At 37.3% G+C, this 72,089-nt stretch overlaps 4 protein-coding genes and 1 long non-coding RNA gene across 5 annotated transcripts; all 5 read left to right on the top strand.

The window, feature by feature from the left end:
* The first annotated feature begins 514 nt into the window (after window positions 1-514).
* Window positions 515-2,345, top strand: LOC110940256 (germacrene A acid 8-beta-hydroxylase-like). Its single transcript, XM_022181805.2, has 2 exons — window positions 515-1,432; window positions 1,515-2,345. The coding sequence occupies exons 1-2, from the start codon at window positions 560-562 to the stop codon at window positions 2,124-2,126; spliced, it is 1,485 nt and encodes a 494-aa protein (XP_022037497.1). The 5' UTR covers window positions 515-559; the 3' UTR covers window positions 2,127-2,345.
* A 5,459-nt stretch (window positions 2,346-7,804) lies between these two features.
* LOC118483794 lies at window positions 7,805-8,664 on the top strand. Its single transcript, XR_004871556.1, has 3 exons — window positions 7,805-7,960; window positions 8,111-8,417; window positions 8,491-8,664. It is a non-coding gene; the product is annotated as an uncharacterized LOC118483794 (long non-coding RNA).
* A 3,214-nt stretch (window positions 8,665-11,878) lies between these two features.
* Window positions 11,879-12,937, top strand: LOC110869482 (F-box/kelch-repeat protein At3g17530). The gene has a single exon (XM_022118734.1). The coding sequence runs from the start codon at window positions 11,879-11,881 to the stop codon at window positions 12,935-12,937; it is 1,059 nt and encodes a 352-aa protein (XP_021974426.1).
* A 250-nt stretch (window positions 12,938-13,187) lies between these two features.
* On the top strand, window positions 13,188-28,372 carry LOC110869484. The gene is made up of 4 exons (XM_022118735.1): window positions 13,188-13,565; window positions 24,846-25,520; window positions 25,601-25,838; window positions 25,941-28,372. The coding sequence occupies exons 1-4, from the start codon at window positions 13,188-13,190 to the stop codon at window positions 28,370-28,372; spliced, it is 3,723 nt and encodes a 1,240-aa protein (XP_021974427.1).
* A 14-nt stretch (window positions 28,373-28,386) lies between these two features.
* LOC110869485 (ATP-dependent DNA helicase PIF1-like) lies at window positions 28,387-29,277 on the top strand. Its single transcript, XM_022118736.1, has one exon. The coding sequence runs from the start codon at window positions 28,387-28,389 to the stop codon at window positions 29,275-29,277; it is 891 nt and encodes a 296-aa protein (XP_021974428.1).
* Window positions 29,278-72,089: the final 42,812 nt, after the last annotated feature.

Raw genomic sequence — 72,089 nt, forward strand, 5'->3', positions numbered from 1 at the left:
CGCTGAGTATTGGTCAATACGCAGCGTAGAGGGTTAACCCTATACGCTGCGTATTGACCAATACGCTGCGTAGATAAACCCTAAATTTGCTAGGGTTTGGTGTGCCAATAGGCACTTTAGTGTGCCAATAGGCACACCCTAAATTTTATGAATCAAAGAAGAAGAAAAATAAATAACTAACAAAGCCCACCCTTATACAATTTTCAAAGTTCTTCCCCCACAAACTTATTTTAGTCTCAATAGCTATCCAAAAGATCTACGTCTTAATTGATGATCCTTGGCTTTACCATTCATAACTAAAGTTCATGGACATTTCCATCTTAGATGGCCAAATAATTTTCTCATCCATTGTGTCAATGATGCTCATTGGATTTCCAAACAACCCTCTTTTAGAAAATAAAATTACTAATTAAATTGATTTTGACGTGTGAAAAAAATGCATACTTTTCTCTATACATAATATTAATAACTATTAACACTGAAATCTAGTAGGACTGAAAGCGTTTATAAATAGAGGCCTTTCAACAATACAAGTACACGACCACTAAAACCTCAAACCATGGAGCCTTTCACAATTTTCTTCATCTTTGCTTCTTCCCTAATTCTCTACACATATTGGATACTCATAACCACCAAGACCGCAAAAAACCTCCCACCAGGGCCGCCAAAGCTCCCCATTATAGGAAACATACACCTACTCGATAAACAAAGACCACACCGAAAACTTACAAACTTGGCCCGAATATATGGTCCCATTATGCATTTACAACTCGGGCAAGTGTCTACCGTCGTCATATCCTCACCGCAATTAGCCCGTGAGGTCTTGAAGATACAAGATATCAACTTTGCTGACAGACCCGCAACCACAACTGCTAAAATATTTTTTTATGAAGGTTCAAACATAGGATGGGCACCTTATGGGAACTATTGGAGACAACTAAAGAAGTTTGCTACTTTAGAACTCCTTAGTGCCAAAAAGGTCCGATCATTTTTCTATATTCGAGAGGACGAGCTTACTCGTGTGTCTAAATTTCTTGAATCTTCTTCCGGATCACCGATCAACTTTAGGGAAATGACTAGACAGATAGTCAATAACATAGTTAGCAGGGCTACGTTAGGAGACGTCTGCAAAGATCGAAAAATCCTTCTAGAAAATGTATATTTCATGTTGAAAACATTCAGTTCTTTTAACATGTCAAATTATTACCCTCGTTTGAATTTCCTCAATGTCATTTCTGGAAAGAAAGCTGAATGGTTGAAGATGCACAAAGAGATTGATTTGATCTTGGAAAAGATCATAGAGGAACACAGAAGTAGACCACGTAACCCGGATGATCATGAAGATATAGTTGATATTCTACTACGAGTGAAGGATACTGGTGCCAGTTTTGATGAGCCCCTCACTAATGATCGTGTCAAAGCAATCATTCTAGTAAGTAATGCAATGAAATTTTACCAAGTTGTAAACTCAAAAATTTTAAATAACTTATACAAATGTTGTGTAACAAATTTAGGAAATGTTAACGGCTGGGACAAGTTCGTCTTCAATGACAATTGAATGGGCATTTTGTGAAATGATGAAGAACCCGGAGATAATGAGGAAAGCGCAATCCGAAGTGAGGGACGTCGTGAAGGGTGATTCGATCACAGAGGCCGACATACAAAGTATGGATTACATGAAGTTGGTAGTAAAGGAAACAATGAGGTTACATTGTGTGCCTATTTTGCTTCCTAGACAGAACCCTGAGAAGTGTATTGTAGACGGGTATGATATTCCTGCCAACACAAGGATACTTATAAATGCTTGGGCATGTGCAACAGATCCCGACACTTGGGAAAATCCTCACGGGTTCATACCAGAAAGATTTGAAAATAGTTCCATCGGTTTTTCGGGTACTGACTTCGAGTTCCTTCCGTTTGGGGCCGGCAGGAGAATGTGCCCAGGTATGAACTTTGGGCTTGGTACGGTTGAATATGTTATTGCTACTTTGTTGCATCGTTTCAACTGGAAGCTTCCTGAGGGAGTAACACCTGATGATCTGGATATGAGAGAGCTTACTGCAATATCTACAGTGCCTATAAATCCGTTACATATTGTCCCTATCACCGTATCAGAACCAAATTAGTATGAATTCATGTGTATCATGGGTTCGAGCTTCTTGGCCATCCTTGTAATATGTTGCATGCTTTGTCACTGCATGTATCTTAATAATGTTTTACGGTGCTATGTCCAAAATAAAAGGATGAAATGCCAAATTTCGATTGTTTGCTCCTTTGGTTATAATAATATTGCTGGTTAATTAGTGTAATGTAATCTCGGGAAATAGTATAAACATTATTTATAATAGTCTAATGATATCCGCAATTAAAAGTACTAGTTTTCTGTAGTTAAAAATAAAGTTATATAGAAACAAAACAAGTTGTCACTCGTGATTTCTCTGTAGTTAAAAATAAAGTTAAAAATACTATTATGTAAAAATTGTCAACAAAGTTCTGGATGGGTAGATAGAATGAACAATAATTATTAAACGATAGATTGAAGAATTTTATCTTAATTATTGCAATGACAACTTTTCTATAGGCATTGAATTAACTTGTTGGTTCAAATACATGGAATTCTAAAACTAGGAGAAATCGTAGTCAGGGTATCAAACGAACTTTATTTCATTCTAGTGGCATCTGAATCATTTCTTTACACCCTACGATTTTAGATTTTAGTTTTTTTGCTTTTAAATTTTTACCTTGTAGATTTTATAATTTTTTATCAAATTATCGTGTTTTTTTATAAAATCTACAAGCTAAAAATTTAAAAGCAAAAAACTAAAAGCTAAAATCGTAGGGTGTAAAGAAACGATTCAGATGCCACTAGAATGAAATAAAGTTCGTTTGATACCCTTACTACGATTTCTCCTAGTTTTAGAATTCCATGTATTTGAACCAACAAGTTAATTCAATGCCTTTAGAAAAGTTGTCATTGCAATAATTAAGATAAAATTCTTCAATCTATCGTTTAATAATTATTGTTCATTCTATCTACCCATCCAGAACTTTGTTGACAATTTTTACATAATAGTATTTTTTACTTTATTTTTAACTACAGAGAGATCGCGAGTGACAACTTGTTTCGTTTCTATATAACTTTATTTTTAACTACAGAAAACTAGTACTTTTAATTGCTAGTCTAATGATATCCGCAATTAAAAGTACTAGTTTTCTGTAGTTAAAAATAAAGTTATATAGAAACGAAACAAGTTGTCACTCGCGATCTCTCCGTAGTTAAAAATACTATTATGTAAAAATTGTCAACAAAGTTCTGGATGGGTAGATAGAATGAACAATAATTATTAAACGATAGATTGAAGAATTTTATCTTAATTATTGCAATGACAACTTTTCTATAGGCATTGAATTAACTTGTTGGTTCAAATACATGGAATTCTAAAACTACGAGAAATCGTAGTAAGGGTATCAAACGAACTTTATTTCATTCTAGTGGCATCTGAATCGTTTCTTTACACCCTACAATTTTAGATTTTAGTTTTTTGCTTTTAAAATTTTAGCTTGTAGATTTTATAATTTTTTATCAGATTATCGTGTTTTTTTATATGTCATTATGTTTTTCGCCATTGTGTCATTTTTTTACAATTCATTGTACTTTTTTTCCTCGGCATTGTATTTTATTTCGCGATCTATTGTGTATTTGTATCTTTCCTGGGTTTAGGAGACTTTGTAAGATAGCTCATTTCTACAAGAAAATACAATTATTATGGGAATCAGATAACTAATCATCTTACTTCTAATAAACAATTATAAATAATATCATGTAGCAAGATCTCCTTCTCCTTAAAAAAAATTCTATATTTTTTTCTAAAATATATTAAATTGTAAGTTTCCGTGTGTTTAAACTTTGAATTATTGTCAGTTAATGCTAGAATTAATTTTAACATTAATTACTTTTGTAAACTTAACTGTATCTGCTTTTAATTAATCAAACCCCCTAAAAGAGATTTTAATCTAAAAAATGAACTGTAAACCATATATATATATATATATATATATATATATATATATATATATATATATATATATATAAGGGGAAGGTTCATTTGAGAAGAAAATTTAATTGAGAAGAAAAAGAACAAAGGTTATAATTGTAAAACATTAAATAGTTTTTCATTTATCTCATTTATTATCATCTTTGACTAATTAATTAATCATAAAAACTATCATCCTTCACACTAATGTTTTTTTGACTACACACATCAAAAGTTACCCTACACCTTTCGAAATTTACCCTACATATGTTGAAATTTATCCTACACAACCCGCAATTTATCATATTACACATTGTAATTTATCCTAAACTCTAAATTATTATATTTTTTTTGAAAAAATATATATTTTGAAGATAAGTTACAACTTTTAATGTAATTAGCTATTAAAGAGGAATACTAGTAATTAATGATCTTTGTAGGTTTACCATATTACCATTATAGTAAAATTAAATACTATATATATATATATATATATATATATATATATATATATATATATCTATACTACTTTAATAAGGATATTAGAAGGACAAGATGGTAATTGAACAAGGTGTTGAAAAAACACTGAATGCACAATGTACAACTGTTAAGGCACAAGAAAACACAAACCCTTTTACCCTTTACAAGGGTATACATCTGCCGTCCATCTATACTACTTTCTCACACGGATCAACATCGAGACCGTCCATTTGACTTCACACGGATCACCATATGCTTTCTCTCTCAATGCTCACACATCTCACAAAACAACATCAGATCTTCTTCTCTCTCTTCTCTCTCTCTTTTCTCTCTTCTCGGCGATCTAGGGTTTCATGAGATCTATCACCAGATCCGTTTGAATCTATCACCAGATCCGTTTGATGAGCAGATCAAGGGTTTCATGAGATGTTCTGGCAAGGGATCCACAGATTTGAACAAGGGATCCGTTTTATCTGGCAAGGGATCCACAGATTTGAACAAGGGATCCGTTTGATGTTCTGATAAGTTGCTTTATCTTTAATCTTGATGTAGATTTGTTAGTAGATATCTTACCATGTTCTTCTGTGATTGTTACTTTTCAGGTGAAGCGGTTGACGGATGTTCGAAGGACGAAATCTGAGGTTTACGAAGGATTTTTTCATGTGTTTTGTGATGAATCGACTCAGGTTAGGTTCTAAATGTTGATTTATCTTTAATCTTGATGTAGATTTGTTAGTAGATATCTTACCATGTTCTTTTGTGATTATTACTTTTCAGGTGAAGCGGTTGACGGATGTTCGAAGGACGAAATCTGAGGTTTACGAAGGAGTTTAGCATGTTTTTTGTGATGAATCGACTCAGGTTAGGTTCTAAATGTTGATTTATCTTTAATCTTGATGTAGATTTGTTAGTAGATGCGGTTATTTCAAATTAGGTTGAAAGTCTTGTGATATTTGAATTTGTATTTTTGGTGATGATAGTTAGCTTAATTTCAGATATGACATAGTGAAAGGATAAATTGTTTTTGTAGTTTTGATTTTACTGTGTTCTGTTATATTTTGATCTTTTCCTTCATTTTTGGGACTGATAAGTGTCATGGTTGTGTGATAATTATGATATTTAGGTCATTTAGATATGGAATTGTGAAAACATAGATTGTTATGTATTTTTGATTTTGGTTTGTTCTGTGGGATGTTCGATGAGCAGATCTAGGGTTTCATGAGATGTATCACCAGCTTTATCTGGCAAGGGATCCACAGATTTGAACAAGGGATCCGTTTGATGTTCTGATAAGTTGCAATGAGTGTTATATATCTTACCATGTTCTTTTGTGATTCTTATCTTTAATCTTGATGTAGATTTGTTAGTAGATGCGGTTATTTCAAATTAGGTTGAAAGTCTTGTGATATTTGAATTTGTATTTTTGGTGATGATAGTTAGATTAATTTCAGATATGACATAGTGAAAGGATAAATTGTTTTTGTAGTTTTGATTTTACTGTGTTCTGTTATATTTTGATCTTTTCCTTCATTTTTGGGACTGATAAGTGTCATGGTTGTGTGATAATTATGATATTTAGGTCATTTAGATATGGAATTGTGAAAAGATAGATTGTTATGTATTTTTGATTTTGGTTTGTTATGTGGGATGTTCGATGAGCAGATCTAGGGTTTCATGAGATGTATCACCAGCTTTATCTGGCAAGGGATCCACAGATTTGAACAAGGGATCCGTTTGATGTTCTGATAAGTTGCAATGAGTGTTATATATCTTACCATGTTCTTTTGTGATTCTTACTTTTCAGGTGAAGCGGTTGACGGATGTTCGAAGGACGAAATCTGAGGTTTACGAAGGATTTTCGCATGTGTTTTGTGATGAATCGACTCAGGTATGTCACTCGCAACTCGCAAGGAAACCTTTTTTTAGGATCTGAATTTAATTAGTTATACCTTTGGTTAACGACTGTCACGATCACTATTATTACAGAACAAGCTCACTCCGATCTTCTGGCTGCCGGAGAAAGTGTATCTGCTTGGAGAGTCTCGGAATTGGCTTTGGCGACGCTGAACGCTGCTTCATTCGAATCGATGGGGGCTTCATATGCAGAATGTTCCCTCACTTAGTGGTCTCATGCTCACTCAAGCAGAGGTAAAGTAAAGTTTATCATCATTCATCAATTTTCTTTTCTTTTTTGTTTATAATAAAGGTTTTTATATTTGCAACTTGACAAAATGTGATTTATATTAAATTTATTTTAAGTTAATAGTGTACTGGTTATAACTAATATCAAATCTTTACTAATACTTGATTTCTTTTTATGATGGTTGACTTTGCGAGAACTAACGGAGCATTAGTGTCAAGAATGGGCTGAGATTCGAATTCAGTCGGTTTTTCGCTCTTTTTTGGTAATTTCTAAGCCTTGAATATTAATTTTTAACATGCTATGCTACTGAGAGAATATAAACTTCACTATATTCTCTGTTTTTTGTTCAGAGGTAAAGTAAAGTTTATCATCATTCATCAATTTTCTTTTCTTTTTTGTTTATAATAAAGGTTTTTATATTTGCAACTTGACAAAATGTGATTTATATTAAATTTATTTTAAGTTAATAGTGTACTGGTTATAACTAATATCAAATCTTTACTAATACTTGATTTCTTTTTATGATGGTTGACTTTGCGAGAACTAACGGAGCATTAGTGTCAAGAATGGGCTGAGATTCGAATTCAGTCGGTTTTTCGCTCTTTTTTGGTAATTTCTAAGCCTTGAATATTAATTTTTAACATGCTATGCTACTGAGAGAATATAAACTTCACTATATTCTCTGTTTTTTGATCAGAGGTAAAGTAAAGTTTATCATCATTCATCAATTTTCTTTTCTTTTTTGTTTATAATAAAGGTTTTTATATTTGCAACTTGACAAAATGTGATTTATATTAAATTTATTTTAAGTTAATAGTGTACTGGTTATAACTAATATCAAATCTTTACTAATACTTGATTTCTTTTTATGATGGTTGACTTTGCGAGAACTAACGGAGCATTAGTGTCAAGAATGGGCTGAGATTCGAATTCAGTCGGTTTTTCGCTCTTTTTTGGTAATTTCTAAGCCTTGAATATTAATTTTTAACATGCTATGGTACTGAGAGAATATAAACTTCACTATATTCTCTGTTTTTTGATCAGAGGTAAAGTAAAGTTTATCATCATTCATCAATTTTCTTTTCTTTTTTGTTTATAATAAAGGTTTTTATATTTGCAACTTGACAAAATGTGATTTATATTAAATTTATTTTAAGTTAATAGTGTACTGGTTATAACTAATATCAAATCTTTACTAATACTTGATTTCTTTTTATGATGGTTGACTTTGCGAGAACTAACGGAGCATTAGTGTCAAGAATGGGCTGAGATTCGAATTCAGTCGGTTTTTCGCTCTTTTTTGGTAATTTCTAAGCCTTGAATATTAATTTTTAACATGCTATGCTACTGAGAGAATATAAACTTCACTATATTCTCTGTTTTTTGATGTGTTTTGTTATTTTTATGCTTTTTGTTTTTTAACTGATCTTAACCCATTTGACTTATGCTACAGACAAAAAGGGATCAAGATCGGGACCGTCCATTTGACTTCACACGGATCACCATCTGCTTTCTCTCTCAATGCTCACACATCTGACAAAAAGGGATGCCAAAAGCAGGGAAGTACAATCTACAGGAAAAAGCAACACTTTACTTTTGTGTGAAAGACAGCTTGCTTGCTGCAGTCTGTATAATATATCAACACTCTTCCATACACTGTTTGAAAGACAGCACTGCTTCCTTCAGTCTCTATAAATAATCCAGAGATATCTACACTCTACTCACACTTTACAAACTCTCAACTACACTCAACTGAAATTGTAAGTTTATCTCACTTGAATAATCCTACTTTCAAAACATCAACTTAACAACTTCTATTTACTTCGATTTCAGAATATATCAAGTCTTTGCATTCGGATCTTGCGTTGTTTCTCGGCTCTCACATCAAGGTTTTAAAATTTTTGTCGGCTTTTCACATCTCCCTCTTGCATTGTTGTAAGTTCTTTCAGATATGACATAGTGAAAGGATAAATTGTTTTTGTAGTTTTGATTTTACTTTGTTCTGTTATATTTTGATCTTTTCCTTCATTTTTGGGACTGATATGTGTCATGGTTTTGTGATAATTATGATATTTAGGTCATTTTTGGGGATGATAAGTGTTGTAGTTCAATGAAAATTATGATAGTTAGGTCAATTTTAGATATGGAATAGTGAAAAGATAGATTGTTATGTACTTTTTATTTTAGTTTGTTCTGTGGGATGTTTTGATATATTTTTTCATTTTTCTGGATAGTGAAAGGATAAATTGTTTTTGTAGTTTTGATTTTACTTTGTTCTGTTATATTTTGATCTTTTCCTTCATTTTTGGGACTGATAAGTGTCATGGTTGTGTGATAATTATGATATTTAGATCATTTTTGGGATGATAAGTGTTGTAGTTCAATTAAAATTATGATAGTTAGGTCAATTTTAGATATGGAATAGTGAAAAGATAGATTGTTATGTACTTTTTATTTTAGTTTGTTCTGTGGGATGTTTTGATATATTTTTTCATTTTTCGGGATAGTGAAAGGATAAATTGTGTTTGTAGTTTTGATTTTACTTTGTTCTGTTATATTTTGATCTTTTCCTTCATTTTTGGGACTGATATGTGTCATGGTTTTGTGATAATTATGATATTTAGGTTCATTTACTTTGTTCTGTTATATTTTGATCTTTTCCTTCATCATTACAGGAATTTTTTTTAAAATAGTACTGTATTCAAAACAAAATAAAACGCCGTATTCACAAAACAATACTGTATTCGCAAAGCTGTATTCAAAACAATACTGTATTCAAAACAATACTGTATTCAAAACAATACTGTATTCAAAACAATACTGTATTCACAAAGCTGATTGTTATAGTTATTATGTGTATGTGTAAATTATAGTAAATTGTTTTTGTAGTTTTGATTTTACTTTGTTCTGTTATATTTTGATCTTTTCCTTCATTTTTGGGACTGATATGTGTCATGGTTTTGTGATAATTATGATCTTTTCATTCATTTACTTTGTTCTGTTATATTTTGATCTTTTCCTTCATCATTACAGGATTTTTTTTTAAAACAATACTGTATTCAAAACAAAATAAAACGCCGTATTCACAAAACAATACTGTATTCACAAAGCTGTATTCAAAACAATCCTGTATTCAAAACAATACTGTATTCAAAACAATACTGTGTTCAAAACAATACTGTATTCAAAACAATACTGTATTTAAAACAATACTGTATTCACAAAGCTGATTGTTATAGTAATTATGTGTATTTTTCAGTTTACAAATCACTCCAAACACATATCAATTGAGAGGTATGGGCGGTGGTTATCCAATTCCCGTTGAATCACTAGGATCAACAAACCATTTAAACCTTCCTGATTCAAACCCTCTAACTTCAAACCCACCTCCGGTGTCAACCCCACCTCCGGTTTTAACCCCACCTTCGGTTTCAACCCCACCTCCATTGGCAAACCCTGAATATGATGATCCATTTGGTTGGACGGATGAAGAGTTGAATTGGGCGTATGACTATACCTTCGCTCAACTACAATTTGGTGGACTACAAATTGAGGGGTGCCATCGTCCGGTGCCAAACACTCCTACACTTCCTATGCATCCTCCACCTTCAAACCCCCCTTATGTGGAAAACTATAGTCAAACACAAGAACTACCGACCTGGGCTGAAGGGTACGAAACTGACCCTGGGGCGGTTTACGAACCACCATTGGATGAAAAAATGGTTTGGGAACCTTAGAAAAACTTTTATGATGACTGTAGTTTTTTTTTTCTCGAATTAGTTTGAATCTTAATTATGTAACTTTTAATTATGTAACTTTTAATTATGTATTACTTTAAATTTAAATTGTTGCTGTTTAATTTTAATCATGTTTTAGTTTAAATTTTATTTCTGGAGTTTTTATTTTTTTAGTTAACTAATATTGAACACTTAATAGGATATGTCTGATCATTTTTCCGTTGAAGAATTTTCATCATTGACAAATGATAGAGCATGGTATAATATAATCTTTGTTAAGGTGGAGTTTATTTGGCATGACTTCGATGGAAAGAGATTAGTGGTTATATTTCTTGATCAACACGTAAGAACATTATTTTAATTTACTTTGTGTTATATAAGCGTTTTTCCACAACTAAATTTCTTTTCATTTTAGAGACAAAAAATTGTTGCGTTCGTCCCACAAAATTTGATACACAAATATAATGACGCGTCATTGATGGGTGGTTTTTTTTCGTTGAATCATTTCCAAATTGAGAATCTCAACTATCTTGAGTGCCCAAAGTACCAGAATTACGTGTTAGTTTGGTCCGAGAAGAAAATTGTCATCAACGAATATACAAAGCTTTCTTCACTTACGCTTACGATTCCAAGGGGTGCTTCTTTATATCCATTGGTCCCTTCCATTATAGAATTGAAGCATGACAGGAGACCTCAAATGGATATTGTTGGTACATATTAATTCTCTATCTATAATTTTTATTAAATATATAAAACTTTATATATGGTCTATACGATTTAACTGATTTGGTTTTAGATGTGGTTGGGAGAATAATAGAAGGCAAACGTGATCGATGTTGTTTTGAACTTTCTCTTCAAGATAAGACGTACGTTATTATTTATTATTAACATATTACAAACATAATATTTACGTTATATGTAAGAAAATATTATTATTAGAAGAACTTTAACCCAAAATCGTAATATACAGTGGTCACACAATACAATTGTTTTTGTCTGCCCTGAAGCCTTCCGATGTTATACGTTCCATTCGAGCCGTGCAATAAAGGTCCATCATATATGTATTACGTCTCAAGTTGGTTCATCTACCAGATAGTATGTTATGCTTTACACATGAACATTCTAATAATTAGTTAGATCTAATGGCTCATGTAGTTTAATAAAAGTTATATTTTATTTGTTATTTCAGTTAATATTTTGAAGTCTACGGAGTTGAGTACGATTACGTACGAACCGGATATGGTCGAGGCACGGGATATGTAAATTATGGATCGTTATCCAATTTGTGTTTAAGTTAGAAACATTTGGTGTTGTTATTTGTTTAGTTGTTGAATATTAAAGTCTCTCTTGGTGTTTCGTGTTTTGCTTTTTGTTTCCCTCATATTGATGTAATTGTAGAAGTATTTATAATCTATCACCAAGGTATAATCTTCTTAGATTGGACAACTAAATAATCATTATCTGTATTAAACGAAGGTATAACCATGGCTGACCTTCCTACTCATACAATCGTGTTTGAGATATTAACGAGGCTGCCAGCAAAGGATGTAGGTCGTTCTAAGAGTGTATGTAAGCAATGGTATGCGTTATTGTCAACACAAGATTTCGTAAAGATACATTGTTCTCGCTCAGTAGTTTCATCTAACCAGAGAGTTCTACTAATTGACGACCTAACGTGTTCTGTTCGTCCAATCATCTCTAATAACAATGACTATGGTCCAAGCTCAACAGTTACATTTCCATTCCATCACCAAAATAATGATGTCTCAATACTTTCACATTTGAACGGATTGTTGTGTGTTTGCTTGAATCATACATACGAGCTGCTTCTTTGGAATCCAACAACTACTGCTTTCAAGCGTTTGTCAACCCCTGATTCTCATGGATTCTATATAAATAACCTTGATGCCATTGGTTTGTACGTTGACGCTGACGATGATTACAAGGTCTTGCATATAAAGCGTAGGAGTGGTGTACTTGGTGTCTATGTTTATTCTAGGGAAGTAGACTCTTGGAGAAATATTCCTTTCATAACAAGACAAGAGTACCTAAGCCCTCATTTCAATTGGTCAGCTGGCACATTTTGTGGTGGTACTCTATATTTCACTGTTTGCGAATGTTGGATTGGAGGTACGAATGTGGTGATTTGTTTTGATGTTAATTCGGAGCAGTTCAAGGAGATAAGCTTTCCACCCGTTCCTTCTAATGGAATGGTTCAAGGTGTTTTAGTTAATGTAAAAAATGTGCTTCACATGTTTGCTAGCACTGGCATGTTTGAGATGACAATTGACCTATGGACACTACAAGGGGATTACTGGATTAAGGTCTTATCATGTCCTCCGATCCCCCCGATATCATTGTCATTGTGGTGCGATATAACACATTATGTGACAAATGGTAATTGGTTTGTGATGACTAAATTAGGGAAGTTGTTTACAATTGAAATGGATATGAAGCCCTTCGAATGTTTTTATCCCGTTTCTTGGTTTCGAGGTTTTAAGGGTGCGGTGTTTGTGCAGACCATTGTTTCACCAAGTATTTAGATTGGCTTTCACTTAATGTTATCATTATGTATGTCAATGTTTTAAGGATTTGTGTTTTTTTTTCTCTAAGTCATGATATTCCGTTTAAGTCATGTATTTTAATGTTATCATTATGTATTTCAATGTTATCCTTCGGTTTGTTTTTCTCTAAGTTATGTGTTGGAATGTTGTTATGATTTGAGAATTTCATCATCTATGATAACTCTCTTTTATTTAATTTGCAAGGTATTTGTCATTTTTTCAATTTACAATGACTAATGGACTCTCAAACCCTCGAAATCATGCTTCTAGCTCGAGTGCATCTACTAAAGCTGAAAAACGAAAAGAGTATCAAAAAAGATACTATGCTGCACGCAAAGAAAATAACAAAGTATCTAAATTTGGGAGTGGTGATGCCCCCCAAAGTGCTTCATCAATATCTTTAATGAATAATAGGTCAACAGAAAGGACACCGTTAAGAAGTTTACAAACTAATATTACTCAATTTCTACAAACAACAAATGAGAACGCCTCAAGTGTTTCTACTACAAAATGCAAGGAGTACAATGAAGGATGTTCTAATACACCAAACGATAATGGAATGCGTATTTCAAATGGCAGTCAAGTCAACCAAACCCCGATAGATGATGTAATTGACGTAGTCAGGCATAGAACATCACGAGGTTTCTATTTATTTAACAAAGATTTCTTTTTCGAACTTGACATCTTTTACAACCTTCATTACTTAATACACCAATTTTTTTAGGTATTCAAATTCATCCGCGTACTTTATTACCTGTTGGTGCACTTGTGTCTGTACTTTGTCTGTATTCGGCCTGTATGTAAACGATGTCCAAAGTCAGTCTGTAAGTTGACCAAGTCAACTATCCTCCTAGTTTGACTTGGACAACATGATGCTGTCTGGATCGAAGGATAGCCTCGAAGGATACAACTGATCCTTCGAGGTGCTCGAAAGATATGGTTCGACCATAGTTCAACCATTAGACATCGAAGGATGATCCTTCGATGTCCATGCTGATCGTTCGAGCTCCCTGTCATCGATAGATGATCCTTCGGACCATCTATCGATCCTTCGACCAAGACCTGCTATGTATGGGTATAAATACCCATGCAGTGTGTTAGTGTTAGATAGATGCACATTTGGAGAGTTAGAGAAACTCTGCTGGAAAACACACACACACACACACTTTAGAGAGTTTGCAAACAGATTGTAAATCTTGTGCTTGTAACCATAAACCTTCATACGTATTAATACAGTGGTGTTAATCGGTGAACTTTGTGTGTTCTTGTGTTTGTTCTTGCTTCATCCCGGTTTGCCTACTAGCTTGGATTCCGCACTCGCTAGTGGGTTAGTATAACAAGGTTTAGGTTTGTTCTCGATCCTCCGAGAAAAGGGACCTACAAGTGGTATCAGAGCCTCGCTCTTTACCTTGTTTAAAACCGGTTTGTTCGAGTTCTTTGGTGTGTTTGGACACTTGGTTTAGCACCCGTTTTTGGTAGTTTTCTGCATAAAAACGCGTACTAAACCTATCGGGAGTGTTCGGGGTCGGTTTGGGTAACATAAAAATTGTTTTTGTGAAACTTTGATTTTTCCGGCCGTGTTCCGATCATCTTTCCGGTGACTGGACTTGGGATAAGGTTGCCATTTTGGGTAAACTTTTTGAAAGTCAAAAAGTTGGTGAAAAAGTTGTTGACAGAAACATCCTTTCTGCCGAAAGTTGGCTCACCAACCACATCAACTTTTCACCAACCTGTCGTACCTTGTGTCAGTGTGTCAGAGCTGTCGAAAGATATCCTTCGACATCGAAAGATATCCTTCGAAATCTTTCGATCAAAGGCAGCTCGAAAGATAGGCATCCTTCGAGTAGTCTTTCGAAGTCTAAGGGTTATCCTTCGTAGTTGGAATCTTTTCGAAAGTTGGTTGTCCGAAAGATAAGGATACATCTCGAAAGATAAGGATCTTTCATTGTGAATCTTTCGAGATCAGTATTCGAAAGATATAGATCTTTCGAACTGTGAATCTTTCGTGATAATCAGTCGAAAGATAAGGATCTTTCATTGAAAATCTTTCGAAGGCTTTGCTCGAAACTCAACAGTAATCTTTCGATCATTGTTGATCCTTCGAACAAGTCTTGATCTTTCGATCAGATTGTATCTTTCAATTGTTGTCTGTTTGTTGTTAACAGTTTGTGGTGTGTAGGTTATTTGTTAATTTTTGATCAAGATGAGTTGCACAAGTCCTTGGGATTGGAGTACGGATCCACAACCAGATCTGAAACAGATGTCGATGGCTGAATATATGACGAGTGCCATTCCAAAACAACAACAATCAATAAGTTCGTGTCAATGGGCTTTGGTATCCAATCAAAGTCAAAGTCTTCAGAATCTTCTGATTAGTGAAAGTGAAACAGGCAGTAACAATCGTCCACCAAAGCTGAACCACATGAACGATTTTCCGTCATGGAAAGGCCGCTTTCACACATATGTTCAAGGACAAAGCACCGATCTTTGGATGTGTTTTGTCAATGCATTCAATGAAAGTCTTGAAAGTAGAGCATCCACTTCAGAAGGTTACGCCAACATGCTTGAAAATGACAAGAAGGCTTATGAATTGGAGAAAAAGGCCTATGCCATACTTACTCAAGCACTCAACAAAGACATCTACCATCAGTTTTCATATTGCAAGACCACGAAAGCATTGTGGGATGCCTTAGTTGCTAGAGGAGAAGGCAATGCAGCTGCTCGAAAGTCTAGGCATGATTTGTTGAAGAAAGAATTTGAATCCTTTCAGTTTTTGGAAAACGAGACTCTGAATGATATGACCACACGTTTCTATCATTTGATTAGTGAAATGTGTGCTTATGGGGTGGCAGCTACTCAACAAGACATGGTGAATAGGTTTGCTGATGCCCTACCCCCAAAATGGAGTTCGTTTATTGAGTTGTTGAAGCATACTAAAGCTCTAGATGAGATTAACATCTATGAGTTCATTCAGAAGCTGGAACATAAAAATGATGAAGAAATTAGGAAAGCAAGGCGTGCTCCAGCTCCTCAGAATACTGAAATGTATTTGCCTGGTTTTGGTCCTTCAGCTAGTTCTGTTCAGCAACCGAAGCTTCAAACTGCTTTTGTGTCCAATACGAGTTCCTTTCCATTTCCTCAATCAACAGCTGCTCCACCACAACCTCAATTCGATCCGAGGTCTTATATTCCTGTTCCAACACAGCCACAACCACAACCTCAACAACAACAACAGCAAGCTCACTATACAAGCAATCCTCAACCTCAACCTCAAAGTCATCACACAATCCGAGTCGACAACTCAAATCTTTCACACCTTAGCATTGAAGTTGCTAAGGAACATATGGAAATTATCAACACCATGGTCAGTGCTTACTGTGGTTTGGTAGCTGGTCAGCTTGGAAACATCAACATGACCAATGAAGATTATGATCAGATCGACAAGGAAGAAATGGAGTTGATGGATATTAAATGGGCTTTTGCTAGTGCGGTTAGAAGGGCAAAAGATTTCATGGCACGAACTGGAAGAACTTCGTTGGAAGGAAAGAAAAACACGAAGTATGGGTTTGATATTAATGCCGTCACGTGCTTTAACTGTGGCGAGAAAGGGCACTTTAAACGTGAGTGCACTCGACCAACAAAACACGGCAATCACAACCCGTTCAGAAACCAGACTAATGTGAATGCCCAACAAGAAAACCGTGAAAGAAGGATGGTGGCAGTGAACAACAATCAGGGACAGCCTGGAGCTACCAATCACAATCGGGCTTTGGCTGTTCAAGCTGATGAAGGATGTGACTGGTCAGTTCAGTTTGGTGAAGGTGATCAGGGAGGCGGAGCTGCATTGTATGCTAAGGTCATCGAGCAGGTTCAAAAAGAAGAATCTTCTGGGAGCGATGACAGTTCTGGTTATTCGGGCAGTTCGGATGAAGAAGGCTCTGTTTCTGGGGATAATCACTCAGAGCCTGATGTGAATGAAGAAGGAGATGATGATATACAGGAGCTATTGAATGAAGCTGATGAGCTTAAATGTCAGAAATCAATTCTGATTAGGAAGGCTGCTGCTACATCAACGGAAATGGAAAAGCTATTCTCTGAAGATGGAGCTTTTTCTTTTCAAACTGCCTTTATGGCAAATGGTTCAGCCTCTACTAGTCAGGTAACTTCTGAACCTCCTGCTCCTAGTATTTGTAAATCATGTGCAGAGATGAAGCTTGAATCAGAAAAGCTTCATAGTCATAATCAGAATTTGGTTATTGAACTGTCAAAATGCCAAGAGGCAAACATGGCTTTAACCCGGAATGAAAAAGAATTTAAATCTGTAATAGAAACATTAAAGAAAAATGTGTCCGAGGTTAACAAAGTAGTTTACCACAAACAAGTTAGTATAAATGAATACATTAACCTTGTGGAAGAAACTAAGAAGCAATTAGCCATTGCCCAATGCAAGCATGATGCGATCAAACAGAAATTGGATAGTTATTCTAACTCCCGATTTGTGCTTGATCACATCATAGACGTTCAACAACTGAAAGGTAACGTGAAAGGTGTAGGGTATAAGGCGTGTCCACCCCCTTTGATGGACAACTATACCAAGATGCCCGATGAAGAGGAAATGCCTCGGTATGAACCCAGTGTGCCTTTGAACTTTGAGGAATTTTCTACTGGCCTAGGGTTCAAATCGGACAGTTCTTCAAACACAGCCCCTAAGGAACCAGAAACTTCACCATCCATGAAACAAAGTCCTCCAATTATCGAGGACTATGAGACATCGGATGATGAATCAGATGTGGCTGTAAGTGATCAGGATAAATCACTTAGCAAGATGAAAGGAGTAGATATTCCACGAGAGAATCACATCCTTTGTGATCCTGATACTCCTGAGGTTCCATCTGTTGAGAAGCAAGTGATTGATCCTGTCAAGGTTGATAAGACAGGTGTGTCTACTGTTAAAAGCAGTAATGTGCTGTACACCTTGGTTGGAGATAATAAAATCTATTCAGATCATGTTTTTCCAATTAAAAATGTAAATAAATCTTTGATTGACAAAGTCTTTGAAGACAATACAAACAAATTTTTGGGAAAAACACTGCCGGGAATTGTGGTAACACAATGTGATCCAATTCCTAAGGCTGAGATTAGGAAACAGTTTGGCAATCAAAAATCTCCAACCACTCAACAACCGACTGCTTCTAAGGGTAAACAACCACAACGAGCTCCAAAGCCAAAGGCTAAAGTTGAATCAAAAGGAGCTCGTTACATGAAGAAAGGAAAAGATGTTAAGTTTGTAGCATCAAAAGGTACAGATAAAATTGAGACTTTTGAAAACAAATCAAACACTGATTTTGTACAACAAGTCAAGATTTTGAAACGAAACAGTGATAACAATTACACCCAACATACAAACGGGTGTGATGAAAGAGCAAGTACCTCAGGTTCTACAAGCTCAACATCTGGTAGTCGATCAAGTTCTCCTAAGTCTGTTGAAAGGAGAACTTGTTTCAAATGTGGAGAAATTGGGCACATTATCAGAAATTGCCCAAATGCTCCAAAGAAGAAACTTGTTGAGAAAACTCCACCTGAAACAGTTCACCCTCAACGTCGGTCAGTTTCACCTAAACAAGATAAACGAACTGTAAAAGAACAAGAAACTAAACAACGACGTAAGAACATAAAAACTGTTGAAAAAGCTTTAAAATCTGAAGTTAAAACAGTTCAGAAGGAACCAAGAGTGTCACAACCTGTAAAACCAGAATCTTCAAAAACTGGTGGGCACAGACAAACTTGGTTACCTAAGTCGGGTGACAATTCAGGGGGAGCAGTTGTTCTTGAAAACCATCAAGAGATAGAGCTTACGTATCGTGATGCCAAGGGACGACCCAAGACCACTAAGGCTTGGGTCCCCATTCTCAACTGATGTGTTTATTTGACATGTGCAGGATGTTCTAGGAGGAACTATTAATAGTCATTGGATTGTTGATAGTGGAGCATCCAGGCACATGACTGGCGACTTACGGCTCCTGTATGACGTGAGAAATATCAGAGGAGGGTATGTTGCCTTTGCGGGTGATAAAGGAGGGTACATCACTGGAGAAGGAAGTATCTCCAATGGCATCGTGTGCTTTGATAAGATCAATTATGTGAAGCAAATTGATCACAATCTTCTCAGTGTGTCGCAAATCTGTGATAAAAAGTTCTCAGTGATTTTTGATGATGCTGGCTGCTATGTGCTGAAACCTGGATTCAAAATTCCACAAGAATGGGTTCTCTTATCGGCTCCGAGAGTTAATGATCTTTATATTCTCGATATGAGCCAAGCAATTACTACATCTGCACAAGTTACTTGTTTTGTCTCAAAAGCCACAGAAAAGGAGTCTATATCTTGGCACAGAAGAATGGGACACATTCACTTGAGAAAAATGAACCATTTGGTGAAAAATAATCTTGTGAATGGTGTGCCTGTAAGAAGTTTTCATCTACAAGATATCTGTGTCTCGTGCCAAAAGGGGAAGCAAACAAAGAAGTCTCACCCTTTGAAGAAAATCAACACTGTCAGCATGCCTCTCGAACGTCTTCATATGGACCTTTTTGGACCTATGAAGCACAAGACAACGTTTGGTGATGCTTATTGTTTAGTAGTTACTGATGACTACTCTAGATTTTCTTGGGTATCTTTTATGGCACACAAAAGTGAAACTCCTGGCATCCTCAAGGATCTTCTTACAATGTTGGAGAATCTCTATACGTTGAAAGTGAAAAGGATCCGAAGCGACAATGGAACTGAATTCAAGAATCAAGTTATGGATGAGTTTTGTACTTCTAAAGGCATTCTTCATGAGTACAGTTCTCGTTATACTCCACAACAAAATGGTGTCGCTGAGAGGAAGAATCGAACTATTATTGAAACTGCAAGAACAATGTTAGTAGAGTCGGAACTCCCTATTCAATTCTGGGGAGAGGCTGTATCGGCTGCTTGCTACACGTTGAACAGAGTTCTTACAGTTAAGAGACATGGCAAGACTTGCTTCGAACTCCTTCAGAGAAGGAAACCGGATCTTTCTTACCTTGAACCGTTTGGTGCTCCTTGTACTATGATTGAACCGGATGGAAAGTTTGGTGCAAGAGCTATCGAGGGTTTCTTCCTTGGATATGCAACTCCGAATTTTCGTGTTTGGAATCTAGCTACCAAAAAGATTGAGCTATGGAGCGAAGTTAGGGTTCAAAGGTACACGAGTCCTGTTAGGGCTCCGGGTGATCCGTGGATGTTCGATTATGATGGGCTATTTGACTCCTTTAATCTGCCAACCTTTGACGAAGAATCAGCAGCGGCTCGAATGTTGTTGGAAAGTGACAACGCTGCTGTTTCGCCATTGGTTAGACCTATTGTTGTTGACCCTCAAGCTTCTTCGTCAGTCAACAATATGGTTCAAAATGAGGTTTATGAAGATGCTGCTGATTATAATGACTCTTCTGAAGATGATGAATATCATGATGCAGCCGAAGGATCTTCAGCTCCAGCTGCTCCTGTTCAAGGTGCCTCTGGTGATACACCTCATACGCAGAATGTCGATACTGCTGAAGGAAATGCATCCACCTCTAACCACATTCCTGGTGTGGAGTTGGTTGTTGATCTTAATCTGAATAATTTGGGTATCAATGCTCGTGTACCGGATAATCCTGAAATGAGGATTCACGATACCCATCCACAGCAGAATATCATAGGAGATGTCCATCGCGGCGTGCAGACGCGTAATCAGCTGAGAAACAACCGGAATGCTGGTTTGTATTCAGCTATAAGAGAATCTGGCCAACAGAATGACTGGTCCTTCGCGTGTTACGTGTCACAAGAAGAACCAAAGTCGTGGAAAGAAGCATTGAAAGACAGTGCTTGGGTTGAAGCCATGCAGGAAGAATTACAGCAATTTCACAAGCTGGGTGTTTGGAAGCTGGTTGAAAAGCCTGAGAATTACAAGAAGATTGGCACTCGATGGGTATTCAAATGCAAGAAAGACGACCGTGGAGTGGTCATTCGAAACAAAGCTCGTTTAGTCGTTCAAGGTTTTCGTCAGATAGAGGGTATCGACTACAACGAAGTCTATGCACCAGTTGCACGTCTGGAAGCTATTCGGATCTTTCTGGCTTATGCCTCATTCAAAGGATTCAAGGTTTACCAGATGGACGTCAAAAGTGCATTTCTACATGGTGTGGTTGAAGAAGAGGTATATGTCGAACAGCCTCCTGGTTTTGAAGATCCTGTCCATCCCGATCGGGTTTGGTTGCTCAACAAAGCTCTCTATGGTCTTCATCAAGCGCCACGAGCTTGGTATGCAACCTTATCTACATATCTGTTGGAGAACGGTTTTCGAAGAGGTCTTATCGATTGTACTCTCTTCATCAAAGAACAAGATGGAGATCTTCTTCTAGTACAGGTATATGTTGATGATATTATTTTTGGTTCTACTAATGATGTTTTGTGCAGGAATTTCGAGCGCATCATGCAGGATAAGTTCGAGATGAGTGCTATGGGGGAAATGAATTTCTTTTTGGGCCTACAAGTGCAACAAACGGAGTCTGGGATATTCATCCATCAGACTAAATATGTTGGAGACATCCTGAGCCGGTTCCAGATGTCCGATGCAACGCCCATTGGTACCCCATTGCCAACTAATCATGGAATTACTCCTGACTTGAAGGGTGAACCTGTTAGCCCTTCATACTATCGCGCGATGATCGGATCCCTTATGTACCTCACAGCATCAAGGCCAGATATAATGTACCCAACATGCCTGCTTGCAAGATATCAAGTCAACCCGAAGGCCTCACATCTTGCAGCTGTCAAAAGGATTTTTCGTTATTTGAAGGCTTATCCAGACACCGGTCTGTGGTATCCTAGGGATAATAACTTTGACTTGGTCGCATTCAGTGATTCTGATTTTGGCGGGTGTAAAATCGACGGCAAATCCACAACGGCTGGATGTCAGTTTTTAGGAAATCGCCTAGTCACCTGGCAGTGCAAGAAGCAGACGTGTGTCGCTACATCAACATGCGAAGCTGAATACATTGCTGCCTCAAGTTGTTGTTCACAAGTTCTTTGGATCCAACAACAATTGCGGGACTACGGTTTTGAATTCCTAACTACTCCTATATACGTTGATAATTCTGCTGCTTTAGATATCACTAAAAATCCTGTGCAGCATTCAAAGACCAAACACATCGAAATCAAATATCACTTCATACGTGATTGCTTTGAGAAAAGGCTAATCGATGTTGTTAAGGTCCACACCGATGACCAACGTGCCGACTTATTTACCAAAGCTTTTGACAAATCTAGATTTGATTTCTTATTATTGGTAAACGGCATTAAGGTCAAGCAAGAGTAAACCAACATCGGAAAATCATTTTTGTAAATATCTTTGTGTGTTTTTAAATTTATCTTAGTTTGTTGATTTTAGGGGGAGTAAATCCAAAAATCGGAAAATACAAAAACATCGAAAAATTTCAAAAACACAAAAACAATAGAAAAACAAAAATGAGTTTCCTGGCGAGCAAAAGAGAAAATGATAGTACATCAGTGGTCTATCCAAACCTCTTTAAACCTTAAATGCAAATCGATAAGCAGCTCTATATAAGATGTATCGGTAGGCTCACAATCATTTTAAAGTGTGCAGGGTGATATAAATCTTAATCGACTGAAGATCAGGTGGGAACCATTCATTGGCATATGGTCTTGGTACCGAAATTTCGTTTGATAGATTGCCGAGGTTCTGAGATATTCGGTCTTTATGCTGCTTATCATCTGGGTATCATGGTTGTATCTTTTACCGAAAAATAACGCGGACGCAAGTCTAGATCTTCCATGATACTATACATACGTGTACATATTTACATACTGCATTCGACCTCAATAAGTGATAAACAATCACATGTCCAAATCAAATAAGTGATAAAATATCACATTTATCCGGGTGTCAAGTTCGTCTCTCTGCTGTACGGAAGTACTGACCTGTTCACGGACTTGCACCTGTGCCCTCATGCATACGAAAATCAAGTACCTCATCAATAAGTGATTATATCACATAGGACTTGTTTTCAAATCAAAATAAGTGAGTATCTCACAATTTATACGGTCAAACAGATGATAATCGGTATACTCACCGGTAAGATGAACTCTCGTGCATACCTTGATACGGGAATGTGTCGTGATGTGGATGAACACCGGTCGGTAAGTATAAATCATACATTAACGTATCCTCTAAACATGATTACATCTGATAAGTTGAGCTTAAGTGGACAACAATACCGATAATTGTTATAGGATGCTTATCTTAATGTTAACTAACCGAACAACAAGAGTGTTTTGGCATGACCGTACACTGATATGATTCTCTTACCCTCGAAACTCGCAAAAAGAATGTCTGTATATATTAATTTACTGCTTAACTTTTATTGCTTTCTTTTAAACAGTTTCGTCGTTTGGTGCATATCAGCACGACATTAGCGGTGATGTCGTTTGATAACACTCAAAGGATTTTAAATTGTTGTCGTTTACTTTCAAAAATACCAAAAAGATTTTAGGTGTGTTTTAATATAAACTTTATAAAAGCCAAAAAGATTTTATTTCTACTTTATTTTCGATCGTACGATGTTGGAGCTCGAGTCTTCGTTACCTGAAACCTGAACGAAAACCGAACTGACTAAATCTTCATAAACGGTCGAAATTTGCATGTTTTGAAAGTTAAAGACTAAAATTGACAAATTTTATTAAACTTTCAAACTGTCGGACGGTGTTTGATTGTGACATGGTTATTCGTGTGTCATTTGTTTATACAATATTCCAAGCAGTTGTTCTCATTACGCGTTTAGATTTCTTGCATGTGCAGATTCTAAAGGCTAGGAGAACATGGTCGATGACAAGCTTTGGAATGAAGACACGACGAGAAGGCGCTCAACTGATGAAGATGATCGAGTAGCCGCTGACCATCCTCAACACCACAAGGATCTCACTTCATAAAGATAAAGTCTTTTCACGAGCATAACTCAAGGGGGAGCTTATGTTAAGGGGGAGTTTGTCAACACACTTCCTACATGATACAGGTAGTTTGTTGATACACTCTCTGCTTTCAAGACGTGAAGACTTTGAAGATCCTCCGACATTGAAGACTTGAAAGGACATCAGAGTTTTGATAACTCGAAGACCAAAGACCGTCGAAGTTCAAGACGAGTCTACAACCATAGAAGATAAAGACAAAGCTACAGCCAAGGGGGAGTTTGTTGGTGCACTTGTGTCTGTACTTTGTCTGTATTCGGCCTGTATGTAAACGATGTCCAAAGTCAGTCTGTAAGTTGACCAAGTCAACTATCCTCCTAGTTTGACTTGGACAACATGATGCTGTCTGGATCGAAGGATAGCCTCGAAGGATACAACTGATCCTTCGAGGTGCTCGAAAGATATGGTTCGACCATAGTTCAACCATTAGACATCGAAGGATGATCCTTCGATGTCCATGCTGATCGTTCGAGCTCCCTGTCATCGATAGATGATCCTTCGGACCATCTATCGATCCTTCGACCAAGACCTGCTATGTATGGGTATAAATACCCATGCAGTGTGTTAGTGTTAGATAGATGCACATTTGGAGAGTTAGAGAAACTCTGCTGGAAAACACACACACACACACACTTTAGAGAGTTTGCAAACAGATTGTAAATCTTGTGCTTGTAACCATAAACCTTCATACGTATTAATACAGTGGTGTTAATCGGTGAACTTTGTGTGTTCTTGTGTTTGTTCTTGCTTCATCCCGGTTTGCCTACTAGCTTGGATTCCGCACTCGCTAGTGGGTTAGTATAACAAGGTTTAGGTTTGTTCTCGATCCTCCGAGAAAAGGGACCTACATTACCCCAATTTGCTGAAGTAGTTGATCAACCTTCCCTCCAACATGGGAGCGTAGAAGATGATCCTTATAATTTTGTTTACAATGGTGTACCTGGAGAGCATCGTGTTTTAAAGGAACGAGCCGCATGTCCTAATTGTGGAGCAAAACGATTTCAATTTGAATTTGATACCTTTTGTTGTATGAGTGGGAAAACCGTGTTAGCAAACTTAGAAATTCCAGAGGAATTGTACCGACTTTTCACGTCTCAAGATGAAATTGGAGATTTGTTTAGGCAAAACATCCGTGCTTATAACACCAATTTTTCTTTTGCCTCAATGGGTGTGACATTGGATGATACATTGAACAATATGAGAGACGGCGTATATACTTTTCGTGCACATAAAGGAATATATCACAGAATCGACCAATTAGTTCCGAGGGATGGGACTCCTAGGTACTTGCAGTTGTATTTTTACGATCCTGATACTGAGTTAGATCACAGACTCCGATGGCCAAATCTTGATCGGCGTATTACTCAGATTTTAACACGCGTTCTTTCTACAAACCCATATGTCGATACATTTAGAAGACTTACGGAACTAGGACCTCTGGACAACTATAGAGTCACTTTGAATACTTCGGTTGAACTTGACCAAAGGGTGTACAACCGACCAACGACATCGGAGGTATATATAATATATTATATTAATTGCAATTATTTAATATAATTGCTTATTTTACTTACTTATAGTTCACAATTATATAGGTTGCTGGTATTTGGGTTGAAGGTAATGACAATATCACTTCGTATAAACGAAGTATTGTAGTGTACGGTAGGTCTGAATATAGACAAACTATTCAGCCGTACTTCAGTTGTTACGATCCATTGTCGTATCCTTTATTTTTTCCTAATGGTGAGTCGGGTTGGCATGCTAACATACCACGTCAAGGAGTATCAATCAATGAGGTTCGCAACAATGACAACATCGAAGGAGAAATGGAAGGTACCAACAATTTGTTATCCTTTTTAAGTGAAGATCATAAAAATAGCGTAATGCGTTTTATTTTTATTAACTGTTTGTTTTTAATACATCTTCATCGTTCAGAGGCTAACACACGAAGTGGTAGAACAACCGTGGCTATGCGAGAGTACTACTGTTACAAGTTCCAGATTCGATCTACCGATAATGTGCTTTTGTTCGGTGGTAGGCTGCTACAGCAGTTTGTGGTTGATGTTTACATCAAAATTGAGACGTCACGCTTAGAATTTTGTGAGAGAAACCAGGAAAAAATTCGAGCCGAATTGTACCAAGGTATTGTGGATTGCGTCAATACTGGTGAGGTTCATGCAAACAGAGTCGGGAAAAGAATTGTGTTGCCTGCATCTTTCATCGGGGGGCCTCGCGACATGCGACGTCGGTTTCTAGATGCGATGACGTTAGTTCAAGACGACGGCAAGCCTGATGTATTCCTTACAATGACATGTAATCCTAAGTGGCCTGAGATATGTGATAACTTACATGTTGGTCAAACTGCTACAGATCGTCCAGACCTTGTTTCAAGAGTGTTCCGGGCTAAATTAGAAGATCTTAAGGATCAACTCTTCAAGAAACATGTCCTCGGGGAAGTTAAGTCATACGTCTATGTCATTGAATTTCAAAAGCGGGGTTTGCCGCACGCACATTTTCTCCTAATCATGTACCCGCAACACAAGATCAATAACGCGGACCATTATGATAAGGTTGTGTGTGCTGAAATTCCTAACAAACTAACACATCCCAGATTGCATGAGATGGTTGTCAAGCACATGATTCACGGTCCTTGCGGCAATTTACGATCAAGCAGTCCTTGTATGCAGGGTGATCCTAAAATTTGTCGTTTTCACTATCCTAGACAATTTAACGAACAGACGACACAAGGAGAAGATTCGTATCCGTTGTATCGAAGGAGAGACACCGGGATAGAAGTGGACCTACGAGGACAAACACTTGATAATAGATGGGTGGTCCCATATAACCCAAGGCTTTTGATGATGTTTAACAGCCACATGAATGTTGAAGTTTGCTCAAGTATAAAATCTGTGAAATATCTTTTCAAGTATGTTTATAAAGGACATGACAAACAGGTTATTCAAGTCGATCAAAGTGAGCCAGGGGTTGTTATTAATGAGATAAAAAGATTTCAAGATGCACGCTACATATCGCCCCCAGAGGCTATGTGGCGAATTTTTTCCTTCTCTCTTTCTCAAATCTTTCCTGCTGTTCTAGCCTTACAACTTCATCTCCCAAATAATCAGATGGTTAGATTTAGAGATGATGACTTGATGCCTAATATTGTTGATAGGGAAAGGGATAAGAGAACCATGCTAACAGCATTTTTTGATCAGAATAGAAACGATGAAACAGCAAGGGTACATTTGTATAAAGATTTTCCAAAACACTATACTTGGAATGGAAGCACACGCCGTTGGAGTCGTCGTTTCGGTAAAAAACAAAGAGGTCGTATCGTTTCCGCTAATCCAGCCGAAGGAGAAAGGTACTACTTACGCCTACTTTTGTCAAATGTCAGAGGGCCTACTTCTTTCGAACATCTTTGCACAGTTAATGGTCAACGGTGTGCGACATTTCGGAAAGCAGCTCTTGAGTTAGGCTTAATAGAAGACGATGAATATCTATCACAATGTCTCGAAGAAGCCTCTACGTTTCAGTTTCCCAATGCTCTTAGAAGGTTATTTGCGACCATAATGATTTTTTGCCAACCTGGAGATGTTCGAAAGTTATGGAATGACCACTTTGATTCACTATCTGAAGATCATCGGTTACACTGTCAAAGTATAGAACGAGTTCAAAATATGGTTCTTACCGAAATAAGTGTCTTGGTACAATCCATGGGTAAAAATTTCAATGAATTCGACCTTCCTAAGACAACTGACGATGTTAACTTACAAGATGCAGGTTATCGTGAGTTACAAGAAGAGTATGGGATTGTTTTGGAACCTGAACACTTGAGTGCCAAACATTCACTTAATCCGGACCAAAAAAATGTGTTTGATGAGATCATGATGCATGTTGATAATGATCTTCCAGGCGTGTTCTTTATTGATGGTCCAGGTGGAACTGGAAAAACATTTTTGTACATTGCCTTGCTTGCTGAAATTCGGTCACGTGGTCTTATTGCTCTCGCAACAGCTTCATCAGGTGCAGCGGCTAATAATATGCCAGGAGGTAGAACGGCTCACTCGAGATTCAAGATTCCTCTTAATCTTGAAAATAATTCAATGTGCAATATTAAAAAACAGAGTGGGGCCGCTAAACTGATTCGCTCTGCCAAAATAATCATATGGGATGAAGCGTCGATGGCTAAACGACAAGCGATAGAGGCAGTCGATCGTACATTCCAAGACATTATAGGTGTTAGTCTCCCATTTGGTGGAAAGATAATGGTTATGGGAGGTGACTTCAGACAGGTGTTGCCGGTTATCAAACGTGGCACTCGAGCAGTGATGAATATGAGCGCAATTGAAATTCACAGATTGTAGACTCCAGCGTACGAATGTCACCTCTTTGGTCTTTGACTAAGAAGATGCGGTTGACCATAAATATGAGAGCGCTGAAAGATCCATGGTTTTCTAAATTTCTTTTAAGAGTCGGCGATGGAACTGAAGAACCAATCGAAGGAAACTATATCCGCATACCCGATGACATGACAATTCAGTGCAACAACAAAGAAAACGCTATAAAAGAATTGATCCATGCCATCTTTCCATCAATTGAAGATAATGTATATTCTTCAGATTATATAATCTCTAGAGCAATATTGTCCACTAAAAATGATAGTGTTGACGAGATTAATAATCAAATGATTGAAATTTTTCAAGGGGAGGAAAAAGTTTATTACAGTTTTGATGAAGCTGAAGACGATCAGCGCAACTTCTATCCGGTCGAGTTCTTAAATTCGCTAAATGTTAGTGGATTGCCGCCTCATAAGCTTCATTTAAAAATTGGATGCCCAATAATATTGTTACGTAATATCGATCCATCACATGGCCTGTGTAATGGCACGCGGTTGATATGTAAGGGTTTCATGCGAAATGTTATTGATGCGGAAATTGCAGTTGGTCAACATGCCGGAAAAAGAGTTTTTTTGCCAAGAATCCCTCTAACCCTTTCTGAAGATGACATGTTCCCATTCAAGCTGAAAAGAAAACAATTTCCAATTCGACTTAGCTTTTCCATGACGATTAATAAAGCTCAAGGTCAAACAATTCCGAACGTTGGTATTTATCTACCGGATTCTGTATTTTCACATGGACAACTTTATGTCGCGTTATCAAGAGGGATTTCAAGACAAAGTACGAAGGTGTTGGTACATCTCGCCAAAGAATTCAAACAACGCGGAGTTTACACATCAAATGTTGTCTACCAGGAAGTGTTGCGTGATTAATTAATCGCATCCTTATCAAAAAGAAGGTAAGTTAGTAGATGTTGTGCCTTATTTGCTTCCAGAAATTACCTTTTAATTACTATTTTAAATCACTGTAAGTGTCTAACATTTTTTTTATGTGTTGAAATCTGGTACAGTAGAGGAGAAGATGCAAGAAAGTCATAAGCGAACGGATGTATTGGTAAAACAGGAAGAGATACAAGAGACTCCCCACATTTTGTTTTTATTGTTTTGTCCAGCTACTTGACTATTTTGAACTCTTCTTGTTTTTAATTACATCTACTTCCTTGTTTTGTACTCTTCTTGTAGAAGATCACCAAAGAATCGATAAACTAACAGAAAAACCAGTGCCATCGTATCACGAATAAGAAAACTAACTTTAGTACTATACAATATATCACGAGACGACAGATAAACTAACGGTAAACAATTATACTATTGTAAATTGCCACTCCCGCCGCATCGCGCGGGTACGTGACTAGTATATATATATATATATATATATATATATATATATATATATATATATATATATATATATATATATATATATATATATATATATGTAGTGGGGAGTTCAAATGAGAAGAAATTTTTTGTAAGAAGAAAAAAGAAGAAATTTCAACCAATAAGAAAGGTTTATTTTACTTCATTTAATATAAGTATTTAATATTACTATAAGGGTACATTGGTAAATCTACATAGGTTATTAAATTGTAGCCTTCCTCTTAAATAGCTAACTACATTAAATTATTTTGTAACTTATCTTTAAAATATATATTTTAAAAAAAATAAAATAAAATAATTTAAAGTGTATGATAAATTATGAGTTGTGTAGGATAAATTACGAGTTGTGTAGGATAAATTTCAACGTGTATGATGAATTTCGGTATATGTAAGATAACTTTTGATGTGTGTAAGCAAAAAAACTTAGTGTGGAGGATACTAGTCTTTATTACTAATTAATTAGTCAAAAATGATAATAAATGAGATAAGTGAAAAAACTATTTAATGTTTTACAAAATTACCCTTTGTTCTTTTTCTTCTCAATTAAATTTTTTTCTCAAATGAACCTTCCCCTATATATATAGAGAGAGAGAGAGAGAAAAAGTATATCGTACATTACGGCTTAACGTACTTCACGTACAACAACGTGCGTGATTTGTTCTATAACATGTGTGATTAATGTTTTCAATATGCGTGATTATTGTGTTTCAACATGCGTGATTTTGGATTTTTGAGTTACAACGTGCGTGATTTTAAAATGAACGTGCGTAATTACCTGTCGTACGTGATGTACGTTAACCCGTAATGTACGTTAACCTTCCATATATATATATATATATATATATATATATATATATATATATATATATAGTAAAGTTGGAAAATTTAAAAAGTAAATATAGTAATCATACCATATTTACTTAAGAGTCACTTTTCGCCACATTAGCATCATAAGGCTAGAGGGTATGGTGCCCACGTAGGCGCCACATCATAGTCCTCCCAAGGATGGTCCATCCCACAAAACTAGAGGGTATGGGAGGATGGTCCTAGATGATCCTACCCCACCACTTTTATGTTTTTTATTTTTTTAATCTTCTACTTTTTTTTAACATTTAACAAATAAATTAACTAAATATTTTCATTAATATTAAAAACCATTACATAAACATAAAAAAACACATAAACTTAAAAAAAAAATCCTAAAAATATATTACACATATAGGATTAATTAAACCAATACATAATATTATAATACAAATATTACACAAAACTAAAACTCATATAAAAGGCCCAATATTCAACCAAGTAAAACAAAAGGTATAGCCTCAAAGCCCAACCCATCCTAAACCAGTACATATCATCCCCTAGGGTTTGTTTACCTGCACCTACCGCAGCAAAAGCTCCAATCTCCTAGGTCTAATATTTTTTTTTTGAATTTTTATTTTTTTATTCAAATGGTCACAAAAGCCTCGAACCCCACCATTTTTTGTCTTTTTCTCCAACGTCTTCTACTCGCCGGTCAAGATGGGGACGAGGGGGCGGCACAGTGTTGCCTTCGGCGCCGGTCCTCGACGGCATGGGGACGTACCCCATACCACATAGCCTAACGCCTCATGTAATGGTTAAGGCCCCTTAATGCTCATTTCATTCATTACTTTCCATGTTTTTCCTTTTCATTGGGCATTATTCTATAAATATCTCTCCCTCTTCATACCCCTATAATGTGCATGAGGGATGGTGCGAGGACATTATCAAACTATTTCACGCTCTTATAATGTCCATTACGCATGATCTAATAAGCTTTCATTTGTTTGTAATAAAAATAACTCAATTAAGTAAATTTTGTGTAGGCATTATAAACTTACATAATATCTATCATTAAACTTTTATAATACATGAATCTATAACCCAACAAAGTAATAAACCATTACAATCCTAATACATATTAATATATCATAAATCATAATAAATTCCTGACATATTCTAACTCAGTATTGTTTAATACACCTACACAGTGTAAGAACACGATCTTAAGCTTGAACTATAACTTCCCACTTAAAATAACTCACCTTCTAGAAGAAAAGAAATGAAGGGTGGTTGTATAAACAGGATATAATAATGAAAGGGACATGATCCTTAAAGAAAACATAATTGGAATGGTTACATCACATGGTTTGAAATTTTTATCCTCGCTCCTAAACATTCTAGATTTTGTTTCATTTCAAGCTATGAATAAAATGATTGTCCCACATAAAAAAATTGACTCAAATGGAGTGGCGAAGCTTGAGATTTTCAACCAGGGGTCAAAAACGTAAATTCCCAAAAAAAATTATAAAACCGGGGGGTCGAAAACGTATATACCCAAAAATTTCTATACGAAAACTACATACTCCTGATTTCCGGTGGACCCGGATGGGTCGTGATGATTGGATAACAGTATCATAAATAATAATGCAGCGGAAGTAATTGAGAAAAATATTCATTTCAATAAAAGCTTGAATATATAAAAAAAGTGTACAAGTGTTTCAGTATAAGCCCACATGTTGGATCTAATAAAAAGAGCTTTAGACGTTATAGGCCTTAAGCTTGAGGAGTTGCAAATATCTTGGCCTTCATTCTAGCCTATCCGGATTTCCAGCCTATTATAAGGTTCGGTACCTACGGTTAAATCTTTTGAAAATACGTCAGCTTTCGCTGGTAAATACAATTAACTGACTCGTTTTGAAAACAGTTTTTCAAAATGAGTTTTATATATACAGAAAACCCGTAGGTAATCATTTAATATTTCTTGGGATTTTATCTTATCACCAGATTTACATACTTGTCATACAATGGGAACTAGAGATCAAAGCCGGTCATTTTCAGTGCTATAATGATTAAGGGTACACACCAAAGTTGAATAAAACGTGTCTTGCAGTCGGTATGCCGACCCCTGCACGTTATTCTGTATGGCCATAATAGTTAATGAGTCGGGACGCCCGGACACGGTACCAATAACCCCCAATTGTTTCAGTTATCAAGTAAAACGGATTAAACTGAGTTCTTACATTTATGAGCAATCATAGTCGGCTCATTTATGTAATACCCGCTCAAAGTGACATATTCGCCATACCCAAGTTTTAAAACAAAATAAGTTAAGCGTATTTACCTTTTGCTAGCTTCGAATCAAGTATGATTATAATTTAGCAAAAACCGAGAGTAAAAGTATTATTGACCCAAGTCCGATTATCTGGGGGTTCTATACTCTGGAATGAACAGAATTATTTATTTGTTAGAATGTATACGGGTCAAAGGTTAGTTCCTTTAGACATGACCCGTTACTTAAGAATAGATTCGCTAGATTAAGCATAGTTCGGAATGAATGTGGTTTATGCCTATCCGAGTGAAATGACTCTTTGGATAAAGGTCAATTAACCAAACATTCTATTTTGAAGTATCTAGACCCGTTACACCTAAATTATACGAACAAGGTTCGTAAAACTAGTTATACACGTATAAGCGGGTTTGGAAGGTTAGATAGGTCTTATGACAAGTCTATGGTGTCGAAACACTTTTCAAAATACTATATATTTTGTTTAAAAGTCAGCATATTAGTTACTTTGATTTGAAAACCATTTCTTTAGTTTTTAGGATAAAAAGGGCATAATTGTCCTTTTAAAAATATAAATTCTAGACTTGTCATATAACCTACCAAACAACATGACCAAGAGGTATAACTTCTAAGGGGTATACCTTATATCAACATGGTCATAACATCAGTTTTAAACAAGTTTTAACGTTAACCAAACGGGTCAGAATCGAAAGTCAAAGCAAAAGTCAAACTGCTGGACTTTCGATATAGAGTTGAACTCTAAACAAGAAATGACGAGTTGGATATGTTTAGACATGTCCTAATATGTTTTATAAACTGATATGATGTCAAAACTTAAGGTCTTGATAGTTAATAACTCAATTAGCATAATTTGCAAAATTTACATTTCTGACCTTTTATTTTATATAAACTTGACTCGTCATTTTGCCTACTTAACGTGATCTTTAGAAGGTATAATCTCAGAGGATTATAACCTTCATTATTACGATCACGTAGCCATGTTCGAATCAAACATTGGCTTGACCATAATGGTCATAACCGAGAGTCAAAGCAAAAGTCAATTTGCTTGACTTTCGGCTAATTACTTAACCTATAAATGAAAGAGACTATGAAAGAACACTTACAAGTGTTCTAGGAGAAGCTTGAACTCAGTAGGAGGCCTCTAAAGAGAAGCAAACTCCAGAAATGAGTGTATAGAGAGAAAGAAGTGAAATGAGCAAAGAATGAGGTTGAATATGGTTGCTATTTATACTTGAACAAGATCATCCAGATCATGCCAAGTGTTAGCTAGCTTCTCCTGATGTTAACAAGTGTCTAGTGATGTTGCAAAATCGTGAGATAGGTGTCACACTATGCAGATTTCCTTGGAGAGCAAGCACAAAACTGCCAGTATGGTCCCTTACAAACCGTAAGGGTTCACCGCTTACAGTCTGTAAAGACCTCAGCTCACCATTTCAATACAACATACGGTCCGTAAGCACCAATGGCTTATGGTCCGTATGGGGTTGCCAGGAAATGTTATTTTGAGATTTTAATATCTTAAGTACTTGGACTTTGATTCTTTTTCCATTTGGCACTTTTAGTCCCTCTCCTTCCTCATAATAGGGATTAGTCGGAGATCCCGGATGCGAATTAGTTAACACACATTAATAGTTTCTCTCCTTCCCAGAATCGGGATCAGTCGGAGAATACGAAACACGTTTCAATGAACGTAGAATGTAAGTCCTTCCTCCTTCCACATAGTCGGGATTAATTGAAGGTTCCCCCTTCTACATAGTCGAGATTAGCTGGAGGATTGGACATGTATCATTACATAGTTGAACGATAAGTTCCCTTTCTTTAGTTGGAAATTCGGGACACGTGTCATCACACAATTGGACGAAAATTTTACGGGTGTTACATCCTCACCCCCCTTAAAGGAAATCTCGTCCTCGAGATTTGTTCAAACTAATGCAGTTATTCCTGTTTCATTTCAGATTTCAACCTCTCAAGTGTATTCTAGGCCACAATGGGAATCCCATTTCACTTTGACGAGTGAAACTTATTTCCTACAGAGCTTTTTGTAACATCCGTCAAAAAACGAATATCTACATCTGACCCGTCTTAGAATTCGGATCCTTACCTTGAAATTCGAAAGCTTCGTGAAATAAACAATCATTGAATAAACGTTATCCTTAATTTAATTCGCTATAGAAATGGTTATTCATTAGTTAATTAATTAAAATAACTAAATTAACAAATTAAAAAGTCATATTCTTTTTATTTTATAAAAATAATCTAGTTAGTCTCGTTAGGTTTTAAAGTTAGTTTAAGGTAATACTAGTTAACCTAGTTAGTTTTGTTGTTAAATTAGTTTTTTTATAATATAACTTAACCTAATTAACTAAACCTTTCAAAGTCAAGGGACTGTTTGTGCACATAACTAAATTAAACCACAGGGACTGATTGTGCAACTTTTGAAAGTGTTAAAAAAACATAAAAACGGGCGATGCCCAGACTCCAACCCGGATTCTTGCACTTAACAAACAACACAACAACCACACGGCCAGGTCTTGATATCGGTTGGTATTAGTAACGTTAAATATTTATAATCTCAGTAAGTTCGTAACCCCTTTCAAAATTGCCGCCCAGACCATACGCGAACAACTTGGCACCTTCCTTTTTCATCCCTTCCTTTCATGTTTCTTGATTGAAGCTTTCCATACTTTATATATATATGAACCTAGTCTTGATCTTGTCCCGCTTGTTTACAATATAAGATCACATTTCCAAGAAATCTCATTACACACACATCTCGACAACACCTTACATTCACCCTCAACTCTCAAAATTTAACCATCCTCCTTCCCTCTCGCATTCTCTCTGGCCGATAACAACCCACCAGAGATTACGAGACATCGTCGAAGTTCATCGAAACACTTGCCGGAGCGAACATGATTTCTATTGGAGCGAACAAGATTTCACCGGAGAAAGGACCTTCGGCGGAGACGAGAATCACGTTCCGCATGTTCGGTATACTCGTTCTATTATTCTTTCTTTCAACTGGGTCTAAGACACTACTTGATTAACTATCCTATATTATAAACAAAATATGGAAGCAATAATACATGTGATCAGTAGTTAAATCTCATCTTCTCACTGTGTCGTATGTTTTCAATGAAGAAGAAGAAGGGCGATGATGCTTCTTTCATTCAAATAAGATGTAACCAAAACACCTAAAAACACGAACTGATATTCAAATAAGTTCGGAGAATCCCGCAGCATCAGAGTCCCTGTAACATCGCCGGATGATCGGAGAAGACGATCGGATCTTACGGCCTCCTTATTTCGTTCGGATAATCGCTTTCGTTCATTTTCTTGGATTTTCTCCATCTTTACTCGTGCGTTATTTCAAGGAATCTCCATACGCAACCATTGTTGATAGACGAAGTGATCAAGAAAACAAGCTCGGATGAACCTAGAAACCTATCTAGAATAAACAATGTTGTGAATTATTTTGATACAACTTTGTTACTTTTGAAACAATGTATGAATTTTAGCATTTTATGAAATCGTGATAAATTTATATTGTCACAATAGTGTTATGATGCTTTTGAGCGATTTGTTCCTCTCATCCCGATGTTTCCGCCATCGGTTAGGGTGTGACAAAATTTCACCGGAGAAAGGACCTTCGCCGGAGACGAGAATCACGTTCCACATGTTCGGTATACTCGTTCCATTATTCTTTCTTTCAACTGGGTCTAAGACACTATTGGATTAACTATCCTATATTATAAACAAAATATGGAAGCAATAATACATGTCATCAGTAGTTAAATCTCATATTCTCACTATGTTGTCTATTTTCAATGAAGAAGAAGAAGAAGGACGATGATGCTTCCTTCATTCAAATAAGATGTAACCAAAACACCTCAAAACACGAACTGATATTCAAATAAGTTCGAAGAAACCCGCAGCATCGGAGTCCCTGTAACGTCGCCGGATGATCGGAGAAGACGATCAGATCTTGCGGCCTCCTTATTTCGTTCGGATAATCTCTTTCGTTCGTTTCCTTGGATTTTCTCCATCTTTACTCGTGCATTATTTCAAGGAATCTCCATATGCCACCAATGTTTATAGACGAAGTGATCAAGAAAACAAGCTAGGATGAACCTATAAACCCATCTAGAATAAACAATGTTGTGAATTATTTTGATACAACTTTGTTACTTTTGAAACAATGTATGAGTTTTAGCATTTTTATGAAATCATGATTAATTTATATTGTCACAATAGTGTTATGATGCTTTTTAGCGATTTGTTCGTCTCATCCCGATGTTTCCGCCATCAGTTGGGGTGTGACACTTTTAAATTTCATGGTCCTTAATGGACAAGGTTTTTCAATAAACCTTAAGCTCTCGTTTGAATGTCATGATGAGACATGATAAGTGCTTTATCAGCTAAGCACTTTTCAGTTTAGAGATATGGAATACATTATGGATTCCACTCAGCTCTATTGGTAGCTTAGGTCTATATGCTACTGAATCGACACATTTTGTTATCTCGAATGGTCTAATATTCCTAGGGCTCAGCTTGCCCTTATTACGTCTTTCCAAAGCAAGACTTTAGTAGTATACTATTCTCCAATTTGGAATTTGAGAGGCTTCTGCCTTTTATTAGCATAACTCTTCTACATATCCTGGGTAGTCTTGAGTTTATCTCAAGAGTAAGATTCTTTTGGTTAGGACAATCTACGGTCCAGAGAATTGGTTTCTACCAACTTTAGCCCAACAGACTCGTGTTCTACACTTTCTCGTGTATAAAGCCTCAAAAGGTGCGGCTTTTAAACTAGTGTAATAGTTATTATAACAAGAGAGTTCAATTAGGGGTATAGGTTCATTCCTACTACCGCCCAAGTTAATCGTGCATGCGTGCAGCATGTTGTTTAGATTTTAGATTGTACGCTCACTCTACCCATTAGTCAGGGCAGTAAGCCGTACTAAAATTTAAGAGCGTACTAAGCGCTTTGCAGGAAATTTTCTAGAAATAAGAGTATATTTAGTATCTCAATCGGATACCATAGACAATGGTACTCCATAAGGAGACTCATTGTTGTCATTATACAGCTTAACTTGTCGCAATTATAAGTTTTCCTTAATTGACAAGAACCGCCGACTTAGTTAGTCTGTCGACTATAACCCACATCATGGCATTGTGTCACACCCCGATATTTCACATATCACCGGTGGGCCCGGTGGGGAGTATCGTGACGTAGTTGATATCGTCATAGTCAAACAACACAATTTAAATGCACAGCGGAAGCAAAAGATGAATATATTACAAACCGATATCAAGTAATATCAAAGTATTACAAACGAAAAGTAAAGGATCCATAGGCGGATCAAAGATAAATGAAACATTGTTCAACAGAATTTAGACATCTAAGCTTGCGAGACTCTTTATTGATGCTAGGAGTAGCCAGCCTATTCCGATTAGCACCTGCACTTAGCCTTTTTGGAAAAATACGTCAGTTTTCACTGGTAAATACAATTTAACTGACTCATTTTGAAAATGTTTTTAAAAATTGATTTGAATGCACATGGCACAAAACTTTTTATAACTTGGGATAATTAATCAAATTTAAACTTGTAACAGAATTACATGTTTGTTATGCGTTTAGTCGCCCGGTTCGTGCCGGGTTTAAGATTAATAGACACACCACTTAGTATAAATCCGCGGCGGGAAATCAACGGTTATACCTTAATAAATATGGACACATTGTCGGGTGTACGCCTACACCCGCGTGTCAAGGTCGTGGCCATTTCATGAATGATGCCAAGGATATCTGGGACATGGTCATTAAACTCCCAAAGGCGTAAAACAAACAAAACAAATTTTCAAACGGGTCATCTTGATAGTACTCAACTACTAATGAGTTAAGGTCAAATGCCCGACCAAGCGGTATTTTATATACCGTACCCCAAGCCCGTATAAGGAAAAATAAGTTAAAAGTATTTACCTGAGCAAATTTATACAATTTATCCCAGCCGTATACCACCAAGCAAGTACAGATAGCTTTTACTGGGCTCCTAAATCTGGAACGAAGGTTTTTAATAACCTATTAGATTCCTAACGGGTCTTTAATTAAGCCTAAGCTTAGACCGGTTCGTTTTAAAGAAGGATACGGTTCAAAACGCATGATTAAGCGAGAACCGGATTAGAACGTGGTTTAGACCCAACAAGCTTGAATACTTGTATAATAAGGATAAACTAAACACATTCTGGATTTTGAGATAAAAATGATAAGGTTTGACCCGTTTCGGCTAATTTATGCAAACTAGTTACATAAGCCGATCCGAACGCGAAAAGTGCGTAACGGTTATCCAAAAGAATCATGAACAGGTTTCCTAAGTTAATATGCCTTAAATATGTTGTGATATCAGTAGGATACCTTCCATTATGCCCAAAACGAATTTAAAACCAATTTATGCCCCGTAGGGGTATTTTGGTCATTTTAGAGGTTATAAAAGAGATTAAATATTATTCTGAGTTACAGGTCTGATTTAATCAGTAAATATACTTAATTTAATAAGTTATAACAGTAGGTTATCATATATATGTGAAATTTATTAATTATAACCATACTATGCACCGAAGGGGCATTTTGGTAATTTCACATAGGCTTAAAAGGTCAAAACTGAAAACCTGAGTTAAAACTTTTCCTTACTGTTAAAATATAAAAATTTACTGAATATATCAGTAGGCATCAACCCTTATATGTTTAAAACAGTTTTAATACATACTATGCGTTAAAAATGCTTAAAAGGCGATTTGAAGCCATTTCCGGGTTTTCAAAGGAAAGCTAATATTTTTATTATTCTAGAAGGCTCAAAATAATTTATTTATCATATTAGATCAGTAGAAAAAAAGGTTTGGGGTCAAAATGTTTTGTAAAACTCAATTTATAAGCCAAAAGGGCAAAACCGGCAATTACCGAATCAAGCTTAGAACTCTAAGTTATGCTCAGCCTAAAAATAATTAAAAATCTCCAAAAATCCCAAAATAATATATTATATCAGTGGGTAAAAAGTTTGATATTAAAAATTGGGTTTAGATATGCTATATGCTAATTATGCCGTTTAATTCATAAAAACTTTCTAATTACGCTAATGAGCATAACTCCTATTCTAGACCTCAAACCCATATCAAATTTTAGGGACGAGTTTATAAATCAGTAATAAAGATTATTGTCCTCTCACATTTTCAAATTTCTCGCTTTAGGGTCAAAAGGCATTATGGTCAACATTTAGGCATTTAACGGAAACATGCATGAACTAGGATTTCTATGGAACCAAGTTGTATAACCTTGGAGGGTTATACTAACTTATAATATAGTCCTAATGGAATCCTAAGGCATATCTAAACTAAGCTAAATCAAGTCAGAACTGAAAGTCAAAGCAAAAGTCCATTTTTGCGAATTCCGGTTCCGAACCGAGCCTATACTTAGAATTGTCGGGTTGAATCATGCTTAGGCATGTTCAACTAATATTTACCAAGTTATTAAAGTGAGAAAACTGATTTTATGACTTTTATATTAATAGTTATGAATTTATTTAAAGACTAACCCGATTGACTTTTATTTGACCCGACAATCTAACTAAGTAAACGTGGTAATTAGGAGGTGCCCTTCTGAGGGTTTAACACCTACCTAATTACGGTCACGTAGCCATGTTCGTTGCGAACAATGGCACAACCGTTTAAAAGTAAAAGCGTTAATCGAAAACGCTTGACTTTTCGGTTATTAACGCTAAACAACTTAAACTAAGAACGAAAGGACACTTACAAGAGGTCCAAGGAAGAAGACAACTCAAAAGGAGGTTCCCTAAAGTCAGGACCCTCAGAATTGAGTCTAGAGAGCAAGATTTCAAGAAATGTGTGAAGTGAACAAGTGAAAGCCCACCCCTATTTATAGTTTTCGGGATTGCACGAGATCGTGACAAGTGTCGGAATGTATAACCAGATCAAAACAAGTGTAAAATGGTTTTACAAATCTGGTAGCAAGCCCCTAGAATCAATTGTGTGAGAGGAGAAGCAAAACCAAAGCTGGTTTTCAGTTTCTGGTTACTGGGCAAGGCTTACGGATCGTAAGGGTCCAGCCATACGGTCTGTAAGGACCAGGTCTGCACATGGGAACTTTCATTAGTTGACAGTTTTGGCCCCTGCACTTCCAAATGCCATTTCTGACGCATCCAAGGCCCGTTAAACCATTTTTAAGGCTCTACAATAATGCCCAAGTATAGAGAACATGAAACATGCTCAAAAATATGCCGGATGTTGGTTTGTTTGGTCGTACGGTCCCGTTGTTCGGCTAATTACGACGAAACACGGACGGACGCTAAAAACGATCCAATTTACGCGACGAATGGAATTTTATCAAGCCAAACACTAAAATAAAATATTTTAGTGCTTACATAAATTATTGGGTGTCCGGGCATATTCAGAAAGCAAGATATGCGCGAAAATGCAAACTTGTGCACTTTTTGACACTTTTAGTTCCTGCATGACTTAAAAGTTTATATTTGCGCACCAAACACCTCTAAGCCTATATCTAAGCTATATAAAGAATAAATAGGATATGATTAACTCATGGAGATATTCCGAAAGGTCCGTTACCATACGAATCGACCTACTTTTGCAGTTTGATGCAATTAGTCCCTTAATTGCGCAAAGTAGCGTAGAATGCCGTTTAATGACATCCAAGCCTTCCATGGCCCATAATAATCATTCCTAAGCATATATTTAAATATTACTATGCTCCCGATCGCTAAAATGGTCACCAAATGACGTAGATTCAAAAGTTGACGCTTTAGGCCCCTTTATTGCGCAAACTTGCTCATTTCATCATTTATTAGCATTAAAGCCTCATGAAATCCATATTAGGCATCCTTGAAAGTATTATTAAACATCACGATGCTTTGGGTTCGCTAAAAGGTCATTCAGAGGTATAAGTAAACATTTTGACACTTTTAGTCCCTCTAACTTTCAAAGTTGCGCGTAACTTTACTTATAGGCATAAAAACCTTAGGCGGCCATCATTTGGCAATCCCGAGAGTATAATTAAATATCATGAAGCTCTCGGTTTGTTAAAAGGTCACTCAGAGGTTAGAATTGACATGTTGACGCTTTTAACCCTTTATTGCGCAAACTTTCAATTAATTACGCAAACGGCTACACTTATTCATCAAGTGGCACATTTGTGAATATAATCATCATGAGAGGTTATCTAGAAACTTATTTTAGGTATGCTAACACTTCCAGTCCTTTCATATTCAAAGTTTTCGATTTTTTCGAAAAATTAGTCCTTAAATTTCAATGCTTGACTTTATTAGGGTTTATTACACGTGTCAATACATCATTGGACGTGATTTTACGAGGTGTTACATCCTCACCCCCTTAAAAGAAATCTCGACCTCGAGATTTGCTAAAATGCTGGAAGTACTTTTTGCTGCATAATGGACTTAACTTGCATAGCATATCTGGAGTCTTTCCAAGCTCCCAAGTTGACCTCTATAATAGGTACATGTATCCTTTTCGAGCATTCTTAACCTACTGATCCTGGATCGATACGGGTTTCTTATCATATCATAAAGTTTCATTAATCTGCTTATCATTACGTGATGATGTGTTTCGACTTATTGGCGAAACCTATCCTTAAATCATCAGTATGGGTCGCATTGCGAGCTCCACTAAGTTCCTTATATAGGTTTTAGCTTATAAGCTATTTGATCTTGATACATTCGATTCCTTCGAATGATTTCATATATTCAGAGCTTAACTAGCCTGATAATTAACAGATTGGCACACCTTTCCGGGGTGTTATCTTTTGTTGAACCTTATTCCTTAATAAGAACTTAGGAGGATTGCTATTTCCATTATTCTTGATTTTTCTGCCAAATAGTGGCAACTTACAGATGATTATGGATTTGACTGATCTTATTCGTTGTTTCCAACGTAACTTTCAGATCCTGATAATTGGACTTACCAATCTTTTGTCTAACAATGGATGCTTATTATTTCATCCATACAAGGTCTCCCAAGGAGCAGCCTTAGTACTTATTTTAACTATTATAGAAAAGCTTATCTTAAGGTGAGATGGTTATTCCAACCACTGCTTAAAGCTAGTCTTAAGGAATAGCTAATCTTTACAGCTAGTCGAACAAATCGACGATCCTGGGCAGCTGATGGCAAATTCTTAATTGTTGCCTAATTAGGGTTGCGGTAATCAATGCATAAGCAAAATGAACCGTCTTTCTTAATTAACTATACCGAATTCTCAGAACATTGAGTTAGGCTATACGAATCCTTTATTTTAAAACTTACTAAATCAGGGTTTCGATTCTTCCAATGATGGTACAAGCCACCTTGGAGATTTCATAATAGAACAGCCCTAATAGGATATAAATCTTAACTCTACTTGCCTCTCAGGAGGTGAGCAGGGTAAACTTAGGAGAAGATAATCAAGATACAGGGAGGTTGCAGAGATTTTCCAAATCTCAGGCTCCATTTCATCCATCATTGCTTGTGTCAAATAAGTGACATGTTTATGATACTAGTCCACGAATTTCTTAATCGGGAACATTTACTTGGACAATTCCATTCTGGATATCTTCTTTGAATACCATTTGTTGACTTTAGTACCTTATGACCATCGGGATATCTTTGTGGTTCCATGCATTAAACCTCCATACTGATCAGGCATGGAAGTAATCTATGGAACTTATTAAGATACATCAATCCTCATATGGCGCTTTTATCATACTGTCTGGTATTCGTAATTGATAGAGATCAAAGAGATATCAACTATGCATGTTGACGCACTTCCTCTTAGAGAGAGGATACTTCTAAAATTTTACGACTGAAGGTTTCTGACAGGAACAGAAGAAATGGTTCTTATGATTTCGCCTGTAAGTTTTACCTTACATTTAATATCTAGGGTTCTTACGGGAGAATTTCTCAAAAGTTTGCTGAACTTATGGTCTTATGAGAGACTTAGCAATACCTGAAACTAAACGTAATTCTTAGCAATAAAATCACAATAAGGGGGGTTTATCTAGTGTCATTATTAATGCGAACTGCCTCTAATCATTCATCAGGAGGGTTTAACGCCTCCATTCTTAATCCCTTTAAATTTAGCTGCGAAATCTTTACAAATTTTAGGGTAGTCTTAGCTTTGACTGGTTATTTCTTAATCTATAAAACGCGAGCAGCTGAGGTAGGTCCATAATGGATTCATAATGAGCAGGCTTTGAAACCTTAATGTGCCCTCTTAATGTCGTTACTAACCACCAATCATTATTGCTTTAAGCTTAGGTTTTGGGTAATTGGAATAGGGTACTATCTCAGCCAATGAATTAAAATTTGCGACATACAGTCGACAGTTTAGAACTTTTATGGTGAGGATCAGAAAATTCTTATTCCATCTTTTTCCATTTTGATGCGAATAATAGGTCTTTCTAATAAGATCCTTAAAACTTGGTCCATCCCATAATGTATAAGAGGATCTTTCTTGTGGACTTCATTAATGTCCTTACTAATTAAAGGTGTTGCCATCGAATGGCTGTGATGCATATCTCACCGTGTTCTTTTCAGCGTAACCGCTGACACACCTAATGGTTTCTACTTCATCCAACAATTTCCTGCAATCGATTGTCCCTTTTTATTATTGAAGTCTCTTGACTTCCAAGAGACGAAGCACTTTTTAAGTACACCCAAAAATAATGGTCTCCTTGCCATATATGCTTTTGTTGGGTTTATTCTTCGCGTTTGAAGTATGAATAAAGCTCTTCTCATGAGCAGCGACATGTGTTCTAGAGCAAACAACATTCAGCTTCCTGATCCTTTTCATGGCTTTTCTCCCATCCTTTCTAATGGTTGTGTTAATTATAGTTTTGGAGGTTAATTCCATTAACATTAAATTCACATTTGATGCACCATTAACATTTGTCGCCTTTCTAGCATCACGACTGCTGTTTGTCTTTTCAGAGTTTTCCATACTCAAAGCTTTGGTACTAAATACCAAATTCAGCAGGTACATAGGCAATCCATACCATGTGTCTCCTTGAATTGTCAAAGGCTCACCATAAGGAGTCTTCTTAACTACCTGCTTCTTATTACCCACAATATGGGCTTAGCTATAAGATGACCAATCCATTCCTATCACTATATCGAGTCCCTCAAGTTTAACGGAAACAAGGACAGTGGAAAAGAATGGTTCCTAATGGATATAAAACATCCATCTAGTATTGCTGAAGCAGTCTCTGAGGTACCATTGGCCAATCCTACTTTATACTTAACGCTTAGAGTTTTAACAGGCAGATTTAATGATTTACAAAATCCATTGTCTACGAAAGACTTATCTGAGCCTGAATTAAATAATACTCTAGCATGAGCGTTATTGATAAAGAAAGTACCTGTTGTGACATTGTCATCCGGAATAGCCTCTTGAGCATCCATTTGAGAGCTTCCAGCTTTGGTCTTCTTAGCCTCTCTAGGCTTCTTGGTTTTATTTGGGCAATTTGTTTTGATGTGCCCTTTTTCATTGCAACCATAGCAGGTTGCGTCTCCCAACTTCTTGCAATCCAAGGTCTTATGCTCCTTGGACTTGCAGATTTCACAGGGTAAAGGCTGAGATTCAAATCTGCATTTCCCGAGGTGGTATTTCCTACAGGTTTTGCATCTGGTCTTTTCACCTGACTGCTGGTTGTCCTTCAAGTCCTTACAGTCATGGGTCTTGTGATCCATCTCTTTACAGATGACACATCCCCTAGTCTGATCATAGAAACATTTTTCGAAGTGCTTCTTCCCGCAGGTTTTACATTCGGGTTTTGCCTCCTTTGGCTTGGACTGGTTATAGATTGAACCGGTCTTACCCTTTTTACCACCTTTATTTGGGGTATCATCGCACCTTCTCTTATGATCCTTCAACGCACGGTCCACAGCGTTGTTTATGGCTATATCTATCATAGCCTGTAACTCGGTGCCCGTTAAGTTCAGTCTTGCATCCTTATTCTGATCAACGGAACGATTATGAGCTTCAGAGGAGTCAGCCATGGTGAAGCTTTGAAGGCTACAAACCAAGAAGTAATAATTTGATCATACAATGAATTGTCGAACTTGATAGTTAAATAGCCATGGTGCGAACAAACCATGTAGGCCAATAGATAGTATTAAGTTTATTTGATTATGTTTTGCCTAGGTTTTTAAATAACCCATCTTAGGCGTTTAAACGGAATATGATCATTCATATTTATTAGACAGGGAACATCAGTCACAACTGTCAATGTCGTACCGACATTTTATATAGCACAAGGGCTTGTTCCAAAGGACTTTTGGTGGCGCAGAGGCCTTGTCACTAGGGAAATTTTAAAACATAATCAATGATTCCTTTGGATCGGAAAATTTCATAGTTCATTGTCTTGACAAGAAGTTATGAAATGAAACTATCTTTTTCATGTATACATCCTTACCCGAAGGTATACATCCCAGATGGATGTTTAGATGTGTACATCATGTTTGACGTTTATTAGTCATGATTCCTATTGATCATTAGGCTAAATGAGGGGTTTGGAAGATTTCTAATATAAGGATGACAAGTGTGATTTCATCGCATCACCCATTGTCAGGAGTGTTAACACGTTTTCAGGTGTTTAACAAGGATCTGAATCTCTTTAAACAGGTCTTACCATCATAGCCAGGTCCTTAATGACATTCAAGCTAGGTTATACCCTTTGAGACTCTTTTTAACATAAATACTGGTAGGAAAGGAATGATATTTATTTTATTCAGGATTTTTATTACAATCCTATATTACAGTTTAATATTGGCACAGAAGGCCTAGTCACGTAGACAAGTTTAATTTATAACCAGGATTCTCACAGAATCGAGGTATTAGGGTCTGAATCCAAGTTCATTACCTTTTTCTTGACAGGGAGTTGTAGGCTACCACTGTCTTTAGTCCCAGAGGACGTAATTATTGCCCATAGGCACTTGATCCTTAAGGGATGGTTACATAATTACAGGGAAATTACATTAACCCAATTTTAAGATGGCCTGTGTGATTTTATCACATCACAGTTTGCCAAGCATGTTAGCATACTTACAGATGTTAACAAGAATTTAGAATTTTTTGGACAGGTTCTACCATCTTGGCCATGTCTGCAATGACATTTAGGCTAGGTTTTACCATCTTGGCTATATTTGTAATGACATTTAGGCTAGGTTTTACCATCTTGGCCATGTCTGCAATGACATTTAGGCTAGGTTTTGCCTTTAAGATTCTTTTAATATTTAACGCAGAACAATCCTAAATTGATATGTTATCAAGGATCTGAATCTAATTGTGGAACTACCATCTTGGCCCTGTCTTAAATGACACATGAGCTAGGTCATGTCCTTTTTAGATTTTGCCATCTTATAATAATAGTAGATCTTATAATAGGAACGTTATTTTAAATCTAACCATCCCATTAAAATTTAAACAGGTACACGGTTGCCCAAAACGGGACTTCTAAGGAATAATGTTGTCCTCAAAGGGACTGAAAGATAAATATGTCCTTATAAGGACTTCTAAGGAAACGATCTTTAGCAAAAGGAGTTTCTTCTTTATTTTATTTCTGAATGCTTTCCCCTTGGTTGCACGCTAATCCTAGTCGCATTACGAAGCTCGGCCTTCCCTAGGCTTCAAATGGGGAGAATTTCCATTATGGCTTCTTTGCTTGGCGACATATTAGAATATATAGAATTGAAAACAACAATTCTCCGAATAGAGATGGGAATATTCCTATGTTAAGTCTAGACTCAGAAGGTCAAGAAATGTGCTACTGTGTTATTGAGATTAAACACAAAAGGCTAGTGTTTAATTCACTCAATGTTGGCTCTGATACCAACCTGTCACACCCCGATATTTCCACATATCACCGGTGGGCCCGGTGGGGAGTATCGTGACGTAGTTGATATCGTCATAGTCAAACAACACAATTTAAATGCACAGCGGAAGCAAAAGATGAATATATTACAAACTGATCAAGTAATATCAAAGTATTACAAACGGAAAGTAAAGGATCCACAGGCGGATCAAAGATAAATGAAACATTGTTCAACAGACTTTAGACATCTAAGCTTGCGAGACTCTTTATTGATGCTAGGAGTAGCCAGCCTATTCCGATTAGCACCTGCACTTAACCTTTTTGGAAAAATACGTCAGTTTTCACTGGTAAATACAATTTAACTGAATCATTTTGAAAATGTTTTTAAAAATTGATTTGAATGCACATGGCATAAAACTTTTTATAACTTGGGATAATTAATCAAATTTAAACTTGTAAAAGAATTACATGTTTGTTATGCCTTTAGTCGCCCGGTTCGTGCCGGGTTTAAGATTAATAGACACACCACTTAGTATAAATCCACGGCGGGAAACCAACGGTTATACCTTAATAAATATGGACACATTGTCGGGTGTACGCGTACACCCGCGTGTCAAGGAGTGGCCATTTCATGAATGATGCCAAGGATATCCAGGACATGGTCATTAAACTCCCAAAGGCGTAAAACAAACAAAACAAATTTTCAAACGGGTCATCTTGATAGTACTCAACTACTAATGAGTTAAGGTCAAATGCCCGACCAAGCGGTATTTTATATACCGTACCCCAAGCCCGTATAAGGGAAAATAAGTTAAAAGTATTTGCCTGAGCAAGTTTATACAATTTATCCCAACCGTATACCACCAAGCAAGTACAGATAGCTTTTACTGGGCTCCTAAATCTGGAACGAAGGTTTTTAATAACCTATTAGATTCCTAACGGGTCTTTAATTAAGCCTAAGCTTAGACCGGTTAGTTTTAAAGGAGGATACGGTTCAAAACGCATGATTAAGCGAGAACCGGATTAGAACGTCGTTTAGACCCGACAAGCTTGAATACTTGTATAATAAGGATAAACTAAACACATTCTGGATTTTGAGATAAAAATGATAAGGTTTGACCCATTTCGGCTAATTTATGCAAACTAGTTACATAAGACGATCCGAACGTGAAATTAGGAGGTGCCCTTCTGAGGGTTTAACACCTACCTAATTACGGTCACGTAGCCATGTTCGTTGCGAACAATGGCTCAACCGTTTAAAAGTAAAAGCGTTAATCGAAAACGCTTGACTTTTCGGTTATTAACGCTAAACAACTTAAACTAAGAACAAAAGGACACTTACAAGAGGTCCAAGGAAGAAGACAACTCAAAAGGAGGTTCCCTAAAGTCAGAACCCTCAGATTTGAGTCTAGAGAGCAAGATTTCAAGAAATATGTGAAGTGAACAAGTGAAAGCCCACCCCTATTTATAGTTTTCGGGATTGCACGAGATCGTGACAAGTGTCGGAATGTATAACCAGATCAAAACAAGTGTAAAATGGTTTTACAAATCTGGTAGCAAGCCCCTAGAATCAATTGTGTGAGAGGAGAAGCAAAACCAAAGCTGGTTTTCAGTTTTTGGTTACTGGGCAAGGCTTACGGACTGTAAGGGTCCAGTCATACGGTCCGTAAGGACCAGGTCTGCACATGGGAACTTTCATTAGTTGAAAGTTTTGGCCCCTGCACTTCCAAATGCCATTTCTGACGCATCCAAGGCCCGTTAAACCATTTTTAAGGCTCTACAATAATGCCTAAGTATAGGGAACATGAAACATGCTCAAAAATATGCCAGATGTCGGTTCTTTTGGTTGTACGGTCCCGTTGTTCGGCTAATTACGACGAAACACGGACGGACGCTAAAAACGATCCAATTTACGCGACGAATGGAATTTTATCAAGCCAAACACTAAAATAAAATATTTTAGTGCTTACATAAATTTTTGGGTGTCCGGGGATATTCAGAAAGCAAGATATACGCGAAAATGCAAACTTGTGCACTTTTTGACACTTTTAGTCCCTACATAACTTAAAAGTTTATTTTTGCGCAGCAAACACCTCTAAGCCTATATCTAAGCTATATAAAGAATAAATAGGGTATGATTAACTCATGGACATATTCCGGAAGGTCCGTTACCATACGAATCGACCTACTTTTGCAGTTTGACGCAATTAGTCCTTTAATTGCGCAAAGTAGCGTGGAATGCCGTTTAATGACATCCAAGCCTTCCATGGCCCATAATAATCATTCCCAAGCATATATTTAAATATTACTATGCTTCCGATCGCTTAAATGGTCACCGAATGACGTAGATTCAAAAGTTGACGCTTTAGGCCCCTCTATTGCGCAAACTTGCGCATTTCATCATTTATTAGCATTAAAGCCTCACCAAATCTATATTAGGCATCCTTGAAAGTATTATTAAACATCACGATGCTTCGGGTTCGCTAAAAGGTCATTCAGAGGTATAATTAAACATTTTGACACTTTTAGTCCCTCTAACTTTCAAAGTTGCGCGTAACTTTACTTATAGGCATAAAAACCTTAGGCGGCCATCATTTGGCATTCCCGAGAGTATAATTAAATATCATGAAGCTCTCGGTTTGTTAAAAGGTCACTCAGAGGTTAGAATTGACATGTTGACGCTTTTAACCCTTTATTGCGCAAACTTTCAATTAATTACGCAAACGGCTACACTTATTCATCAAGCACATTTGTGAATATAATCATTGTGAGAGGTTATCTAGAAACTTATTTTAGGTATGCTAACACTTCCAGTCCTTTCGTATTCAAAGTTTTTGATTTTTCGAAAAATTAGTCCTTAAATTTCAATGCTTGACTTTATTAGGGTTTATTACACGTGTCAATACATCATTGGACGTGATTTTAAGAGGTGTTACACATTGCCACGATTTGTCTTAGGTAATTTGGTAATTAGATTCATCGTTACCATTTCCTATTTCTATGTGGGAATTTCCAGTTATTGATGTAGACCAGACGGTCTATGATGTTCATCTTACTTGTGAATATATTAGACATTTTGCTACATAGGTGGCTATGGACTTCTTAATGTCCATCCACTAGAAGTTCTTCAAGTGGTATCTTCAGCTTCTTCACCTTAGCGGGTGCCAACAGTACGGAGCTTTGGCTATAGTAGCCAATCCAGGCAAAATGTCTATTCTAAAACTCGACTTGCCTCTCCGGGGTTGACCGGGTAAATCTTCAGGGTATTCCGAGATGATTGGTGTTAGGGATAGAATTTTGGTGCTTAAGGATCACGTATCCTCAGTTTAGCCTGGATCAAGGATCCTCAGGAAATGGTGCAGGAAGACTAAGGATCAAGGATCCTAACTGGTTTTCTTAAACTGAAAATTGTTTCCAATACTCTTTGGCTTTGTTTTACAGGTGTACTTCAAAGAGGACTTATTCCAACCGAGATTTAAGGGGAATATGCTCTTTATTTTGGCATGTGCATGAGCTGAAGACCATTGGTGGTGATCGTGGGTAGATGGCTGAATTTTCGGATAGTTAGTTAAGGATATTTTTGGCTAAGATTAATAGGGGTATTTAGCTAATTTAGAAAGCACTTGCACTCTAGTTATCGAACAACATTTTCTGCTAATCTCTCTCTAATGCACATACACTAGAATTCATTGTAACAAGCTCAATACTTCCAAAGTTGTAACCTTGTTTGTTCAATATAGTTGATAGTGATAGTTTTCACTATCCGAGATTTTTTATGCCAGAGATCATACATTGATCAAGCGATTTTTCCTCGTATAAATCCTTGTGTTCATTGCCATTTTCATTCAATTATTGTTCATACATTTGTTCATTTAACCAAGCATCCAACCTCACAAAAATCATATTTGGTTACATTATCCATGTGTGATTTTTGACCAATACAGTTTGGCGCCCACCGTGGGGCAATTGGTGCTTCATCTTTGAAAAACTTTGTTCATTTCATTCATTCTTATTCATTACCTTCAACTACATGGTTTCTCAGGGGAAAACCACTTCAAGCTCCATGTCGGCGATCACCTCATCACAGGGCATTCCATCGTTGCCTCCTATTTCTTCTGGATCCCAGAAGAATGCTGAGAATGCAGTGAAGAAGACAACCCCCGTTTTCACAAAAGCAACTACTGTTGTTTCTTCCTCTACACCTACTAACAGTGATCTTTACTCTTTGATTTTGCAGATGAAAGGTTACATGCAACAACATGATGAAACTAATCGCAGGATCCTTCGTGAGATTGATGAAATCAAGAAATTGAAGAAGTCAGCGGAGGATCACTCTCCATTGATGCCTAGGTCGTTGGACTTCAATACTCCACCAACAACCATCCAACATTCCAAAGCATCAGGTGCCAGTATCAAGGAGGATCATCAAGTATACAATATAGATCATCAGCTATGACGCAGGCTCAAGGATCCTACTTCCAGCCTCAAGGATCCTCTTTTCTGCCTCAAGGATCCTCTTTTCAGCATCAAGGATCCTTCTTTAGTTCGGGAGGATACATGGGGACATTGTCAGCTCAAGGATCCTAACCTCAGCATCAAGGATCCCCATCGCAGGTTCAAGGATCCATGGACTATCCTCCAAGACCTTCAGCTCCATTGTATCCTGGATCCAACATCTTCTAGGATCAGGGATCCTCGGGGAGTCAACAACCCAGAAGTTCTGAGATTCATGTGGGAGACTTCATTCCTATGCAGACTATTGCTTCATCTGGTCCCAAAGTTGCACCAGAACTGCCTCATTTTTTATACACATCTGGGATTCCAATCTCAAACCAATCAGGAGGTAACACTTTCAATACATCTTATAACACTAACCATGGTCTTATGCAGGAACCAGGGATCAACCCGGCCATGGCTAAGGAGTTGCAAAAACTCAAGGATATGATATCCAGTGTACCGGGAGTGGTTAAACCCTTTCCTGAGATACCGGATGGAAGTCATATGGTGTCTCGCTTTGCACCACCCATATGTAATGCTGAGATACCAAAGCGATTTTAAACACCCAACATGAAGCTGTATGACAGTACCACCAATCCAGAAGAACATATGGCACAATACAGGGAGAGAATGGAGATCAACCCCATTCCAGAAAGGTCAAAAGAAGCCTGCCTTTGCAAGGGTTTCGGATCCACATTGACTGGATCAGCTTTGAAATGGCTGCTAAGTCTTCCTCCTTATTCAATTACTTCATTTTCTAATTTAGTTAGCTTGTTAAATAGTCAATTTTCATGTAGTAAGAGATTTGAATGGTTGACTAGTGATTTATATAGGGTCACCCAAGGTCATAATGAATCATTAAGGGATTACATAACTAAATTTAGTAGAGAATCCTTGGAAATCCCTAACTTAGATATTGCTAGTGCTCTCAAAGCTTTTAAAATGGGTTTACTAAAAGATTCTCAGTTCTATGATGATCTTGTTATGACACCTTGCAGGAACCTAGATGAGGTAAGGAATAGGGCCCTTAGGTTCATCCGTTTAGAGGATGACAAAAGGATACAGGAGAGGTTGTCAGGATCCTCAAAGCAAGATAAACAAGGATCCTATTTCAAGAATAACAAATCCAATAAACCTGACAACCAGAATGTGCATGCTGTGGAACAAGAGGAAGATGATGAGGATTATCCTCCTATTTCTGAATATTGTTTTGCTGCTGATAATAATGAACTAATACTTGCTATGCAGAACTTAGGTGACAAAGCTAGGTGGCCGAGGAAAAGTGACAAGCCAGCTGCTACCAAAGATAAATCAAAGTGATGTGCTTATCAAGAAGACTTTAGTCATCTCACAGATGAATGCAGAGCATTAAGGAAGGAGATTGGTTACCTTTTGAGTGAAGGATACTTGAAGGAGTTATTTGGAAGGAAAAAGTCAAGAATCCAGGATTCTAAGAAAGTCCCTGAAAAAGCTCCTCCTCCACCAGATGATCCTCAAATTATCCATTTCATCTCTGGAGGCTCTGATATCTGTGGCACTTCTTTTTTCAGCGGCTAAGAGACATGCAAAGGAGACAAAGATGGAGAATGGGGACAGACCTGTTTGAACTTCCATTCTTACCCAGGAGAAAGTCATATCCTTTGATGAGGATGACCGTGTAGACATACAGGATCCTCATCACGACGGTCTAGTTATTACATTATTTATCTCTAACGATTTTGTTCGCAGGATTCTCATTGATGGGGGAAGCTCAGTGAACATAATCTAGTTAGATGTCCTCAAAAGAATGAACATCCCTGAATCTGATATTGTCCCAAGATCATCTGTCCTTGTGGGATTCAGTGGAGAAACAAAGAATACATTGGGAGACATCAAACTTCCTATTTATATAGAGGGAGTGAATTCTGTTAAAAAATTTTGTGTTATTGATTGCTTATTTTGCTGTAATGTTATCATTGGCAGGCCATCGATACAAGATATGAAGGCAGTCCCCTCAACATATCATCAATGTGTGAAGCTCCCTACTCCATGGGGTGTGGTAAAGATCGAAAGTGATTAGCAAGAAGCTCAGAACTGCTACACTTCTTCAATTAAGCCAGCCTCAAAGCCTAGGGAAGCATAGCAATTAAAGTATCCTCCAAGGGACGTCATGGAGGTAAGAGAGCAAGACGTCAAGGATATCCTGTTGAACCCTAAGATCCTGAAGCCAAGATCTTTGTAGGATCCAGGATCCTTGACAATATTGAGCAGGATTTAATATCCTTCTTGAAAAGAAGAAAAACTACCTTTGCTTGGAAACATGAAGACATGACAGGTATTTCTAAGGATGTTGTTACTCACAAACTTGGTATTGACAGGTCTTTCAAGCCAATACACTAGAAAAGGAGGAAATTTACACCCGAAAGAAATGCCATTATCTAAGAAGAGGTAGACAAATTGTTCAAGACAGGTATGATAAGAGAGGTTAAGTATCCAAGATGGCTAGCTAATGTGGTTGTTGTACAGAAAAAGAATGGAAAGTGGAGGGTATGCGTTGATTTTACTGCCTTGAACAAAGCATGTCCCAAGGATCCTTTCCCTTTACCCCACATTGACTCCATGGTGGATGCTACAGCGGGTCATGAGTTATTAATTTTATGGATACTTCGTCTGGATTTCAACAAATTCAGATGGAACCATCTGACCAAGAGGATACAGCTTTCATGACTCCCACTAGTATATATTGCTATATTGCTATGCCTTTTGGATTAAGAAATGCAGGTGCCACATACCAAAGGCTAGTGAAGATGATGTTCAAAGAGCAGATTGGACACACAATCGAAGTCTACATAGATGATATGGTGGTCAAGTCCAAAAGAGCTAAGGATCACCTAAAGGATTTGGAAGTAGAATTTGATATCCTTGACAGATACAACATGAAATTAAATCCTTCCAAATGTCATTTTGGAGTTAAAGCTAGAAAATTTTTAGGATACATGGTGACAAAGAGAGGAATAGAGGCAAGTCCAGAACAAATCAAGGCCATTGTGAACATCAAGTCTCCTGCCAATGCTAAGGATGTGCAAAGGTTGACAGGAAGAATCGCAGCCTTGAATAGATTCATCTCAAAGTCCTCAGAAAAATGTAAAGAGTTCTACGACATTCTGAGGAAGAATAAAAAATTCGAATGGACTGAAAAGCATGAGAATGCCCTCAAAGCCCTCAAGGATTACTTATCCTCAGCTCCAGCTCTAATGAAACCAGAAAATGGGGAAACATTATCCTTATATCTGGTTGTTTCCACAAAGGCAGTAAGTGTGGTCCTAGTTAAGGATCATGAAGGCTCTTAACATCCTGTATACTATGTAAGTAAAAGTCTACTTGATGCTGAGTCCAGGTATTCTCATTTAGAGAAACTTATTCTTGCTTTAATCATGGCATCTACTAAACTCCGACATTATTTTGAAACTCATCCTATTGTTGTTAAAACTAACTTTCCTATCAAGAATGTTCTCAGGAAAACTGAAATGTCAAGAAGGATGGCGAAATGGGCAGTCAAGCTTAGTGCATATGACATTAAGTATGAACCTAGGACTGCCATCAAGTCCCAAGCCTTAGCTGACTTTGTGGCTGATTTCAGTAGTAATCTACAAAGGGAAGCTGAATTGGAAGTTCAACAACTTGAAGAGACCAAGGATCCTTGGACACTCTTCACAGATGGAGCTTCAAATGTCAAGGGAACTGGACTAGGCATACTACTAAAATCGCCACAGGGGGACATTATACCCCAATCAATTGCTTGTGAATTTCAAACCACCAATAATGAGGCTGAGTATGAGGCCTTGATAGCAGGTTTGCAATTAGCCAAGCATATGAGGATCAGGTATCTTGAGGTACATGTAGATTCTTTGTTAATCACTAACCACTATAATGGCTCTTATGATGTTAAAGGTGAAAGGCTAATCAAGTATTTAGAAATAGTCAAGAAATTGGCAGATTCTTTTGCTTCTTTTAGTTTAACACAGGTACCTAGTTTAACACAGGTACCCAGAGAAGAGAATGCAGAAGCTGATGCCCTTGCTAATCTTGGGTCATCATTGAAGATCCCAGAGGATGTAAAGATACCCATCATCCATGTTTTAACCCCTACTATTGAGGATAACGTAGCCATGGAGATAGTGGAGGATTCTGCAATTGTACCTAGTGATGGTGCAAAGTCAAATTCAGGATCTTGGATCCTTCCAATTCTGAAATATATACAAAATGGAGAAATATCTGCTGGAGAAAATCCTAGAGCCTTTAAGATCAAGGTATCTCAATTTACATTATTAAACAACATCTTATATAAGAGGTCTCTTGCAAGTCCATATTTAAGATGCATTAAGGATTCAGAGATTCAAGAAGTTTTAAAGGATTTTCATGAAGGAGATTGTGGGAACCACACTGGGGGCAGAGCACTATTCTCAAGGATCCTTAGAACAGGATATTATTGGCCCACAATGAAGAAGGATGCTGTGGAATATGCAAAGAAGTGTGACGCTTGTCAGAGACATAGTAATATCCTTCACCAACCAGTAGAGCCTCTGCATCCTATATCCTCTTCTTGCCCATTCATGAGATAGGGAATGGACATAGTTGGCAAACTTCCTGAGGCACCAGGAGGAAAAGTGTTTATGCTAGCCATGACGGATTATTTCTCCAAGTGGATAGAAGCTAAAGCCTTTGCACAAGTTAGAGAGAAAGAAGTTATATCTTTTATCAAAAGAAATATCATTACTAGATTTGGCATACCTTCTGAAATTTTCGTGACAACGAATCCCAATTCATTGGGACTCGAACTACTAACTTTTGTGACAGCTGGGGGATTAGGATGATAACATCAACACCAGTCCACCAACAAGCTAAGGGTCAGGCAGAGTCATCCAACAAGATCATCATCAACAACTTGAAGAAGAAACTTGGATCCAAGAAAGGGAAATGGGCAGAAGAGCTACCATATGTATTATGGGTTGATAGAACAACTCCTAAGAATGCTACTGGTCAAACTCCATTCTCTTTAGTCTTTGGAGCTGAAACTGTGATCCCTACAGAGATGGTAGTCCCTACCGCAAGAACAAGCATCCGTGATCCTGAAGGAAATGCTGAAAACTTGACTCAAGACCTGGATGCTATAGAAGAACTCGGGGAATTGGCAAGAATAAGGTTAGCTAGCTATCAACAAAGAATGGCTGGAGCTTACAACAAGAATTTCAGGATCAGGAAGTTTCAAGTTGGTGACATGGTATCGAGGTCGGCATTCCAAAATACCACAAATCCTGCTGATGGCAAGCCAGCACCAAAATGTGAAGGCCCCTATCTAATTGAAGCTGAGACAGGAAAGAGGGCATATCGTTTGTTAACAATGGATGGTGACCTCTTACCAAGAGCTTGGAATGTTGTTCATCTAAAGAAGTACTTCATGTAAGAAGGATCAAGGATCCTTAGATATCCTGATACTTTGTTCATATTGAGGATCCTCAGAGGATATATGATCCTCATTCTGGTAATGATTTACTTATTATTTCACAAGTTCTTTATTTCATTTGTTATGAGGAAAGGATGTTAGTTTTGTAACATCCATTTTCATCAAAGTTTTAAGTTTTGCAGAAGTATATGCATTTTTGACAAAGGATCAAGGGGTTAGCCACCTCTCCAAAGTTTTTGGGCTTGTCCCCAGTTTAAGGTATCCATTACCTTCTACGGTTTAAAGGTCTTCACCTTTCACACGAATTGGGTTTCAACACCCTCGCTAGTTGCGCACGATTATCCAAGTATAGTTCGAGGCAATGGGACCAGTACCCGCTTTAGGGGCTGACAATTTCATTGTTGTTGGCTATATGTAGGATCCTAAGTATAATGGTAGACGTACCATACATCCGTTCCTAAGGTTTCTAACGTTTTCATGTTAGCTAAGGTTTTGGCATTTACATGTCACTCACGTTGGGATAGTCGCCAGTTTGGGCCATACTCCAGTTTACACAAGTATATTTGGGCTTGTCCCCAGTTTTTGGGCTTGTCCCAGTTTTTGTGCTTGTCCCCAGTTTTTGGGCTTGTCCCCAGTTTTTGGGCTTGTCACCAGTTATTGGGGTTGTCCCCAGCTTGTTGGGCTTGTCCCCAGTTACTAATGATCCTTTTATGTGATGAATGGCTTAGTCCCAAGTTGTGTCTTGCTACAGGTTCCCAAAGCCAAACAACTCAGGATCCTAACTTTCTACTAGTTCTTATGTCTTATTAGCATAATTGTAAGTGTTAAGGATATAGAATCCTAACTTGGATTCACTGGTATGATCCTTCATTTACCCTTATTTTATTTCTGATTTATTAATGCTACCCTACTCCTGTGACAACTGGATATGTGATCCTTGATCATACAGTTTTCAATCTTTTAACATAAATTGGTTTTGACATATGTTTGTTATTCTTTCTGATAACTTGTAAACTTCAAAGATTAAATGCCATAAATTTGTCAAATAAATGTAAACATGATAACACTCAAGAATAACACCAAAGATAGTCAAAAGGTTAAGTTTTATTTATTTAAGAACCCTTTTAAAGGTTGTCAAAATTGCCTACCCAAGTTTCTACCAGCAAAACATGGCCCGTCCACTTGGGTTGGCAAAGGGTGTCCATATTAACAGTTCATAAAAGTGCAGGAAATAAAAGGCGAGGGGCATCAAAGGCTTCATCCTCCACAAACAGAAGGATCCATCCACCTTTGCCACCCCCCTTTTCTCCAAAGGATCAGTGATCCTTAACCCTAGCAACTATTGTTCAAAATACAGACCATAATTGTTCAGATGCAAAACACCATCAAACAAAACCCACAAATCCTAAAAAAATGGGCTCCTGCCTCGTCTATAATATCCATCATCGCCCATTTGTCGCAGCCTATGCCTTGCCCGCATCATCCACCTTGGCTTTACCACCTTCACCACTGCTTCCAGCCTCAGCAGCATCCACCGGATCCTTGTCGCCGCTTCCATTAGCCTTAATGGTTAGCACCTCCTCAGCATCCTCATCGTCCCCAAGCTCATGCAGCCTCTGCTTCCAAGCAGCAACATCCCACTCAGCCCTGTCGAATGAAGGATCAGCAGCTTCCTTGGCCATCTGAAGCTTGATCTTCAATGTCACAATGGCAGCAGAGTTCTTGGCTTCGTTGATGATCTCCAACCGCTCCTTGTTGGTGGTGATATCAGCAAGAAGGATCTGCTTTTGCAACGTCTTTTTTTCCTTCTCCAGGTGAGCAATCCTTTTGTCTTTGGCAGTTGCAATGGTCTGGAGGTCAAGGATACATTTTTCAGCATTGCCAAGTGTTGGCCTTGGAGGATCTAGATCTCAGCAAATTTCTGCAAACAAAGAATCATCATTCAGGATCATTTATCCTTGGAAAAGTTACGAGTTTCAGGATATGTGATCCTTACCTCAGAGACTGCTTCGTGGAGCTACTGTTCTATCAGAGGAAGATCACAGGTGGACTCAGAGGGCTTCTTCCTTTTGTTCCCACCTTTAGCCCGAGTGCTCATGCCTTTGCTCTCCGGGATGCTTTAGCTTGCAGCCAACTCTTTCTTAATGGATCTGGGGGAGACAATATCCTGGATGTCGCTAACACCAAACTTGGAGGCAGACTTCGATGATTTTGCAGCGACTACACACACAAAAAACAGATAAGTATTCATTATACATTTTTCAATTACATATTTACAGAAACGGATACTTACTTGACATGGTGTAGGAAGTGGAAGAAACTTCTTGTGAATCCTTTATCCTTGGCTAGAATGTTCTGATGGTTGGATCGAGATTCCAGAAGGCACAGAGTCTTTCGGCTATGACAGGTGAATCCTATATGCTTGATAAGGAGATAGCTGCACAGAAAAGAAACATAAGTGTTAGGGGAGGATATCTTAATGACCCGTGATCCTCAAGTATTATCCTGTTTGGTGATCCTTACTTCTGTCACAATTAGTGATCCTCAGAAGTGCTTCAGGATCAGGATCATGGATCATCCTAAGGATCCTTATACTAATGATTGTCTACTTTGAATTCGGTATTGTTTTGCAGGAGTACCGGCTTGGACTTGGTCATGGCGATATTCCTGGATCATATTCCCTTTTATTCTGCACGTGCTTGACCATTGTGAACGTTATGGAGAACGTGGGGAGAAGGCACGAAATGTGGACAGTTAGTTAGGCTAGATATTTTCTATTTTTAAGGGGATAGCGAGCTATTTTTAGAACACTTGGCTAATTTTTGGCTACACACACTCGTACAACTGCACTCACCAGCTCTCGGCAAAACACTTAGCATTTTTCATACATTTCTACACGATACACTATAGTGATCCTTGTACTTAGCTCGCTATCATTCGAAGTTGTAAAAGGATTATTGTTTAATTTGAGTTGGTGATTGGTAGTATCCATCACCCGAGGTTTTTTATGCCGGAGATCATTCATTGATCAAGGGCTTTTTCCTCGTATAAATCTTTGTGTCACTTGTGCAATTCATTTCTGAGTGATCCTCATTGTTGTTTATTAATTCGAACATCATACCCCGTAACAGAGAGTTTGGTTGCATTATCCTTGTTTGATTTTTGACCAAAACAGTTTGGCGCCCACCGTGGGGCAATTGGTGCTTCATTCATAAAAGATTCTCATTCTCGTGATCATTTCGGTTCATTGCATCCAAGCAGATGACTTCATCATCAAAGAACACTTCTACTGCGATGTCTGCAGTCAATTCATCTCAGGGCATTCCACCTTTGCCTCCACCACCTTCTGGATCTCAGAAAAATGCCGAGAAGAAACCAACTCCCATTTTCTCAAAACCTTCAACTTCTTCTGCTTCTTATACTCCTACTACTAGTGACTTGTTTACTCTGATTTTGCAGATGAAGGAGCATATACAGCAGCAGGATAAGACCAATGAAAGGATTCTTAGAGAAATTGGAGACATCAAGAAACAGAAGAGATCGACAGAGGATCATTCCCCATTGATGCCCAGATCTCTGAATTTCTATACTCCGGTTATAACTTCCCAGCCTTCAGTGGTTCCAGACGTTCAATATGTGGGAGGACCAAAAGGAGTGCACTACGGTTCATCAGCAATGACTCAGGCTTCAGGATCGTACTTCCAACCAGTAGGATTGTCACACCCTGACCACGTAAAACAACAAATCGTGGCGGAAACGTCGGGGAGTGTTGTAACAGAATCATTGTTTCACAACCATGGATCAAATAGTTTTGTTTTATTGAATTATTGAACTCATTGTTTTTGGTACAATTCAGATAAATACAAATAAATTGTTTCTCAGTTTTAAAGTCGCTAAGGCACAGGTCCATCCTATGTGAAGCATGCATCAATAATCATCACACAGCAGTACCTGAAACATATATGAAAATAGGTACGTCAGCATAAAAATGCCTGTGAGTAACATAGGATTTTGTGTATTAGATTCATGGCTTTGGATAATGTGAGAAAAGGTTTTATGTTTTCAAAATAACCATGAATCTAATGTAAAAGTTTTGTTTCTGAAAACGTGTCGTTTTGGAAAAGAGTTTATAGTATAGACAAAAATATACTTTGGTTTTGAAAAGCTTGTTTAAATAGTATAACAAAGTATACTTTAGTTTTGAAATAGTTAAATGGATAGTCTATCGAAATATACTTTAGTAATTAAAATAATAGTTTTGGTAGTATATCTCAAATATACTTTGGTTTAAGGATAAAAGTATTGGTAGTATATCAAATTATACTTCGGTTTGAAAATAGCATATCAAATATGCTTTGGTTTAAAAATAGCATATCAACTATGCTTTAGTAGTATATCAAATTATACTTTGGTTTATGAAATAACAATGTTGGTAGTATATCAAACTATACTTTGGTAAACAGTAGCATATCAAACTATGCTTTGGTAAATAACAAAGTAGTATGTTAAAACATATGTTGGATTTTGTACTTAGTATATCAAAATATACTTTGGTAGATCATATTTGAGAGCACATTAAATTGTACTTTTGTAGTATATCAACATATACAAAGAAAGTGTGATTTGGTATTCAATCAAGCCTTAGTGTATCAAACTACACTTTGGAGACTATAGAAATACCACGAAGGCAATTTCTATTTGGTTTCTGACATTCCATACAACAGGAATGGGGTGTCTATTCCTATAGCGCTATATCATACTACCAATCGGCTGGGTGCATGTATAAAAATGGGTACAATCCAACAATTCGTTTTATAAGTTTTAGAAAATCAGTGTTTAAACCATGGGTAATTGTTTAATTTATCAAAAGTATTTATACTAAGCATGTGTAATAATATAGTTTAAAATCAGGAAAATAACAGATAGGCATACATGTTTCACCCCAAAACAGTTGAAAACAGTAAAAGAGGGGACTATGTACTCACTTGAGATTGCGAGTATCCTTGATTAAGTGTCCTAACAAAGCTCGGGAAATCAAGGAATCAAGTGGCACCTAGTATGGATCACTATGTTAAACAATCGGATCCTAAATCGGGAGATAGGATAGAATGAAGTTCTATAAATCAAATGAGTATTGCAACTCATATGGCATGATTTAATAGACCTAACATTCTGATTTGGAAGTCTACCTAAGTGCTTTTGACCCGTTTCGACCCATTATGGTAGTATAAGCCACTATAATGCGTCGTTTGCGTAAAACTATGATGGTTAACTATGTGCTATGCCAAGTCTTACATGCCTAATTGTCCCTAAACATGTTACTAATTCAGATTATATGTCAAAAATATGTTCACATAGTCAAAATACGGATTTATGCTTCAAAAGGGTATTTTGGTCATTTCCTATGGGCATACAAGCTAACTAGCATACGACTAACCAATCCTATGTGATCATAAGGTATAACCTCAGTGGTTATTCCCTATGCAACTATGATCACTAACTAAGCTTAGTCGGATCCTAAAGATCGACCAAACGGGTCGGGTTCGGAAGTCTAAGCGGTTGTTTAGACCGCTTACCTTACGACCCTAAACAAGCACTAAACTAATAGTGTCGAGTTAAACATGTCAAAACATGTTTAACCTACTGATTTAGTTCCGTTGCAAAATGCGTGCTAAAACGCATTTTGACCGAAACTTTGACTCGACACTACAACTAGTTAACGTGGTAATCAACGGGTATAATCACTAAGGATTATAACCAACGTGATTACAATCACGTTGCAAAGTCCAACCGAATTTTGCGTTGACCAAAGGCTGGTCAAACTAATAGCCAAACACTTGTTTGACTATTTAGACTAGAAAGCAAATAAAAGAATGAAAGAAGGCTCACCCAAGTCCTTGCTATCTTTTCTACAAAGAAGACAAGTCCCAAACTCAGTTGAGAGAGCCCCAAAGCAGATATGAGAGAAGAGAATGAGAAATGAGCAAGGAATGAATGAATTTGGATGGCTATTTATAGTTGTGTTGATGCTCTAGGATCATCACATGTGGTTTGTTTAGCCATTAAGCAAGAAATCATGGCCCTCCAATTGTCACAAGCAGGTACAAAGCCTTGGTGACCACTTAACTTGCTTAACACACCAAGAAAAATGCATAAATAGCCCCTGAAGTATCAACAGTTTGCTAAAATTGAGTTTCTGGTTGCTGGGCTGCTGAGGCGCCCCGCGTAAGAGTTGAGGCTGGGCTTACGCGCCCCGCCTGAGCTCCCCAGATCAGCAAACTTTGAAAATTTACAGTTTTGGTCCATGCATGCAATCGAGTCCATTTCAGGCCTTTTTGACCCCCGTTAAGCCATTTTCAAGGCTCTACAAGGTCAATAAAGTTTAGAGGACTCAAAATATGCTTGGAACATTCTCGGATGTCGGCTCGTTTGGTCGTACGATCGCGTTGTTCGGTTAATTACGACGAAACTTAAACGGATGCGAAAACGAACCAAATTAAGCGACGAATGGAATTTTTGCATGCCGATCACTAAAATAAAAATATTTTAGTGTGTACAAAAATTTTGGATGCCCGGATGTGTGCAGAACGTAAAATATGCGCGAAAATGCAAACTTACGCCGTTTTTGACAATTTTAGCCCCTGTAAGATCATATAAGCATGTTTTCGCACACCAAACCTATCAAAGCTTATTTCTAAGCCATGTTTAGGTTATATATGGTATGTTTAACTTATGATCAAGTTCTGGACTGTACGTTACCTTACGAATCGGTATAGTTTCGCAGTTTGACGCAAATAGTCCCTGCGATCGAATAAACTTGCTTTTGCCATACCAAACCTTCCAAAACTTATTTCTAAGTTATGTAAAGGTCATTTAAGGTATGTTAAGCCTATTTCACTATTCCGGAGTGTTTGTCGCGTTATACTGATTACGTTTACGCACCAGTGCGCGTATAACTTTCCAGAAAGCGATTTAAAGCTCGGAATTGAAACAAGAATTGATATGTGTAAAGGATACACATATTTATACAAATCCCAAGTATGAAACACAATGTTTCATTGAGTTGGCATTTGTTTGGTGTTTGTGGTGACACAGGTGTCACAGTCTCCCCTACTTTAGGAAATTTCATCCCGAAATTTAATTCTAGAGGAAACTTGTGAAGACAACTGTGATTGTTTTGCTTTCGAATGAATCCTCCGTTTCCCAAGTAAAACTCTAGGTCACGTTTGGATTTTTAGCGAATCTGATAACTGCCAAAATGTCGTTGTTGAAATAACAAAAACATGGAGTTTCGAGTAATGGATAAGAGGAGGTTTCCTATGAAGACTATTATAGGAAACTTGTGTGTGCTCGAAAACAGAGTCGGAGATTGCAAAATGACATTGGCCAAGGTCCAGGACTTCTAGTAATTTAAATAACGCTACTTTCGCAATGTAATAAGGAACACTTATATATAGGAAGTACCAGCGGCGTATCCACCATGCCCTTTTTACATTGTTCCCGTCTCGTTATTCTCATCACTATGGGTCTTAACACATGACAAAACTTGCTGTGGTTTCTGTGCACTGAATTCCATAATTACGTATGCATCCATAATTACGTAATTCCTTGCACAGTCCGCACAGTTCATTTCATAATGTGTGGGGTAAAATCAATCAAACAAACATGAAATAACTTGACTAGATCACCAAAAGATCTTTTTAATTAAATCAACGAACGATCTTTTTAACTAGATCAACACATGATCTCCTTATCTAGATCGTCGTATGATCTCTTTAAATAGACCATCTAAGGGATCTTTATAACTCAGAACCAAATAATCGTTTTGAATCAGCACTTTGGAATCCAAGGTTCTTACTATTTGCATAGAAGCCCCTTAAGGATTTAAGACAGTACTTTGAGTATCCTTCTGAGAATCTAACATATGAAAATACGAAAGATTCCACAAGGACTTAGATAATGAGCTTTGGAATTACATATAAACACAAAATCACCAAATTGTGTATTCGTTAATTTAGTTATTAGCTCGTTTGTTAATTTGAAGTACACTAGAAATCCAATCACGGACTTCAATTAGTACTTTAAAATATCCTCAAGAATCTAACTATGAAGATAGGAAGTCTTATAAGGATTTGGAATTTGTTTCTGTCGTGTTATAACATTCGTATTAGGACAAATAAAGAATCCAATTAAGGACTTACGATAGCACCTTTATCAAATCAAAGATTTGAAATGGTACTTCAAGTATCTGATTTAGAATTTGAAATTCGTACCTGTACTTTGTTTCTTAAAGAAACTAGTACCACAAATGATCAAAGAATGAAGGAACCACACGAGTAGTTTGTTCTGGAAAGAACATGGTTCTTTGGTGTCGATGTTGTAGAGGTATGCCAACACATACACAATCATATCAGTTTTGGAAATAAAATTGGAACAACCATTTTATTTATAATAACTGAATTGTCTCAAATGTCAAAGGATAACAAACAAAGGAAAAACAAAAGTCTAATTGTCCACTGCTGCATTGTCATTTGCGTTTGCCTCGTTTATGTTAAATGCTCGTCCGCGTGCTGGATTTGCATTAACAAGTCTCGGGCAATTGTTCCGGTAATGAGTAAGATCACCACAGTTATAGCACGATCCAGGTGGAAACTGTGCTCGAACAACAGCAGGATTTGCAGCATTTTGGTTTTGGATAACATGGCGACATGTATTGACCAAGTGTCCCAAACGCCCACAGTGGGTACACTTGTGACACGGTGTCTGATTCACATGATGACGGTTGCATTTGTTGCACAAGGGTGAAGTACCAATATAGTTCTTCCTAGCACGTGGTTGTGCTGGTTGATTTGGTGCAACCTGATCATTCTGAGCGACTACTGCGAAGTTTTGTGAAGCCTTACGCTTCTTCGACTTCTTAGAGGACTCAGTCTGTTTATCCTTTGGTTTATCTTGTGCTGTCTTGTCAGATGGTTTCGGATCGCCTTTTCGGAAAAGCTTACCCTTCCTGATTTGAGATTCAGTCAGGGTGGCAGATAGTTCAATGGCTTGTCTGACGGTAGTAGGGTTGCTACCAGTAACAATATCCTGAACTGGATCAGGAAGGCCATCGATGTACCTTTCAATTGCCTTATCCAAAGGCGTAACCATGGTAGGACATAACAGACTCAATTCCTCGTAACGATCAGTGTAGGCTCGATGTTCACCGCTGTCTTGTTTGAGATCATCAAATTCCCGTTCTAAAGCCCTAAGCTCATGACGAGGACAGAATTCCTTCATCATTAGAGCCCGAAGCTCTTCCCAGGTTTGTGCCATTGCCACATCGGCACCTCTATCCCTCATTATCCCGTTCCACCATGTGAGTGCTCTTTTCTGGAATACACTCGACGCAAACTCAACTTTTCGCTCGTTTGGGCATTGCACATGACGAAATGTGCTTTCGAGACTCTCGAACCACTGTAGGAGCCTAGTGGCCCCTTGAGACCAGTAAATGTAAGTGGCTTTGCTGAGTTGAACGTCTTAAAGGTGCACTGAACATTGTTATTGTTATTGTTTGCCTGATTTATCTGGGCGATAAGGTTCGGGAGTACAGCAGCGAATTGCTGAGCGATTAAGGCTGCCAAAGCGGCATCCTGAGTTGGATCACGTCGAGGAGGCATATTCTAAAAGAGCAAAGAAACATGAGGGAAAAACGAGTGAGATGTCATTGGATATTCAAAACTGGATGTTAAGAATATCGACAAAGCATAAGGATTGTGACCATTTGTTCGTTACTTAAAACAAACAAACGACACTGTGACAAATCAAAGTAAATGGGTCAATTTAATGTATCACTGAAGACATGCTCGCCTATAAGTGAACACTCACCCCAAGAGTTCCCAGGTAAGAGTGACAGGTTCGATACTGCGGATTTGTACGAACACTCTAGCCTTAGACAGAAAACTCAGGGTACAGGCATTCACCCTTCCAGTTCGCACGTGTTCACATTATTTAGACCCAAACTTTGACGAGATTTTGAAAACACCAAAGGCTTAAAAGCCTAAAAATAAATCATCTAAGGATAGATGACTTCTTGTGATGTTTTGAAAATTTTTGACTCGAGAGAACGAATTGTGTTTTGTTTTTGTTAATCACCTAAGGATAGGTGAAGTGTATTGTTTTAAGACTAAACACAAGATAACTTGTGTTAGGGTCCTAGGAAGGTTATAGTCTAGGTCAAAGCATTACTAATAACCTAATTCCCTATAACCATTGGCTCTGATACCAACTTTTCTGTCACACCCCGACCACGTAAAACAACAAATCGTGGCGGAAACGTCGGGGAGTGTTGTAACAGAATCATTGTTTCACAACCATGGATCAAATAGTTTTGTTTTATTGAATTATTGAACTCATTGTTTTTGGTACAATTCAGATAAATACAAATAAATTGTTTCTCAGTTTTAAAGTCGCTAAGGCACAGGTCCATCCTATGTGAAGCATGCATCAATAATCATCACACAGCAGTACCTGAAACATATATGAAAATAGGTACGTCAGCATAAAAATGCCTGTGAGTAACATAGGATTTTGTGTATTAGATTCATGGCTTTGGATAATGTGAGAAAAGGTTTTATGTTTTCAAAATAACCATGAATCTAATGTAAAAGTTTTGTTTCTGAAAACGTGTCGTTTTGGAAAAGAGTTTATAGTATAGACAAAAATATACTTTGGTTTTGAAAAGTTTGTTTAAATAGTATAACAAAGTATACTTTAGTTTTGAAATAGTTAAATGGATAGTCTGTCGAAATATACTTTAGTAATTAAAATAATAGTTTTGGTAGTATATCTCAAATATACTTTGGTTTAAGGATAAAAGTATTGGTAGTATATCAAATTATACTTCGGTTTGAAAATAGCATATCAAATATGCTTTGGTTTAAAAATAGCATATCAACTATGCTTTAGTAGTATATCAAATTATACTTTGGTTTATGAAATAACAATGTTGGTAGTATATCAAACTATACTTTGGTAAACAGTAGCATATCAAACTATGCTTTGGTAAATAACAAAGTAGTATGTTAAAACATATGTTGGATTTTGTACTTAGTATATCAAAATATACTTTGGTAGATCACATTTGAGAGCACATCAAACTGTACTTTTGTAGTATATCAACATATACAAAGAAAGTGTGATTTGGTATTCAATCAAGCCTTAGTGTATCAAACTACACTTTGGAGACTATAGAAATACCACGAAGGCAATTTAAACAATTTAAGATTGCGAGTATCCTTGATTAAGTGTCCTAACAAAGCTCGGGAAATCAAGGAATCAAGTGGCACCTAGTATGGATCACTATGTTAAACAATCGGATCCTAAATCGGGAGATAGGATAGAATGAAGTTCTATAAATCAAATGAGTATTGCAACTCATATGGCATGATTTAATAGACCTAACATTCTGATTTTGAAGTCTACCTAAGTGCTTTTGACCCGTTTCGACCCATTATGGTAGTATAAGCCACTATAATGCGTCGTTTGCGTAAAACTATGATGGTTAACTATGTGCTATGCCAAGTCTTACATGCCCAATTATCCCTAAACATGTTACTAATTCAGATTATATGTCAAAAATATGTTCACATAGTCAAAATACGGATTTATGCTTCAAAAGGGTATTTTGGTCATTTCCTATGGGCATACAAGCTAACTAGCACACGACTAACCAATCCTATGTGATCATAAGGTATAACCTCAGTGGTTATTCCCTATGCAACTATGATCACTAACTAAGCTTAGTCGGATCCTAAAGATCGACCAAACGGGTCGGGTTCGGAAGTCTAAGCGGTTGTTTAGACCGCTTACCTTACGACCCTAAACAAGCACTAAACTAATAGTGTCGAGTTAAACATGTCAAAACATGTTTAACCTACTGATTTAGTTCCGTTGCAAAATGCGTGCTAAAACGCATTTTGACCGAAACTTTGACTCGACACTACAACTAGTTAACGTGGTAATCAACGGGTATAATCACTAAGGATTATAACCAACGTGATTACAATCACGTTGCAAAGTCCAACCGAACTTTGCGTTGACCAAAGGCTGGTCAAACTGATAGTCAAACACTTGTTTGACTATTTAGACTAGAAAGCAAATAAAAGAATGAAAGAAGGCTCACCCAAGTCCTTGCTATCTTTTCTACAAAGAAGACAAGTCCCAAACTCAGTTGAGAGAGCCCCAAAGCAGATATGAGAGAAGAGAATGAGAAATGAGCAAGGAATGAATGAATTTGGATGGCTATTTATAGTTGTGTTGATGCTCTAGGATCATCACATGTGGTTTGTTTATCCATTAAGCAAGAAATCATGGCCCTCCAATTGTCACAAGCAGGTACAAAGCCTTGGTGACCACTTAACTTGCTTAACACACCAAGAAAAATGCATAAATAGCCCCTGAAGTATCAACAGTTTGCTAAAATTGAGTTTCTGGTCGCTGGGCTGTTGAGGCGCCCCGCGTAAGAGTTGAGGCTGGGCTTACGCGCCCCGCCTGAGCTCCCCAGATCAGCAAACTTTGAAAATTTACAGTTTTGGTCCCTACATGCAATCGAGTCCATTTCAGGCCTTTTTGACCCCCGTTAAGCCATTTTCAAGGCTCTACAAGGTCAATAAAGTTTAGAGGACTCAAATTATGCTTGGAACATTCTCGGATGTCGGCTTGTTTGGTCGTACGATCGCGTTGTTCGGATAATTACGACGAAACTCAAACGGATGCGAAAACGAACCAAATTAAGCGACGAATGGAATTTTTGCATGCCGATCACTAAAATAAAAATATTTTAGTGTGTACAAAAATTTTGGATGCCCGGATGTGTCCAGAACATAAAATATGCGCGAAAATGCAAACTTACGCCGTTTTTTGACAATTTTAGCCCCTGTAAGATCATATAAGCATGTTTTCGCACACCAAACCTATCAAAGCTTATTTCTAAGCCATGTTTAGGTTATATATGGTATGTTTAACTTATGATCAAGTTCTGGACTGTACGTTACCTTACGAATCGGTATAGTTTCGCAGTTTGACGCAAATAGTCCCTGCGATCGAATAAACTTGCTTTTGCCATACCAAACCTTCCAAAACTTATTTCTAAGTTATGTAAAGGTCATTTAAGGTATGTTAAGCCTATTTCACTATTCCGGAGTGTTTGTCGCGTTATACTGATTACGTTTACGCACCAGTGCGCGTATAACTTTCAAGAAAGCGATTTAAAGCTCGGAATTGAAACAAGAATTGATATGTGTAAAGGATACACATATTTATACAAATCCCAAGTATGAAACACAATGTTTCATTGAGTTGGCATTTGTTTGGTGTTTGTGGTGACACAGGTGTCACAAGGATCCCATCCTCAGCATATAGGATCCTTCGCCATCTCAGGAGGATACTCAGGAGCACAGCAGATTCAAGGGTTCTGGCCGTTTCAAGGATCCTCGCAAGTTCAAGGATCCTCCTATGTTCCAGGATCCTCGTAGGTTCAAGGATCCTCCTATGTTCCAGGATCCTCGCAGGTTCAAGGATCCTCTCAGGTTCAAGGATCCTCTCAGGTTCAAGGATCCTCTCAGGCTCAAGGATCCTCTCAGTTCCATGGATCCTTCCAGATTCCGGGATCCTTAAGGAGTTTGCAATCAGGGAGTTCAGATATCCATCAGGGAGATTTTATTCCAATGCAGACCATTGCTTCTACTGGTCCTTCGATCATTTCGGAGTCTCAACAATATGGATTCACATCCGTTGTTCCTAATTTGAACCCAATGGGAGGTAACACTTTCAATAATTCTTATACCACTAACCATGGCCTAATGCACGATACAGGTATCAATCATGCCATGGCCAGAGAATTGCAAAAGTTAAAGGATATGATATCAAGTGTCCCAGGAGTGGTCAAGCCTATCCCGGAAATTGCAGATGGGAGCCATAAGATATCTCGTTTTGCACCACCCATCTGTCATGCTGAGATACCCAAGAGGTTCCACGTGCCAACCATGAAGTTATATGATGGTTCAACAGATCCTGAAGAACACATAGCACAATACAGGGAAAGGATGGAGATCAATCCCATCCCAGAAAGGTTAAAGGAAGCATGTCTGTGCAAGGGATTTGGATCCACTCTTACTGGATCGGCTCTTAAATGGCTGCTAAGTCTTCCTCCTTACTCTATTACCTCGTTTGCTAATCTAGTTAACCTATTTAATAACCAGTTTTCTTGTAGTAGAAAATTTGAGCGTTTAACTAGTGATCTGTATAGGATAACCCAGGGTCATAATGAATCATTAAGGGATTATATCACCAAATTTAGTAAAGAATCCTTGGATATCCCTAACCTGGATAT

The sequence above is a fragment of the Helianthus annuus genome, chromosome 11 (assembly GCF_002127325.2).
Source record: "Helianthus annuus cultivar XRQ/B chromosome 11, HanXRQr2.0-SUNRISE, whole genome shotgun sequence".
Lineage (NCBI taxonomy): Eukaryota > Viridiplantae > Streptophyta > Magnoliopsida > Asterales > Asteraceae > Helianthus > Helianthus annuus.

Bases quoted from the DNA above. Each gene is read 5' to 3' on its own strand.
- LOC110940256 (XM_022181805.2), top strand. From the start codon at position 560: ATGGAGCCTTTCACAATTTTCTTCATCTTTGCTTCTTCCCTAATTCTC. The intron at 1,433-1,514 runs GTAAGTAATGCA...TAACAAATTTAG, and splicing joins GTGTCAAAGCAATCATTCTA to GAAATGTTAACGGCTGGGAC.
- LOC110869482 (XM_022118734.1), top strand. From the start codon at position 11,879: ATGGCTGACCTTCCTACTCATACAATCGTGTTTGAGATATTAACGAGG.
- LOC110869484 (XM_022118735.1), top strand. From the start codon at position 13,188: ATGACTAATGGACTCTCAAACCCTCGAAATCATGCTTCTAGCTCGAGT. The intron at 13,566-24,845 runs GTAATTGACGTA...CTCCGAGAAAAG, and splicing joins ACCAAACCCCGATAGATGAT to GGACCTACATTACCCCAATT. The intron at 25,521-25,600 runs GTATATATAATA...ACAATTATATAG, and splicing joins ACCGACCAACGACATCGGAG to GTTGCTGGTATTTGGGTTGA.
- LOC110869485 (XM_022118736.1), top strand. From the start codon at position 28,387: ATGTCACCTCTTTGGTCTTTGACTAAGAAGATGCGGTTGACCATAAAT.